The 72,089-nt window shown below is 44.0% G+C and overlaps 1 protein-coding gene and 1 pseudogene across 2 annotated transcripts; both read right to left on the bottom strand.

Moving 5' to 3' along the window:
• Positions 1 to 27,163: 27,163 nt before the first annotated feature.
• Positions 27,164 to 28,135, bottom strand: LOC116900073 (annotated as a pseudogene).
• An 11,680-nt stretch (positions 28,136 to 39,815) lies between these two features.
• Positions 39,816 to 69,795, bottom strand: Abo (ABO, alpha 1-3-N-acetylgalactosaminyltransferase and alpha 1-3-galactosyltransferase). 2 transcript variants are annotated; one of them, XM_032903014.1, is made up of 6 exons: positions 60,961 to 61,069; positions 45,778 to 45,847; positions 45,101 to 45,157; positions 43,533 to 43,568; positions 42,911 to 43,045; positions 39,816 to 40,904 (listed from the first exon to the last, which is right to left on the bottom strand). In XM_032903014.1, exons 1-6 carry the CDS (start codon positions 60,977 to 60,979, stop codon positions 40,217 to 40,219), a joined length of 1,005 nt encoding a protein of 334 aa, XP_032758905.1. In that variant the 5' UTR covers positions 60,980 to 61,069; the 3' UTR covers positions 39,816 to 40,216. The 2 variants fall into 2 exon arrangements, 1 of the variants encoding a protein (XP_032758905.1); XR_004387968.1 differs by lacking the exons at positions 39,816 to 40,904; positions 42,911 to 43,045; positions 43,533 to 43,568; positions 60,961 to 61,069 and adding an exon at positions 69,702 to 69,795 and having other exon boundaries at positions 45,074 to 45,157.
• Positions 69,796 to 72,089: the final 2,294 nt, after the last annotated feature.

Genomic DNA, 72,089 nt, shown 5'->3' with positions numbered 1-72,089 from the left:
GTTTGGGAGCAGTGAGCTGGAGGCAGGGAGCGCAAGATTGGGACTCCCGCTAAAAACCGGAAGTGTCCGGTCCCAGAGGAACCTTGCCTCTGTGTGTCCCAAGGCCACCAGTCAGGTCGCTTGCAGCAGAAAAGTTGGTCTTACTTGCGGTCCCGAGGCTCAAGCTTGCTCGTGGGGTGTTGCTTATGAGCTCTCCGCGGTGGCAGCAACCAGGAAAATATGCGCCGCCCTTTCCGGGAGCTTCCATGAACCAGGGTTCCAGATGGCATTTGGTGTTTTCCTCTGGAGTCAGAGATGTGGGCCGAGTGTAGACTCTTCTGGTTTCCCAGGCGTGTCTGCCTCTCTGAAGGTTTAGCTCTCCCTCCCACGGGATTTGGGTGCAGAGAACTGTTTATCTGGTTGGTCTCTTCAGGTTCCAGCGGTGTCTCAGACACCCTTTTTCCATTCTTTAGTTGAGGGACATCCAGTTTCTGACTATTACAAATAAAGTTGCTATGAATATAGTTGAGCACGTGTCTTTGTGGGATTTTGGAGCATCTTTTGGGTATATGCCCAGAAGTGGTGTAGTGGGGGTCTTGAGATATAACTCTACTGAGTTTTCTGAGAAACTGCCAAATTGATATCCCACGTGGTTGTACATATTTGACTTCCACCAACTCTGAAGTATGGAGGGAGCACTTCTTTAAGTTCATGTTTTGATAGGCAAACAGCAAGTTCCTACTTTTCACATTTTCCAAGATGAATCTAATGTTCATTGACCTGCTCTTGTTTTGAGCTGAACCCATGAAACTAGAGCACAAGATTCTCTGGCTCTAGTGGCCTCCTTTGTGTCAATAAGCTGTCAGCCAGCTGGACCATGCAGTGAGTACACAAGTTCACTCCTGCTGTACTTAATCTCAGGGACTCCTGACATTAGAGGCTATAATCCTTACTCAGACTTCCTTTCTTGCCAGAGGAAATGAGCAAGGTAGTTTCTTGGGGAGTATTCCTAGCCCCTCATCCTCTGTGCTATGAATGTTCTTCAACAGATTCCAACAGTGATGAGGTTTTATCCACTCCACTGTAGAACTGGCCACATCAAATGGCCAGCAAGAAACTGGTCAGTCCTTGGCAGCGTAAAGACAAATGACTGAGCCACAGCACACTTGAGTGACCCTTTGGATACCTGTGAAAGCAGACTGATGATTCTAAACATTGGAGGATATTGCTATGAAGAGATACCAGGACCACAAGAACTCTTCCATATGAAACATTTAATTGGAATCAGATTACAATTTCAGAGGCTTAATTCACAGTCTTAATGGTGATGAGCAAGGAAGCATGCAAGCAGACAGTGTGGTGAAATAACTGAGAGTTCTACATTAAGATCTGCAGGCAGCTAGAAGACAGGGAGACACCCGGCTTTGCATAGGCTTTTGAATCCTCAAAGCCCATTTACAATGACACATTTCCTCCAAACCAAGTCACACCTCTTAACTGTTTCAAATAATACCAAACCCTGGTGACCAAGTTTAAATATATGAGCCTATATGATCTATTCTCCTTCAAATTACCATAGAGGATGAACAATTTTTAAGATGAATGAGCAGAGGATGCAGGGAGCCTTGTGTAGAGAGAAGGACAATGGTTGTTGATCGGAGACCTCATTTCTCCTGGGGATGAAGAAGCTTGGAGTCCACTACTCTTCCCTGTTTCTTAAGAGTTCAAAGGCCTATGGTCAGGGCTTCCTTTCAAGGGAGTAGGGATCTCATATCTCATATCAACATGCAGATCTTAGGTGATTTGGACATGGAGTTGGCACATGAGGAATGTTCAGGTATCTGATCTAGAAGGCCAAAGTAGAACTGGGGACCATAGGATAGAGGACAAGGAATGCCTCAGGATCCACTTTCACCATGATAGTCATGGTTCTAACTTCTCTAACTGTCAAGGTCATAGTATTTGGAAGCCATAGACAACTTGAGGAAGTTGGGGTCTGTATCTGTGAGACTCATGACCGTGAAGATCCTAGAGGTGTGGGGTTGGCAACCTATAAGTTAATTATTACTATTCTGTGGGTGGCAGCTGAGTTGTCAGCATTTTTCTGGTCTGGACTACACAAAGGAAGATGGAGTCATTGTGGCGTAAATAGACAACTGAGTGGATCCCGGAGTTTTTGGGACAACAGTGCCACTAGGTAAGCCCACTTATTTGAGATGCCACAAAGCAGAGTCTTTGTCATCCGCATAAAAACCAGGCTTATCTAGCCATTATCCATGATATCCACACTTGGATATTTGCCCAAACACCCTGAGGCTCACTTCGAATGAGCCAAATATGTGTGGGTCTGTCTTCTGCCACGCCACTGGGCACAGCTGTTAAAGAGACAAAACAAAGGTACCTTGACTGCTTATCCCACACCGGGACTGTCAGGTGCTGGGATTCTGGGAAGTGATGAACACCACTCGGAAAGTGGGGGGCTTGGGAGATGCGATCTAAAATGTAGGAAAGCTGAAGCTGGTATTTCCTGACTTCCAGACTGAAGAACTGCACAGAGAAGTCAAAACAAAGTGTGGAAGTGCTGGGGGGGTCGGTTCCCTGGGCCTGTGACAAGGCCGGATTCATAGTGTTTCTCGGACTTGGACATCCACACACCACAGGGAGTAACAAAAGAGAGGAGAAAAGAAGAGGCCCTCAAGCTGAGGATGACATCTAGCCTGGGGTTGGGGAAAATGTGAGCTCTGGTTTAGCTCAGCAGTGACTGTCCTTCATTTGACTGTGGTTGTCTGGGTGGGAAGAGAGGCTTTCTGCAGGAGACTTAGGCAGCATCTCGGTTGTCAAAGGTCTTCTGCATGCTCCCCATAATGGCTCTTGCTGAAAAAGGCAGTCCGTATTTATCTATACCCATTTATTTATGGGTGCATATCAACTTCTCAGGGTGGATCAAAGATAAATTCTTTTTTTTTTCAGAGAGGAATGTCCAGGAAGAGAAAACCCTAAGGGCCTCTAGGTACCTTAATAGCAAGGAGAACTCTGTTTTGGGATATTCTTGTGGCACCTGACCAAATGGAGAGTGGGAAGGTACCTACAATCTCAAGTGTGTACCCACTGTATTTCCAAGGTCTCAGATCCACTCTACCAACTTTCCTGGCATGGTCCATTGGAGTGACTGTCTCTAATGAAAATTGTAGAGAAAATTTTGGATGGAGTGGAAACATCAAAACAAAACACAATACAAGCCAGAGGGGTACCACACCAAAAGCCAGAGGGACAACACAACATAAGACAGAGGGGTAAGGACCTGGAAGACAAAGGATTGTTGAACCAAGTAATTGTTCAATGGATTGTACAGTTTGTGGGGATATTAATATTGGTTTGAAACAACATTTAAATTATCTATATGAACATGTTTTTCTTACTATCATGTAATTTTTCCCGAATTTGGTAGCCATTTGGCTTTGACAAGAACTCCTGCCAGTTGCTATGGCCCCTGAACTTAATGTCATTGCCTTACCTGTGGAATCTCATCAGTTTATGTGAACCTCTTCTTTCTTCTCTGCTAGGGAAAACACCATGAAGGGAGCAATTATCTACCCGAGTCTCCTCCATCAGGAGATACTCTGAATGGAGTCCACCCTGCCCACTGTCTAAACCTCATGATGCTCCACTGATGGAACAAAGTCAGCCAGGTTTCATAGGGGGTTTTGTGTGTAGGGGAATTGTAGACATCAGTACTTCTCCCCACCCATGTTCCAACTAAGTTTTGAGACCAATGAAGTAAAGGCTGTGGCAAGCAAGTGAGCTTCCTGGAAATGACCCACAATTTTACATAGCTGTGATGGGTGTGTTCTGAATAAGCATAGAACCCAGGAACTTTGTCTTAGGATTACTTCTTGCTACTGGTATGTCTGCCATTTCTGTATCCCTCATATGTGCAGCATAAGCTACTGTTTCCTGAGTTTTAACCCACTCTGTTGAGCAGATTTCCTGAAGAATCAATATAAAGATGTACTTTCATGTAATGATTTTGTTTAGATTAATTAATGATTTTATAGAATTTCAGATTTGATTTAAATAATTTTAGGAAATCAGAATCATTGATAGTCTAGGGAGATGGTTTTAGTTGTTTTCCCAGAAAGATGTAATGAATTTGGAATGAAGAACAGCATGTGACCCCTCTTCATAGAATAGTAAGGAAAGGCTGCATGAGAAGGAGTACAACAAGCTTTCTTGCACCACAAACATGTAAATTACACTGGGAAGAGAAGTAGGCTTCAAAAGATTTATGGTCAAGGAAAAACATTCATTCTAGGGCAAGTTAAAAAATGAGGCTACAGGTGTGCACTATGATAAAGAAGGCCTTGAGGTATATATGATTATATACAACCACTGCTTTGAACTTATAATGAACTTATAGAATGAGACACAGATAAAGCCACTGCTTTTAACTTACTATCAACATCTGTAACTTGCTTTCATGTAACATTTTATCTGTGAGCTAACTTTTCCTTATATAGAGAATTTTGTCTGAAAGCTATAAAAAGTTGAAAACAAAAAATGGGGGCTTGTTGGAGTCCCTTTATGCTTCATCCAGTGTACATGATGCATGATTTTCCCTCTTTTCTTTCTTACCAGCCCCTAAAGAGTTAAAAGATTTTAGCATTTCTTTCTGGTCACAGAGAAGGGCCAGCCCAAGTAACTAAGTTTCTTTTTCCAATCCCCAGATGCTACCAGAAGGATCCAATTGCCAGAGGCCACCAACTCTTGCCCCAGTATAGTAAAAGAGAGTTAACTGTCAGAGCCAACAGCTCTGGCCCCAGAAGAGTAAAAGGAGAGACAAACTGCCAGGAGCTACAAGCTTTGGGCAACCACTTTAATTCAATTTTCCACTTTAGTTCAACCCTGTTGTCAAAGCTGGTCTTTGACAGTCAACCCTTACTAGTCTCACACCAGAGGGAAAGTACAGAGAGATTTTAGATTCTTGTGGATGTGGTCACCAGGGTGGATCAGCCTCCTGAGAAGATTACAGTTATGGCTGGTTCCTTACATCAGGGATCCACAGCAATAATTCCAAGCTGTTCACGCAATGTAGAGGATTGTGCAGATTCCTGGCCCAGCCTGGCCTCATGTGACCTGTTGTAGAATTCTGTCCTACAAACATTTATGCCATCTTCTTTAGCATTTGTGATTACTCAAAAAAATCTAGATCAAGTTCTAAACATTCTCTCACAGCTGTGGGACAGTTGCCATCCATGCTAGGGGGAAGCTTTTCAGTGGCATGGCTTCTTCTGGGTTGCCTATGTTTCTATAAGCAACCACTCAACCTTGATCTTTACATAATCACATTACTCTTTGGTTCACAGAGTTGGTTTTCAGTGCTATGCATTGTTCTGTTGTATTTGACGTTCAAGGGTGAGAAGACATTTATCTATTCACACAACAGGGTCTCTCAGAAAATCAGGATCACTCTCCCTCCACCATGTTCCAGAAACTCTATGCAGTACAGCTTGATGGTACAATATGTACCCTATTGGTGGCACCCTGAAAAGGATCCATCTTATATCCTGCTCCTTTAATTTGCTCAACCTGAGCTATGACTGTGTCCTCTGAGGTTCTTCCTTCCATTCCTTCTTCAGGGTGCACATCCACTGTGCCTGGCTGGCACATACTGTATCAATGACTGGCATACATAAGGCCCAGGGACAAGATGGGCTGATTTTCACTGCACACATTGCATGGCCCTGGTAGCCTTGTGTCGTGAGTTAGTCTAAAGCTGCTTGTATTCTAGTGCTAACTTGGGGCCCCCAAGACTGGTTGCCCCAAAGATGGGAGTCCACAGGAAAGACTCTGAGTGACTCTGCCCCCAAGTTATTTCTGATTAGTGAATAAAGATGCCGACAGCCAATAGCTGGGCAGAAGAGACATAGCTGGAATTCAGATTTCACAGGCTTGGATCAGAGGATGATGATGAGGGGAATAAGACTGAAGGAGGAACAGAGATTTAGCCATGTGTTGGGTAAACCATAGGAAGGTAGCCCTGAAGGTTGGCCAATTGGAGTTAAGAGCAGCCCAGATGAAACATAAGTAATAATTCAGAGTTATTGATAGGAAAATAGAGTCTAACAGCATTGATAGTACCCAGCTACCCAGCTCTTATTTTGTTTAAGGCTTATTGTAAATAGAAAGGTTGCCTATGTTTTTTAATCTGGGAATTCAATAACCAAAAATAGAAACCCTGGGCCAGGATTTAAATAATCACTACACTAGCCTAGCCCTTAGGAACCTCAGGCAGAGGCCAACCGAAGGCTGACCTGAGTCATTAAACTAAATCCTCCTGCTTCCACATATTTGGGAAGACAGCAAAAAGAGGGCAAGACTGCAATTTGTAAGAAGACATCTATCCCGAAGAAAAGGCTGGTGGTGTGCCAAAGAATAGGAATTGATGGAACTTCAATGCAGATATAGGGTATATTTTGCCTTTATTTTTATCTGGACTTGGGGAAGCATACTTTTGCTTACTTCTTGCACTTTTAGAGTTCCTGTGTTTTTGCTTCTGTTGCCAACTTAATAGAGATAGTAAAGGCCTTGCTTGTAAGCCCATCCTTTCACATACACAAAGCACACTCCCACCTTTCATCATGGCATTCACAGCAGAGCATCTATTTCAACAGTAGACACCAAAACATGAAGGCCATACCGAGACCCCAGGTTCTCGCACTGAAAGATGCTTGTGAACCCACATCTGCTTGCCTGTGACTCTACTCACCCTCTACTTCCCTCACTAGCTATCATGCGTGTCCCTACTCTGTTCCTCCCTCCAGATGCCCTAGCTGTTAAAGCTGAGCTCAGTGACCCTTTGCGCTATGACATGTCACTTACACAAGGACCAAGGAGTGCTGATGATCAAGGTCAGGACTGTATGCCTGATCACATCATACCCAGGTATCACAAAATCAGGTGCCGTTTGATTAGATTTTAAACACAAATCAGGGAATATTTACCATCTTTACTGAAAGCTGAGGTTTGGGGTGAGGGGAAGGAGGATTTGGGCATGTCTTCTCGTGGCAGCTGGCATCTATCTACAGAGACAGCGGATGAGTGAAGGAGTAGCCGAATACAGATCTGTGCACTCTGGGGGTACTTCTTCCATGCACTAGGCTTGTCTGAACAACTCACAGGAAACTATTGACAAAAAGAGAATAAGGCATGTGTCTGAGACAGCTGTGTATAGTGTCATTGTCTTACAGGAAACTCACGAATAAAAAAATTAGAAAGAGGCAAAGTCTCTATCTCATTACCATCACATCCAGGGTTGATGATGTCTGTTTTGTTCAGTACGAGGTTCTCTACAAAATCTTCAAAATCCAATAGCACAGTTGGCCTTGGGAACATGTTTCGACCTGCAGGCCACATGGGTATGAAAAAAGGGGGTAGAAAAGAATCTTTAAATGGTTCACTCCCAGATCATTCAGGGTTTTTCTGAGACACAACATTTCACACCACAGAAAGAGTATCTCTGGCTGAATATTCCTGAGTGGAAACAGGCCATGTAGAAGTGAAGAGGAAATCGTGTTTACCTCTTGTTTGTGACAAATATCACCTGAGCATATAAGTCTCCCATGAAACTGAGAGCCCCCAGTACACTCCACAAAGGTTGCTCAGAAAAATATTTTCACATATTCATCTCCAGATGGCAGAAATCATATGCAGACAATCATCCACACCCCGAACATGCTCATACAAAGAACAACCTTTGATTGTAGGCACACTGAACCAACCTTCTATACTACATCCTAAACAAAAGTACTGAGTTTGACAATAGCTTGAGGAGAGAAAGAGAGGAATCCAAAGGTGACTGGCCCAGCTTTGTCATAATTATGCTGCAAGCACCTGCTAGCAGGGCCTTGTCTTCCAACATTGCCCTCAGTAATGCATCACCTTCTCAAAACTAAATATTGAAACAATACCATTTATGGGGGGAATCTCTAGGATACAGGTACACTGAACTTGGAGAGTAACCTAGAAATGCCTAAAACTTCTGGTTAACACCATAACCCCTGGAGCCCATGTCAATATCTGAGAATGGGGACAGTGGATAGCAGTAGATGTTTCTGTCTAGAGCATTTATGTCTAGGCTGAGAGACATCCTAGGTCATTGTTGGAATTTCATGAGTGTAGAGACTATTGGCTGAATGCTGATATGTTTTCAGATTGAGAGGGAGGCAGCACAGTGCAACACAAAGTTCAACAGAATCATGTGAGCAAAGGTACTGGAGAATACAAACAGAGGCTAAAATTATGCTGCTAGCATTGTGACTGTCAGTGCTTGATGATGATGACAAGTGGAGGTCATATCTCCACCTAGCACTAGTAACTTTGGTGCCAGGTACTCTCCTTGTGTACCTCAGTGTTCAGAACTCCTGTGAGAACAGAGATAGCATGGAACATTTGATTAGGACCGATCTTTCCCAGGATGTGACTGAAAACTGTCTCTCAGGAAATGGAAGTTCTGGTTTTGCTTTCCACCCTCAGAGTGTGTGTGTGATTGTGAGTGAGTGTGTGTGCATGCACATGTGCATGAGTTTGGAAGTCTGTTTATGACCATGGTGACCAGATCAGGATGCTAATCATACTCCTGTAGAACTCTCTACATTTCTTTAAGACCCAGTCTCTCATTGAACTGGAAGTTTACCATTGTGGCTATGTTGTCTGGACAGCTAGCTCTGAGGAGTCACTGTCTCCCACAATGAAAGAGTTACAGGAACATTCAGCTATGCCCAGATATTTGTGTGGCACTCTTGTGACATTAATCAGGTCTTCATTCAGAGCAAGAACTCTTAACCAGTGAGTTATCCCAAGCCTTGTTCAGGTTTCTCATCAATTTCTAAATGGTTGGAAGGAAGGACAGAGAGCACCGAACCATTTTTCTCTATTTAACACTGGTCAAAACTGTCCTTAGAACCTTCATATATCTACTTGTCTCAGTTCTCTTTTGTTATTATGATAGTTGTAGACTTCAGTACTCCAGACCTGTCTGGCAAAGGGGTGGGGTCAGATATCATACAACAGGTGTTGAGTAGGACTCTAACATTCAACATCTGGATATCAGAACAGGCCCCACTGACATGAGAACAGCACATTGTCTCCAAACGTTTTCCCATGTTCCCAGTGAGAAATTATTCCAACTAAAGCCCTTCCTAGAACAGGACTGGAAGAAAAGCTGACTGAGAAGGGAAGGGAGACACTGAAGCTCAGTGGGCATGGAGTGGCTGTGAGTCTTGTGACTCAGTAGTGGATAGGGATGAAAATAAATATACCAAGAGCTAATAAAACACTCTCTCAAAGATCCAAGGCATCGCAGGAAAGACACCCAGACGGGGACTGAAAAATTAGACAGGAGATAGAAGCTCTATCTGTACACCCTGCTTAAAGAATCCAAGCCCAGCTCTTAGGTAGGGTGAGACTCACCTATGAGCATTGTCACCTTTTCTGTTTCTATGTTGAGAGAGGTTACATGGGCAGCAATAGCAAAGTCTGTCCCACCAATGAATGCAAAGAAGACCGAGAAATTTGGCCCTGAGGAAGAAAATAAGTCATGTGGTCTTCAAATCTCTTCTTGAAGATCACAAAAAATAACGAATCTGAAACCTGAGCACTTACAGATGTAGTAGATATTAGGACTGTATTTATCTTGATCCATATATATCTTGAACTGAACACAACCAATGGGTTTTCTGTAACAAAGAACAAAAGCATGTCTCTCTCCCTATCACTAGCTCTGCCCTCTCCTTCTGTCATCTATGAGGCTAAACATCGAATTGACCCCAGACCTTTCATCTAATACATATAGCAGATAACCAAGCATTAGTACATGACTGGCCACAATCCCTGGTGTAGTACACATTATGGCAGGTGAGAAGACAAAATGAAATGATACGTAACTTAAGGGGTGCCCATACTCCGCCTTACTCCTGGATCCTCACTGCACATGCACATAAGTGAAATCTTGACGGCCCTGAAGTTCTGTGGTTACACCAAAATAGACACAGCATCTGCAGTGGCCCTGGGGAGCAAGCAGTGCTGGGAAGGAACATCTCAGTCTTCCACAGAGTGTCATAGAAGAACATCAGGTGATTCACTGGACCACATGCTTGCAGCCAGTGCCCTGGAAACATTTCTCCTGCGCTTACACAACTCACCTCATACATGGACCAGACAATACAAGAGGATTCCATGTTGATATGGAGTGCCTAGCTGAGGTCAGGGGCATGTTTGTGGTGAGGGAGGGGCATTCATAGAGCCAAGAACAGAAAGGGCTGCCTAATGGCAGGTACTCACGAGATGTTCATCCTAAACTCCAGCTTGCCAATAGCGTTTTTGACAAAAACGAAGGGAGGCAATGGAGTAAACTTCTTCTTTGTAGGAATAGGCAGGTTTCCCGCCCATCGGGTTATGTACCATTTTCCTAGAAGCTAAAGAAGAAAATCATCCTGAGAGAGGAAGCATAGAAAGGGTAAACCAAACAATGAAATCCAAGGTAGAAACTGAAATGGGAAGAGACGAAGGAAGAAACCAGGGCACGGCCTCTGCCCTATCTAGGGGGACATGATATGTTCATGGTAATGGCAGCCCATCTCTGTCATGATCAGGGGGACATGATATGTTCATGGTAATGGTAGCCCATCTCTATCATGATCAGGGGGACATGATATGTTCATGGTAATGACTGCCCATCTCTGTCATGATCAGGGGGACATGATATGTTCATGGTAATGGCTAGCCCATCTCTGTCATGATCAGGCAGATCCAACAGTCTAAGACAGGGATCATGGGCAGGAGACATCAACCCTGGGCCAGGATTATTCTGGTGTTCCTGCAGAGGTCACACATAAACACCTGAGAAAAATCACCAAGAGGATAAGGCTAAAAGCATGATCAGGAACTGCCAGCTCTCTTTGTTGTAAGAATGAGCGGGAAAAGAACTTAGTATCACTTTTGAGAGGTTGCTGGGCCAGAATGAGTTGGAATTGTCATTAGAAGGAGACAGGGTACCTGGATACCAGCTTTAACCATAGGGTATGTTTGCCTCCATATTGGCTGAGATTCCAGAAGGCCACAAAGATCATACAGCCACAATGAAAATCTCCATTCATCACAGTTTGGAAGGAAGGCTGAACTTCTCCAGAATCTCTTATTTCCTCAAACCACATCAATAATTTAAACATCAAAACATCTTAGGAAGTCTATCCCTCCTGGCACCCCTCCCCCATACCCAACAATGTTCATCCATCTGAAAAGAGTTGTCCTGTATTGTGCACTTCATCCTGCATGAGTCTTTCATTGCAAAATAGAACTTCTGAACAAAGTCACTTCTGCGGAATTGGAATTTTTTTTAGAAGACCAAAGGTGAGAAAGGAGATTCTTTAAGGTAGACTGATGAGACGCGTGCTCCCATAAGCCATACCTTGGCCTTTGGTTGCCTCCAATGTCCGATCTCAAGAAAAACCATGCTGGAGGACAGACAGTAACTCATAACATTGGAACTCTTACCGATGTCCATCTGAATCTTTCAGCAACATCACTGGGTCATCCAAGCCATGAAAACCCAGATCACACACTCAGTCTGCCCAGCACTCTCACCTTGTCAAGAGAGACACTATACTGAGGATTCCTAAAGATTAAATTCTCCACAGAGGGCAAGGTCAAAACCACAGTCAGCAACAGAATCTGTGCAGTCACCATGGTGCCTCTGTGCTCCTGTATTCCCTGCAGCATGGATGTACTACACTGAGTAATACACTATCTGCCCAGAGCCCAAATCCATGCTATACACTGGTTGTTTTCTTTGGACTTCATGAATAGGTTGTGATAATTCCCGTAATTAGTGACATGCCTGGGCTTTCACTCTTGCTCATGGAGCCTTGTCAGGAGAGAGAATGTTATCAAAGTGGGTGGTGACCCCTGAGAACCCAGAACCAGGAAGATAACAAGAACTTCTGTGTTCTTACCTCCTGCATGCCTGCCTGTATTCCCAGCAAAAAAGTCACATTTCCTCTTACTTTTTAGGACCTCACCTCCAAGAATACCCACAAGATAATATTCAACCAGCAGTTATAGACACAGAAGTGCATTCTTCAGCCATAACCCTCTGATGACTGAGCTATGGTGACCCATCAGTACTCTAGCCTGTGTCTTAATCTCTGCCTCCCTTTCCCATGGTCTTGAGAATGCTGCCAACCTCTCTGACTCTCCACACACTCACAGCAGATCTCTACCAAGTCAGTAGATCTCACTTCTGTTTCACTCTATACCACACCAATTCTCTTCAGTTCTGTGCCATACCACAACATTGTCCTGCTACTGTGCACACGTGTAGCAGCATGTCTGTGTCCCAAGTAGTGATTACTGTAGGTGCTGTTTTTGGTCTGCTTTATTCCACTTTCCCAACACTTACTCCATCCTTGTTCTTTCCAGCCCCCAACACTAGGGGTTAGAGAAGGAAGGTTATAAAGAAAAGGGTGTATGGATCACTTTAGATTACTTCCATCTGGTTAGGGGCATTGAGTTCCTTGGAGCAAGTCCAGTCTTCATCGTCAGGATGTCCAATTTTATCTTCTTGTCTCTGCCCATGACTATATGACAAACTGCAGCTCCAAATGCAGAAGCAGGGTGAGAAGCAGCCTCCTTCTTCAGAAGGCATTTGGCCCCTCTTGGGGAACTGCCATTAACACACTCTCCAGGGTCTCAGAATTCCAAACAAAATCCGTCTGCAGCTGGCAAAAATCCTGCCCCTCATAGAGCATAAGACAATCATAGTTAGTGGCTGTGGACCATCTGATGCAGCCCATATCTAACACCTGGGATTAAAACACAAATATCCACCTAATGTTCCTGAATCCTTTAAAAGTAATCAAAATTCTCACTACATATTGTACATGAGTATGTGTGCTTATGTGTGTTTATGTGCTCATGTGTGCATACATCTGTGTGCTGGTATCTCTGACTGTGTGAACTTGTGCCTGTATGTTTATCTGTGTGCATTTGTATCTGTGTGTAGGTTTTGAATATGTACCTATAGTGATATGTGTGAGTTATTCTGTGTAACTAGTGTCATTGTGTATATGTGACCGTTTCTGTGTGTGCCTGTGTGCACATGTTTCTGTGTGGATTCCTATAAGTTAGTCCATGTGGTGTTTGTGTGTTTGTGTGTGTGCTCTCTTCTGGGTTCTTTGGTGTTATTGCCAGAATACAAAATATTCTCCACAGGTTTGGGGTTTCAAATGCTTATTCACTATCTGGAGGTACTTTCTGAGGAAATATGGAACCTTTGGCACTGTGACCTCACTAGAAGACATGTATATCAGTAGAATTCCCTGCTGGATTTACCCTGAGAATTCAGCTTCCTGATACACCAAATTATGAGTGTGTTCTTGACCAAGTTACCACAAATGCATGCATTAAAAAGAAATAAAATAGAATAAATGATATTTTGAAAAGATTATCAAGAGTACCAAAGCTTTATCAAAACTAAAATAAGGAAAACCTAATGCCACCAAGGGCCATGCCTGTGTCCATGGTCTTACTCCTGCTGTGTCTGTGTTGATGTCTGTGTCCCTTATTGCCACCAGAGGTGTGTGAATATCTGTGATCTATGCTTCAACATGAAGCCATGCTGATGTGTGTGATCCCAGCTACATTTGAAGGATTTATCTAGGTCCATGAGCCTACTGCAACTGGAGCCATGTTCATGTTCTCTGTGGTGAGTGCCTCCGAGTATTGGTTACATTATTATAGTGTTCAGAAAAACCTAAATAATATCTTGAAAGGAGAACAATCCACAGTAGCTGATTATCATTTGCTTCATGCTTTAGCAGAGGCATAATTTTGACAGTTGCAGACTGTTTCTGTGATTGTGCGGTGTTTGGAATTCTGGGATATTTTCAGATGGTCCACAAATGTTAGAACCCTGATAGCCTGGGTTGTTGGTTATTCAGGGAAGTTGGTTGCAGATTGTTAGTGGTCATGCTTAAAGAATAAACAAGAAGGAAGAAATTATATCCAGAGATATCTCTCCCGCTTACACACACATGCATCTTTCTCTCCTATCTAGTGTATATTATCATTTTTTTGCTTCAATTTGTAGATTGGAAGGATGCAGCTCCTGGTATCTTTACTGAAGACTCTGTGTTTATGACTGGAGTCATTCGTGCATCAGAGAAAGGAACTGTGTTTAATTTTTATTGTTTCACATTTGTATAGTACATCATAATATTTATTTCCTACTAAAGGACAAATATATTCTACAAGAAAATCATATATTCACCTTTCAAGCTATTACGTAGGTTTTTCTAATCAATATAATAATGTAACCAATTGTACTAGACATAGTTTTGATCCCTGTCTTTGATGCCAGAGTATGATACACAATATTTTAACTGTTTTAAGATTGTTCATTATATTTATAATTTATTTGCTTATATGAAACTCATACATCAAATTAAAATTAGATTTATCTACAACATATCAAATCAAAACCACTCTGGATATCCTGCTATTGAGGGGGGGAAGGAGGGAGGGAAGGAGGGAGGGAGGGGGAGAGAGAGATTGGAACACAGTTCAAGGATAGAGGTATCTAAGGAGAATTCTTATTGCTATGAGAAAAACTCCAAGAAACAAAACAAGATATTAGTTACTTCAATTTGCTTTTGTGCACTTCTAAGTATAATAGATTGGAGTGAGTTTAGGTGTGATTATTCATTACAACTGATTTGCTTGTTATGTTACTTGCTTATATGTCTATGCATAAACATTTTTTTCCACATGTGGCTCACCCTTGTGATTGCACAGAATACTAATGTGACAACTTTCAAGAGTCAGAGAATTAATCATCAGGTGCACTGAATAAAATGGTCTATTTCAAGAGACTTTGCTCTGTAGCATTTATGGTCCCCAATCCCAGGTCCCACCATTTATAAAGAGGTAAACACATGACCACTGAAACTATAATCGATGATGATGTCTTTAGAGGTGTGTGAGAGTAATATTTCTCACAAATAAATGTGGACTTCGCAAGTCAAATTTTTGCCTAATTGTTTCAGTGTTTAATAACTCCTTCACTTCCCTGGCACTGCTGAAAGATTTTCACTTCTTTCCTAAGATAAAATAAAATAAAATAAAAGTGTGCCACTATATTTATAGCCACTTTATTTGCAATAGCCAAACACTGGAAACAGTGATAAATGGATATTAGCCATAGAGTAGAGAATATCCATGGTACACCCCATGGACTGAAAGAAGTTAAACAAAAAGGAAAGCCCGAGTGAGGATGCTTAAATCACACTTAGAAATGGACTAAATAGTCATAGGAGGCAGAAGAAAGGGGGGAACTGGGGGTGAAAGGGAAGGGAGAGGGGAATGGGCTCCAGGAGTCAATGCAGATGACCTTAATCTAGATGTCTAACAGTGGGGACACGGAACCTGAAGAGCTATCTCTAATAGCCAGGCAGGACCTAGTGGAGCGATAAGGACACCAACACACCCACAAAATGTTTGACCTAAAATTTGTCCTGTCTAAAAGAAAAGCATGGATAGAGCAGAGACTAAAGGAAAGGACAACCAATAACTGGATAACTTGAAGCCTATTCCATGGGCCAGCACCCATTCCTACCATTAACGATACTCTGTTATTCTTGTCAACAGGAGTCTAGTACATGTCCTCTGAGAGGCTGCATTGAACAACTGACTAACAGATGCAGATACCCACAGTCAAAACTTGGATGGAGGCTGGGAACTCTTATGGAAGAGTTGAAGGAAGGATTAAAGAAAGGCCCTGAAGGAGATCGGAACCCCACAAGAAGACCAACAGTGTCAACTAGCCTGGACCCCTGGGAGCTCTCAGGAACTGAGTCGCCAACCAAAGAACACACACAGGCTGGAACAATACCCAGCACATATCACATATGTAGTAGATGTGCAGCTCATTCCCTATGACTTCATTGTCTGGCCTCAGTGGGAAAGAATGCAACTAATATGGCAGAGACTTGATGCACTGGCATGGGGAGATACCTAAGGGGTCCCCACCTTTTCAGGGGAGATGGGGGGAGAGGAAGGACTCTGTAAGTGGGTGGACTGGGAGGGGAACAGCAATTGGGATATAAATAAAATATTAAATCAGTTCCTCCTTCCTTTTTCTACCTCCTAACCTCCCATCCCCCCTTATACCATCTCAAGCTGTGACCATTACTGTTCCATACCTGTGAGTGTGTACATGAATACATAAATACATCTGCTGAGTCTCTTTGCTATTACTTTAGTGTATATGACTTTGGAGATGATTGCTTTTTAACGGATAGCACAATTAACACACCCTTAGGAGACTAATTCTCCCTCTCTCAGATGCCATTAGTGCCTGTAGTCCTGTCTAGAGGTGGGACCCCATGAGATTTCACCTTCCACATAAGCATGTCTATTGTTATTGTCATTGCCAAGTTACTGTTTTCTTACACATTTCTATGAAGGCTTTGACACTTCCATATTTTCTGTGGTCCTGCATAATAGGGCACTGTGCTCACAAGTTTATGGGGTTCTTGCTAACCTTTCTCTGCAATGTGTACAAACTTACTCAGGATACACAAGACACTTGAAAAGAATTATTTTCTTTCAGGATGACCTGTGATCCTCAACATGAGGTAGAATAAGACTGGGAAATTATAAGACATGAGTGTGTGAGCTGAAGAGTTTCTCAGTTGGGAACAATCAACAGCCTGCCAGAAAAATATGCCCATTCTCCAGAATTCTAGGTCCCATTAAAATGCCAATTTCTGAGTCTGCATTTATCATCCAAGGTGCAGAGATGCTCCTTTATCACTATGGTCCCCATGTCCCTATGAGGCAGTGTCCACACAGAGCTTGAATGCTTGACAAACCACATGGAAGGCCACGTGAATAAAAATGATTGGAGTGGGAAGTATCTGGTTCTGTCTTACTTGAGAGGTAATGATGGAGGGCCTAGGAGTCCTGTTTTCTTCACCCCTACCCCTAGGTTATTTGCTACTGGGTCCCTCACCATATTCAAGGAAGTCCCCAGAGGAGCAAACTCCATGTAGAAACAAGCATATATTTGAAGCTGTGATACCATCTCCCTAGACCTGCTGAAACCAGTAGCGTTCTATATTCTCCTGCTCCCTTGTCAGACATCTTTTGAAGCCAGATTTGAGTGGCGGGTCATCAAATAAATGTTCTAGGACAGTTGTTCTCAACCATATTAATGTTTGACTCTTTAATACAGTTCCTCATGCTGTGATGAACCCCAACCATAAAATTGTTTTTGTTGCTACTTCATAATTATAATTTTCTAGTTATGAATCATAATATGAATATCAAATTTATTGATTTCAGCATTGTGTTTGATTATTTCCTCCTGGCTCCTCCTCTTGGATGTATTTGCTTCTTTTTGTTCTAGAGCATTCAGGTGTGCTATTAAGTTACAAGTATGAGACAGCTGTTGGACCCTCTCAACAACTGGATTGGTGTCTGCCCCTGACTCTGTTGCCTGCCTGTGAATCCTGTTCCACTCACTGGACTGCCTTGTCTGACCTCAGTGGGATAGGTTGTGCTTAGTCCTACAGTAACTTGATGTGCCAGGTTGGGATTGTACCTGGGGGCCTCCCTATTCTTAGAGGAGAAATGGAAGGGCTATGTGAAGGGGGAGTGGGAGAAGGGTGGCTGCAATCAAGACATAAAGGAAATAGATGAACAAACTAACATTTTTTAATTATTTAGAGCAAAAAAGATGAATATCTATATTTTCCAATTGTCTAGGCAACCCATGTGAAAAGTTTTTTCCAATGCCACCAACCAAGCAGTTTTGACCCGCAGGTTGAGAACCACCATTCTAGGACATTCTGTATCCTACAAGACTATGTGATCTTAGAGGCTGACAGCTTCTGGGTCACAGAGTTCATCAATCTTGTCCTAAAAGTTTCTGGGAGATTATAGAAAAGTTCATATGGTGATTCAGAACAGCTGCTCAGTGCATTCCGTGGATTCAGGTGGGGCTGGGGAGAGGCCAAAGTACTGCTCAGTGGGTGATAAGGATCCAGGATGAAAGGGAGGGTGAGGCTCAGTGTAGTGTGGACCAGGGAGAAGAATAATCCAGGAAGTTCAGTGTTATGTACTCATCGAAGAATTGGCTCAAGAGTTGCAGTTCTGAGGGGCAGCTGTGACTGGAAGAGGAACAGTGGTGAGGGGCTCTACCTTACAGCATGAGAGTAGTACTTGAAGAGAATTTACCAGATACCAATCAGAGAACTTCCTTCCCACAGTTACAGTAAAGTCACTGTTAAACAATCATGGTCTCCAAATACAATCATGGTCTCCTTGAGGAGACAGATTTCCAAGCGTCTTTGGTGGGTGTATTGGGTTGGAGATAAGCCAAGTAGAGACCATGGTATGGAAAGGATTCTGCAAAAAGAAAGGACACACAGTACAAGTGATCTGGTAATTGTGGTTGGAGACACATCCTGGACAATCAGGTGCTGTTCTGCCTCTGGGTAGCAGAGGCCAAAAATATGGACCATAACCCACTAGAACTGAGTAATCTTAGTGTCCTACGATTTCTCCAGGTGTCCCTTACAATTCTGATAGTAAAGGGGCTCACATTTCTATAGAAACAAAAACAAAATCAGGGTTGAGGAGGAAGTGTACAGGGTGAAGACCCCATCACACTTGCAGCTTAGGTTCCATTATGACCAAGACCTGAATATGGGTACTGCTGTCATTGCCAATGGAATGTAGGGCGTGTAGCACAAAGAAACAAGAATACAGAGAACCACAAGAGTCACTTAGAGTCATGGTTAACACAGAGAGGATATGGGGAAAAGACTTAGGCATCGAATTCTCTTATCTCAAGCACAATGATGTTTTCTTTCAGAAATCGTTAGTGCTGTGTGAATTTCTTAAATTGTTCCAGAGAAAAAGAGTTTCCATTCAGTTCCTTCTCTGTTGGCAGAGGTATTGAAGTTTGGTCTTTTGCTATGCTAAATACTGGTTGATCCTAGAGACCACACAGACCCAGGTGATGCTATGTGACCTTGGCCCCTCAAGTTATCCCTGATGGTTAAAAATATGCCAACAGCTAATAGTTGGGCAGAAGAGACATAAGCTTGCAGAAAGACATAATGGGGTAAGAATCTTAATGTAATGTCAATTTAAGTTGGCTAACTGGAGTTAAGAACAGCGCAGAGTATAATATCATCTGCAAATAGTGATATGTTGATTCCTTCCCTTCCAATTTGTATCCACTTGATCTCCTTTTGTTGTCTGATTGCTCTGGCTAGGACTTTGAGTACAATACTGAATACATATGGAGAGAGTGGGCAGCCTTGTCTAGTCCCTGATTTTAGTGGTATTGCTTCAAGTTTCTCTTCATTTAGTTTTATGTTAGCTACTGGTTTGCTGTATATTGCTTTTACCATGTTTGAATATGGGCCTTGAATTCCTGATCTTTCCAAGACTTTTATCATGAAGGGGTGTTGAATTTTGTCAAATGCTTTCACAGCATCTAATGAAATGATCATGTGGTTCTTATCTTTGAGTGTTTATATAGTGGATTATGATGATGGATTTTCATATATTAAACCATCCCTGCATTGCTGGGATGAAGCCTACTTGATCATGATGGATGATCATTTTGATGTGTTCGTGGATTCAGTTTGCAAGAATTTTATTGAGTATTTTCAGTCAATATTTATAAGGGAAATTGGTTTGAAATTCTCTTTCTTTGGGTCTTTGTGTGGTTTAGGTATAAGAGTAATTGTGGCTTCATAGAAGGAATTTGGTAGCGCTCCATCTGTTTCTATTTTGTGGAATAATTTGGACAGTATTGGTATGAGGTCTTCTATGAAGGTTTGAAAGAATTCTGCACTGAACCCATCTGGATCTGGGCTCTTTTTGGTTGGGAGACTTTTAATAACTGCTTTTATTTCGTTAGGAGGTATGAAGTTGTTTAGATGGTTTATTTGTTCCAGATTTAATTTTGGTACACGGTATCTGTCTAGAAAACTGTCCCTTTCCCCCAGATTTTCAAGTTTTGTTGAATATAGGCTTTTGTAGTAGGATCTGGTGATTTTTTTAAAATTTCCTCAGATTCTGTAGTTATGTCTCCCTTTTCATTTCTGATTTTGTTAATTTGGATACACTCTCTGTGACCTCTGGTTAGTCTGGCTAAGGGTTTGTCTATCTTGTTGATTTTCTCAAAGAACCAACTTCTGCTTTTGTTGATTCTTTGTGTAGTACATTTTGTTTCTTCTTGGTTGATTTCAGCTCTGAGTTTGATTATTTCCTGCCTTCTACTCCTCTTGGGTTTATGTATTTCTTTTTTCCCCATCTTTATTAACTTGAGTATTTCTAATTTACATTTCGATTGTAATTCCCCTTCCCGGTTTCACAGCCAATATCCTCCTAACCCCTCCCTCTCCCCTTCTGTATGGATGTTCCCCTCCCCATTCTCCTCCCATTACCACCCTCCCCTCCCAACAATCACGTTCACTGGGGGTTCAGTCTTGGCAGGATCAAGGGCTTCCCCTTCCACTGGTGCTCTTACTAGGCTATTCATTGCTACCTATGAGGTTGGAGCCCAGGGTCAGTCCATGTATAGTCTTTGGATAGTGGCTTAGTCCTGGAAGCTCTGGTTGGTTGGCATTGTTGTTCATATGGGGTCTCAAGCCCCTTCAAGTTCTTTCAGTCCTTTCTAAGATTCCTTCAATGGGGTTCCCGTTCTCAGTTTAGTGGATTGCTGCTGGCATTCGACTATGTATTTGTTGTATTCTGGCTGTGTCTCTCAAGAGATTTACATCCAGTTCCTGTCGGCCTGCACTTCTTTGCTTCATCCATCTTATCTAATTGGGTGGCTGTATATGTATGGGCTACAGGTGGGGCAGGCTCTGAATGGGTGTTCCTTCTGCCTCTGTTTTAAACTTTGCCTCCCTATTCCCTGCCAAGGGTATTCTTGTTCACCTTTTAAAGAAGGAGTGTAGCATTCGCATTTTGGTCAACTGTCTTGAGTTTCAAGTGTTCTGTTCATCTATGGCAATTCAAGCATTTGGGCTAATAGCCACTTATCAATGAGTGCATACCATGTGTGTTCTTCTGTGATTGGTTACCTCACTCAGGATGATATTTTCCAGTTCCCTCCATTTGCCTATGAATTTCATAAAGTCGTCGTTTTTGATAGCTGAGTAATATTCCATTATGTAGATGTACCACATTTTCTGTATCCATTCCTCTGTTGAAGGGCATCTGGGTTCTTTCCAGCTTCTGGCTATTATAAATAAGGCTGCGATGAACATAGTGGAGCATGTGTCTTTTTTATATGTTGGGGCATCTTTTGGGTATATGCCCAAGAGAGGTATAGCTGGATCCTCAGGTAGTTCAATGTCCAATTTTCTGAGGAACCTCCAGACTGATTTCCAGAATGGTTGTACCAGTCTGCAATCCCATCAACAATGAAGGAGTGTTCTTCTTTTTCCACATCCTTGCCAGCATTTGCTGTCACCTGAGTTTTTGACCTTAGCCATTCTCACTGGTGTGAGGTGAAATCTCAGGGTTGTTTTGATTTGCATTTCCCTTATGACTAAAGGTGTTGAACATTTCTTTCGGTGTTTTTCAGTCATTCGACATTCCTCAGCTGTGAATTCTTTGTTTAGCTCTGAACCCCATTTTTTAATAGGGTTATTTGACTCCCTGAGGTCTAACTTCTTGAGTTCTTTGTATATTTTGGATATAAGGCCTCTATCTGTTGTAGGATTGGTAAAGATCTTCTCCCAATCTGTTGGTTGCCGTTTTGTCCTAACCACAGTGTCCTTTGCTCTACAGAAGCTTTGCAGTTTTATGAGATCCCATTTGTCGATTCTTGATCTTAGAGCACAAGCCATTCGTGTTTTGTTCAGGAAATTTTCTCCAGTGCCCATGTGTTTGAGTTGCTTCCCCACTATTTCTTCTATTAGTTGAGTGTATCTGGTTTGATGTGGAGGTCCTTGATCCACTTGGACTTAAGCTTTGTACGGGGTGATAAGCATGGATCGATCTGCATTCTTCTACATGTTGACCTCCAGTTGAACCAGCACCATTTGCTGAAAATGCCATCTTTTTTCCATTGGATGGTTTTGGCTCCTTTGTCAAAAATCAAGTGACCATAGGTATGTGGGTTCATTTCTGGGTCTTCAATTCTATTCCATTGGTCTATCTGTCTGTCTCTGTACCAATACCATGCAGTTTTATCACTATTGCTCTGTAATACTGCTTGAGTTCAGGGATAGTGATTTCCCGGAAGTCCTTTTATTGTTGAGGTTAGTTTTAGCTATCCTGGGTTTTTTGTTATTCCAGATGAACTTGCAAATTGTTCTGTCTAACTCTCTGAAGAATTGGATTGGTCTTTTGATGGGGACAGCATTGAATCTGTAGATCGCTTTTGGTAGAATGGCCATTTTTACTATGTTAATCCTGCCAATCCATGAGCATGGGAGATCTTTCCATCTTCTGAGGTCTTCTTCAATTTCTTTCTTCAGGGGCTTGAAGTTCTTATCATACAGATCTTTTACTTGCTTGGTTAGAGTCACACCACGGTATTTTATATTGTTTGGGACTATTATGAAGGGTATCGTTTCCCTAATTTCTTTCTCGGCTTGTTTCTCTTTTGTGTAGAGGAAGGCTACTGATTTATTTGAGTTAATTTTATACCCTGCCACTTTGCTGAAGTTGTTTATCAGGATTAGTAGTTCTCTGGTGGAACTGTTGGGATCACTTAAATATGCTATCATATCATCTGCAAATAGTGATATTTTGACTTCTTCTTTTCCAATCTGTATCCCCTTGATCTCCTTTTGTTGTCTGATCATTTTGGCTAGAACTTCGAGAACTATATTGAATAAGTAGGGAGAGAGTGGACAGCCTTGTCTAGTCCCTGATTTTAGTGGGATTGCTTCAAGTTTCTCTCCATTTAGTTTAATGTTAGCAACTGGTTTGCTGTATATGACTTTTACTCTGTTCAGATATGGGCCTTGAATTCCTATTCTTTCCAGGACTTTTATCATGAAGGGGTGTTGAATTTTGTCAAATGCTTTCTCAGCATTTAATGAAATGATCATGTGGTTTTGTTTCTTAAATTTGTTTATATAATGGATGACATTGATGGTTTTCCATATATTAAACTATCCCTGCATGCCTGGGATGAAGCCTACTTTATTATCGTGGATGATTGTTTTGATGTGCTCTTGGATTTGGTTTGCTAGAATTTTATTGAGTATTTTTGTGTCGATATCCATAAGGGAAATTGGTCTGAAGTTCTCTTCCTTTGTTGGGTCTCTGTATGGTTTAGGTATAAGAGTAATTGTGGCTTCATAGAAGGAATTCGGTAGCTCACCATCTGTTTCAATTTTGTGGAATAGTTTGGATAGTATTGGTATGAGGTCTTCTATGAAGGTCTGATAGAATTCTGCACTGAACCCTTCTGGACCTGGGCTCTTTTTGGTTGGGAGACCTTTAATGACTGCTTCTATGTCTTTAAGAGTTATGGGGTTGTTTACATGGTTTATCCGTTCCTGATTTAACTTCAGTACCTCGTACCTGTCTAGGAAATTGTCCATTTCCTGCAGATTTTCAAGTTTTGTTGTAGTAGAATCTGATGATTTTTGAATTTCCTCTGATTCTGTAGTTATGTCTCCCTTTTCATTTCTGGTTTTGTTAAGTTGGACACACTCTTTATGTCCTCCCACTATCTGGCTAAGGGTTTACCTATCTTGTTGAGTTTCTCAGAGAACCAACTTTTGGTTCTGTTGATTCTTTGTATAGTCCTTTTTTTCTACTTGGTTGATTTCAGCTCTGAGTTTGATTATTTCCTGCCTTCTACTCCTCCTGGGTGTATTTGCTTCTTTTTGTTCTAGAGCTTTCAGGTGTGTTGTCAAGCTGCTGATATATGCTCTGTCCTGTTTCTTTCTGCAGGCACTCAGAGCTATGAGTTTTCCTCTTAGCACAGCTTTCATTGTGTCCCATAAGCTTGGGTATGTTGTACCTTTATTTTCATTAAATTCTAAGAAGTCTTTAATTTCTTTCTTTAGTTCTTCCTTGACCAGGTTATCATTGAGTAGAGCATTGTTCAACTTCCATGTATATGAGGGCGTTCTTCCCTTATTGTTATTGAAGACCAGCTTTATCCTATGGTGGTCTGATAGGATGCATGGATTATTTCTATCTTTCTGTATCTATTGAGGCCTGTTTTATGACCAATTACATGGTCAATTTTGGAGAAAGTACCATGAGGTGGTGAGAAGAAGGTATATCCTTTTGTTTTAGGATAGAATGTTCTATAAATATCTGTTAACTCCATTTGATTCATTACTTCTCTCAGTCTGTCTATGTCTCTGTTTAATTTCTGTTTCCATGGTCTGTTCTTTGATGAGAGTGCGGTGTTGAAATCTCCTACAATTATTGTGTGAGGTGCAATGTGTGTTTTGAGCTTTAGAAAGGTTTCTTTTATGTATGTAGGTGTCCTTGTATTTGGAGCATAGATATTTAGGATTGAGAGTTCATCTTCGTGGATTTTTCCTTTGATGAATATGAAGTGTCCTTCCTTATCTTTTTTTGATAACTTTTGGTTGAAAATTGATTTCATTCGATATTATAATGGCTACTCCAGCTTGCTTCTTCAGACCATTTGCTTGGAAAGTTGTTTTCCAGCCTTTCACTCTGAGGTAGTGTCTGTCTTTGTCTCTGAGGTGTGTTTCATATAGGCAGCAGAATGCTAGGTCCTCATTGCGTATCCAGTTTGTTAATCTGGGGAGTTGAGTCCATTGATGTTGAGAGATATTAAAGAATAGTGATTGTTGCTTCCTGTTATATTCGTATTTGGATGTGAGATTATGTTTGTGTTCTTTTCTTCTCTTTGTTTTGTTGCCAAGACAATTAGTTTCTTGCTTTTTCTAGGATGTAGCTTGCCTCCTTATGTTGGGCTTTACCATTTATTATTCTTTGTAGGGCTGGATTTGCAGAAAGATATTGTGTAAATTTTGTTTTGTTGTGGAATATGTTGGTTTCTCCATATATTAATTGAGAGTTTTGCTGGATACAGTAACCTGGGCTGGTATTTGTGTTCTCTTAGTTTCTGTATGACATTTGTTCAGGATCTTCTGGCTTTCATAGTCTTTGGTGAGAAGTCTGGTGTTATTCTGATAGGTCTTTACTTGCCTTTTTCCCTTACTGCTTTTAATATTCTTTGTTTTGTGCGTTTGGTGTTTTGACTATTATTTGATGGGAGGAGTTTCAATCTATTTGGAGTTCTGTAGGCTTCTTGTATGTTTATGGGCATCTCTTACTTTAGGTTAGGGAAATTTTCTTCTATGATTTTGTTGAACATATTTACTGGTCCTTTGAGCTGGGAGTCTTCACTCTCTTCTATACCTATTATCCTTAGGTTTGATCTTCTCATTGAGTTCTTGATTTCCTGTATGTTTTGGACCAGTTGTTTTTTCTGTTTTACATTATCATTAACCGTTGTTTCGATGATTTCTATGGAATCTTCTGCTCCGATAACCTCTCTTCTATCTCTTGTATTCTGTTGCTGATGCTTGTATCTGTGGCTCCTTGTCTCTTCCTTTGGGTTTTCTATTATCAGGGTTGTCTCCCTTTGTTCTTTCTTTATTGCTTCTATTTCCATTTTTAATTCCTTCACCTGTTTGATTGTGTTTTCCTAGAATTCTTTCTGGGATTTTTGTGATTCCTCTCTGTAGGCTTCTACTTGTTTATTTATGTTTTTCTGCATTTCTCTAAGGGAGTTCTTCATGTCTTTCTTGAAGTCCTCCAGCATCATGATCAATTGTGATTTTAAATCTAGATCTTGCTTTTCTGGTGTGTTTGGATATTCAGTGTTGGCTTTGGTGGGAGAATTGGGCTCCGATGATGCCATGTAGTCTTGGTTTCTGTTGCTTGGGTTCCTGCGCTTGCCTCTCGCCATCAGATTATCTGTGGTGTTACTTTGTTCTGCTATTTCTGACAGTGGCTAGACTGTCCTATAGACCTGTGTGTCAGGAGTGCTGTAGACCTGTTTTCCTGTTTTCTTTCAGCCAGTCATGTGAACAGAGTTTTCTGCTTTCAGGTATGTAGTCTTTCCTGTCTACCAGTCTTCAGATGTTCCTGTGGGTATCTGTCCTGAGTCCACCAGGCAGGTTGCTTGGAGCAAAAAAGTTGGTCTTACCTGTGCTCTCCTGGCCGAATTCCCTCCTGAGGGGTTGCGTTTGAGCTCTCAGTGAGGGCAGCAACCAAGAGGGCCTGTGCTGCCTTTTCCTGGGGACCCTGTGCACCGGGGTCCTAGATGGTGTTAGGTGCTTTCCTCTGGAGTCAGAAATGTGGGCAGAGTGTAGTCTCTTCTGGCTTGCCAGGCATGTCTGCCCCTCTGAAGGTTTAGCTCTCCCTCCCACGGGATTCTGGTGCGGGCAGCTTTTGACCGGGTTCCTTCAGGTCCAGGCAGTTTCTGGACCACAGGGGACCTGCTGCTTGAGTGTCCCTATCTTCCAGTTCCCAGAGGCTCTATACAGTTTCCTCTTGGGCCAGGGATGTGGGCAGGGATGGGCAGTGTTGGTGGTCTCTCCCGGTCTGCAGTCTCAGGAGTGCCCACCTGTCCGGGTGGTGAGCTCTCTCCCCAGCGGGGTTTGAGAGCAGGGAGCTGTGGGCAGGCATCAGCGAGCTTAGGGCTCCAGCTAAAAATCGGAAGTTTCCGGTACCAGAGGAATTTTGCCTCTGTTTGTCCTGAGCCCACCAGGCAGGTCGCTTGGAGCAGAAAAGTTGGTCTTACCTCTGGTCCCACAGCTCACGTTGCTTGTGAGGGTCTGCTTTTGAGCTCTCCATGAGGGTGGCAACCAGGAAGGCCTGCGTCACCTTTTCCCAGGGCCCCAGTGCACCGGGGTCCCAGATGGCATTAGCTGTTTTCCTCTGGAGTCAGAAATGTGGACAGAGTGTAGTCTCTTCTGGCTTCCCAGGCGAGTCTGCCCCTCTGAAGGTTTTGCTCTCCCTCCCACAGGGTTTGCATTTGGGGAGCTTTTGACAGGGTCCCTTCAGATCCGGGTGGTGTCTGGACCGCAGGCCATAGGGTTAAGTCTTCACTGGATTGAGCTTCATTTACAATTTAAACCATGCGTAACACATTCACCATACATAAAAATAAGGCAATAAACACAATTTATCTTGACAAAATAAACTCTTAACAGAGAAAACAAATACAAATGCACAGCAACTCATGCCTTCCAGGCAGCCAGGCAGAGCCAAGTATTTCTCAGAGTAACCACCAGGTGGCAGTTAACTCATGGCAGAGAAGTCTTTCAAAGGTTCAGTTAAACAAGCTTCCAAATCAAACTCATCCTCCACTTGGCAGTCCACATGTCTGACTTTGGTGGGTGCCAGCATATACATCAAAGTTATCCTGTGAACTTGTCTGGGACTCACAACTGCTTTCTGTGAATTCTGTCTCCATTTCCCCAAGATCTACAGGTTGTATTTCTTGCAAATCACACCCTTCTTCAGCAGGAGGATCCCAAAAATGCAAAGCCACCTTCCAGAGTTTAATCTGTTGGTCCCATGACCACTGGCTATACTTCTTAAATTTGTTGGGGGTCCTGGGATATCACAGGTGTCTGGACACCTCTTTAATGTATTGATCATAGGCCATAGACTTCTTCCTGTAGTTGATCTGCTTCTGCCTTCTCATCAAGACACTTTCATCTGTCTCCACGTCAGTAGGCACTGAAGACACAGACTTCTTTGAATCAGTACTTCTCGATGATGATTTTCTCTGTCTTCCAAAGTCATTTATGAGTAGCTTTCTTTTGTACCTTGCAATCTCTTTGTTAACTCTGGTCCTCATGTCATCTTCTTCAACTGTCCTTGCCCAGTCAGAACATCTAGAAAGGGGCTTATGGCCTTTAGGAGCTGTAAAGCTTCTAGGTCGATGGTCCTCAGTCTGGAGCTTGCCTTCCTTGGAGTCCTCAGGCTTCCAGTCCCTTCCATCTGCTCTGCACCTCTGTCCTAGACTCCATCTCACAGGGGACTGCGGACTTGCACCGCCATCACAGTGACTCCCGTAACAGGGTGGGCTTCTAGGTCTGCAGACCATGGCATCGGTGGTTTGAAGGAGAGCTCACTGGCAAGAATCTCACCCTGAGACAGCACAGAAGAGGTCCTGGTGTCCTTTTAATATTGAATTCTGTTGCCCCTTTTATATTCAAGCCATATACTTTATATTTTTCCTTTCTAAGCTTGCTACATTTGCTCAAAACACTCTTCATGAGATTTAACTAGAGAACAAAGTCTATGCTGGGCATTTCTGAGACTTCCTTTGTCAGTGTAATTAATATAAATCTCTTTACCTTAGCTTTAGGTAGACTCTTCAGTCAAGGGCAAATGCAGCCACATATTAAAATTCTCCTCCTCTGAAACCTCTAGAGCCAGGCTTCCACAATTCACATCACCCTCAGCAGCAAAGTCTTCCATATTCCTACTAGGATGGTGCACTAAGCTCCACTTAAAGTATTTTACTGCTTTCCAAATTCAAAGTCCCAAATCCACATTCTGCCAGACAAAAGCATGGGTCAGGCCTATTATAGTAGTACCCCACTTCTAGTACCAACATTTTTCTTTGAGTTTTACTGCTGTGAACAGACACCATGATCAAGGCGACTCTTTTAAGGACAACATTTAGTTGGGGCTAACTTAGAGTTTCAGAGGTTCAGTCTATATTATCAAGGCAGCATCCAGACAGGCATGGTACAGGAGGAGCTGAGAGTTATACATCTTCATCTGAAGCCTGTTAGCAGAATACTAGCTTCCAGGCAGCTAGGATAAGGGTCTTAAAGCCCACACCTACTCCAACAAGGACACACCTACTCCAACAGAACCACAGTTTCTAATAGTGCCAATTCCTGGGCCAAGCATATTCAAACCTTAACAGTCTCTAAGCTCCAGCCACTGTTTTTGCTGTGGGTGTGTGGATTCATCTGAGCCAACTGCTGGTAGAGCATCTCAGAGGACAGTTATATCTCTGAAGCTTCTGTCTGCAAGTTATAACAGAGTATCATTAATAGTGTCAGCGATTGGTTCTTGCCCATGTAATGGGTCTCAAGTTGGGCTAGTCATTGATTGGCTGTCATACCATTGTCTTAGTCTCTGCCATGGGGTGCCCATGCACTGCTGGCATGTGGACTGGAGGAGGCAGGGTGAAGTCCAGAGCAGAGAGTCCACACTCGTGTTTCCCACTAGGGCATCAGATGCTGCTACACACCAAACCTGAAGAGGAAGCAGCAGGGTCTAGGACAAGTGCTGAGTTTCTCTGTCTCCTCTCTGGATATGCAGGAACTGCAGGTATACCACTGTGAGAGGAAATCAGAAATGGGGATCCAAGGTCCACCTTCCCCCTAGGACATCTGCACATCAAGCAGAAAGTGGGAAGTAGAGTCTTGGATGAGTGGGATCTGGTCTGATTGGGAGCAAATGTCAAGTTCCAGAGGTGCTAGAGAATAGAAAGCCTTTGGGAGTCTTAGGAGTGACTCTTTTAGGTGAAGACCTTCCCTGTGGTGATCTTTAATGAAACAATCCTTGCTTATTCATATTGCTTTATTTAATGGTGGGTATGAATGAATACATTTTATTCAGGGTGAACCAGGGATTATATACCTCTTAGGAGAAGGAATACTCAGGAAGGGAAGGTCATTGGCTGAAGGTGTAGGATCCTGAACTGCCCCATTAGCATGGGGAAGCATGTCTGGAATCTCAGATGTCAGCTGAACTGTTTCTTATTGGGAGAAAAAATTGAACCTGTAATCTGAACCATGGCTGTGTGACATACTGCTGGTAGAGGTATGGAGAGTTTTGAACTCCTAAGACAATGTCAGGAAAGGGGAAGCCCTGCCAATGGAGGACTCCATATAGTCCTCAGCTCCACAAAGCTATCTGGTCAATGGTAGACATTGACCTTAATTAGCCATTTTCCAATGGCTGGCCAGTCCCTCAGTTTCTGCTACACCTTTATCCCTGCACCTCTTGTATGCAGGAAAAATGTTGTGTTAAAGGTTTTGTGCATGATATCTTTGTACCTCTTCTGGGAGTCCTGTCTAGGTACAGGGAGTGGCCACTTTAGTCTCTATATCTCTCACTGCTAGGGACCTCAACAAAATCATCCTGTAGACTCTCGGGAGCTCTTGTCCATCCCAGGTTTCTGGCACTTCCTAGAAATGCACCCCTTTCACCTGCTGCCAACTTCCATTCACTTTCCAGAAACTGCCTCCCTGGACCTCCCCTACACCTGACACTCTTCACCGCTGTTCCCCTTCCTAACTCCTTAGCTATACCACTTCTGTACATAGACCCAGAAGATTGTTTACCATACCACAAGGACACTTGATCAACTATGTTCATAGCAGCTTTATTTATAATAGCGAGAAGTAACCTATGTCCCCCAACAGAAGCATGGATAAAGAAATTGTGGTTCATTTACAGGATGGAATACTACTCAGCTATTAAAAACAAAGGCATCATGAAATTTGCAGGTAAATGGGTGAAACTAGAATATATCATCCTGAGCGAGGTAACCCAAACCCAAAGACACATGCATGGTATGTGCTCACTTCAGTGGATGTGAGCCATACAGTACAGGACACCCATGCTACAATTCACAGACTCAAAGAAACTAAACAAGAAGGGCCCAACAGAAGATACTTGCTTCTCACTCAGAAGGGGAAATAAAAAAGTCTTTCAACATTCTAAAAGCTCCCTAGAGCTTCTTGGTTTGAGAGAATGAGGGCAGGTGTCACCGTCTACAGCTGAGACCAAAGAGAAACCGGATTTTCGTGGGTAGAGATGAGGAGCTGATAGAACTCCCTTCTGGCCTAAAGGACGGAGAAGCTGCTAGTGTGGAGAAGGGGAGGGACACCTTTCCCATACCCATGCGTGCCAGAGTCTTGTGGCTTCAAGAGGAGCCCAGCTACCAAAGGAGTGCAGTGAGTAATAACTGCAGGTACCCACAGCAGCCAACCGGGGCGCTCCCTCCGCATGCCTATGCCTTCCATGTGCGGGATTGGAGTGTCAGCAACGACCTCAACCTGTACTAGGGGCTCCGTTCCATGCCCTGTGCTGTGTTCACATTTGCCTGGTCATTGGGGAATCTCAGGAGCTTCTGAGCCCTTGAATGGTAATGATGGCAAGTTTCTGCTGGGGGCTTGGTTTTATATGCTGGCCCCTGTTTCTTTTCCCATTCCTCTCCTCTGACAATGCCCACAGTAATCAGGATCTTTTCTCTGCTATGAGAACTTTGACACAATGGTGATGCTTATGGTATCCATGTCACAGTTTGTATTTCCTAGCTTTCCCTTAGAGGAGAACAAGGATGGGCAACCTTAGATCCTCGGTCTAGCGGAGGGGCAAGGTCACGTGGGTCTCAGACGCCAGTGTATTCTCACAGGACAGAAGAGGATAGCCAAATTACAAGAGATAACTTGACTCTGCCACAGGTGTGACCCTCAGACCTGATGCTCCCACAGGTTCTCCCCTCCATGGAGCATACAGTAGTCCTTGACAGGATACTTTATAATGTACACCACGTGTTTACCCCCATCTGCAGGTGGACTCCTGAACAAGCCACCGGACCTTGCACAAAAGATCCCCAGTGTCCTGACACCCAGTCTATAATCCTTGGTTTCCACAACCTCCAGAGCTCCTACCGGGTTCCTCCAAAAAGTCAGAGTTGTCAGATGAGTCTCCTGTCCCAAAGAACCCAACACACCTGAGAAGTAGCCCTTCCCCAATCATTATTCTCTGGAAAAACTATAGGAATCACACTCGCAGAGGTCACAGCTAGAGCAGCTCAGTCACAAAGAGCCAAATACAGCCCTGCTCCTGATCCTGTTAGGGGCTCAGTCTCTAGCCATGGAACGACGTAGACAGTGCTGGCTCTCCTGGTCACAAGTATTTGATATCAGCTGTTGCCAACTTTAAGGGGAAATGACCAATAGAGCAGATACTCAACCATAGGATCAAAAAGGTTCTCAAGTCCAATGCCACACTACAGAGCCCCAGCCGGGCCTCACTGCCCTGCAGATTATTGGGATGCGACCCTGAGAGGCTCCACACTCACTGTGCTGCCTGCCTCAGCTGTGATCTGAGGTCAGAGCTCATCTCTCATCATTGGCCTGAGGTCCTGGACAAGAGATGCTCTGTGAGGAACACTGGCCTCACGCCTGCCCCAGTGGGTGTAGCCACTATGCACGTCTTCCATGTGCTGTGTCAGGGACTTCCAAGGCAAGCATGGCTTCTATGCATGTCATGGACGTGCACCAACTGAAACATCCAACCTGAGCTTTGGGCCACACCTGCTGATGTCTGTGCCTCAGCACATGATGGCTGCCCTCTCAACCCACCCTACAGACTGGCAGACACTGAGGCGATGGTCCTGTCCACTAACCGTCACCCTGCACCAGTATTCTCCAGAGGCTTTCTGTCACTGGAGGCATTTAGATCAACACCACATCCCCTGTCACCTGGCTTTAGGAGAAAAGTTTGGAAACTGTGAAGACCAAAGGAAATTGCAGGGATGTGGCCAGGGACAGGGGCTGCCCAGACACCCACTTCCATGCTCAGACACTGGCCTCTCCCACAGGTGGAAGTCACGTGGCTGTGAGTCTCATGAACAGACTCACACAGATATAAAGTACATAGAACTCACATGGACAGACCTGAGGACACACAGGTATGAATCACAGGGGAAATGGCTCATAGATAAGCCCAGTGTTGTGAGGTTCACTCAGATGTCAGCCTTACAGGGCCAGGCTGTGCAAATGGAAGCCAAATGATGGGAGTCACAAAAGTGTGAGATGCATAGGGACGGAAGGTCACACCTGTAAGCACACAACGATAATTCTCTGTGTCTATGCCCGGTCGGAATACCCTTCTGCTGATGTCTTGTGCCCCTATTGATCATTCTCAAAATTCAGTCTCTGCAGATCTCCAAAGCAGGAATTTGCTAGGAGAATCCATTCCTCTGGGAATGAAACCCTGGTTACCTACAGCATTTGTGTGGCAGGAGCCATTCTCCTGTAGGGAGAAGGTGAGCACTGAGCAGTTCAGCCATCACCTGCCCCTGTTTCCTCTCCTCAGGGTCTCCATTTCCTCCCTTGCACCTCCAGGTATGACTGCAAGTCCCTCTAATGAGTTTGCAAATCAGTCAAATAATCCAGGATAGCATGGCATTGTCTAAGTCGTGAAAAGGTTTTACGGAGCCAAAACTGCAGAATATCCTGACACAGGGCAACAACAGGATATCCAAGGAGAGTCCCGAATGAAGATGCAGCATCGACAGCACAGCAGAAGCCTTACAGCAGATCACTGGCTCATTGCAATGCACATTAGCAAGTAAAGATGTGTGAACAAAAAGCTATCCCGTGTGACATACGACACAGTGCAGCACACTACAGCTTCCACAATGAGACGCTCTGGGGGTTTGCTTTCATTTTTATTTTTCATCACATTTGGGGGAGGTTGCAAGGGCAGAGGCCAGCTATAAATGCTGTATTTTATAAAACAGCAGTGGTGATACAGCAGGAGGGAGCACCTCGGCAGGCCCAGCCAACGTGTTCCCCCGTGGAATCAGCCATACAACAAGGTTAGTATAAAAGGAAGTTTATTGGCAGGAAGAGGACCTGGAGAAGGAGGTAGAAGCAGAGAAAGGAGGGGGAAGGAAAAGGGAGAAGGACAGAAAGAGAGGAAGGGAGGGAAAGACCAGCCAGGGACATGTGGGGGGAGAGAGAGAGAGAGAGAGAGAGAGAGAGAGAGAGAGAGAGAGAGAGAGAGAGTCTTCTTTTCCTGGTTCATACCTGGCAGATGGAGATACGAGCTTTTGCTAGGTAACTGTATGGTGGAGCCTGGTGGGAATGCTAATATTCCTCCATTTTGTCTTAATTAAAGTGAGGAACTAGAAAGAGGTGATGATGAGGCAGGAGTGGGCTCGTTGTGTTCCTTAATTACTTCCTGCTGACTTTGGGGTGAGGGTTGTATTATGAAAACCTAATTGGGATAGGGATCCTGGTCATGTCCTAAGAGAGCTGGCTGTTTCACTGCTGTCCAGGGTCTGTGGACCCATCTGTGGCTAAGGAAGTGCAGGCCCAGGAGAAGCATCTGTGAAGGCAAACCAGAGCTTCTGTGGTTTGCTTCTCTGGTGCTGTCCTGGATTCAGATTTTGAGAAAACACCTGGACTTGCCAGGATGCTGAAACAAATATATATTATTAAAGGCAGAAAATAAAGCTAAGTAGGCTTGAGAGAAAAACTTTTTCTTAGGTGTACATTTGAAACCTTTAGGCCCATAGCCTTGGTAGTTGGAGAAGTCCCCAAGCCAGGGAACTGGGAAGGAATCCTACCCTCTGCAATAGGCAAAATCTGGGAACTTAGGCTATTGATTGAAGAGGTACTCACCCGGATGGAGCTCACATGACCCATAAGAGGTCAATCTGAGTGTGCTTCTTGGAGTTTATAAGAATCGTTTTTTTAAGTTTATAGAAGAGAAAAACTTTGTTAACTGCATGAATAGTCTTTAAAGCAAACTCAGGAAGACAAAAACCTTTCATGGAGCAGAAGAGGCAGGAAGGGCTTTTCCCCCTCTATCCAGAAGACTGAATGTACATAAATCTAGCATAATGAGAAAAATCTTTAAGCCTATGTTTAAAAACCAAAGCAAACTTAAAATCTTGAACTGGTGACTATGATAGGTGATTGTATAGTTTTAGCATGAGAAACACCTTAAGTCTATAGTTAAAAGACAACCAAAGGAAACTTAAAGTTGTGAGTTAGTGATTATAAAAATGGATCATACAGCAGAGTTAAGGCTAATAATGTTCAAAACTCCGTTAATTAGTGTTATGGTTCTGAACTTTTGAGGTCTTAACATAACAATGGCATGGTGAGGGAAGGAAGCCACAGCATTTTTATATCTTAGATTCTTTTCCGTCATCATCAAGGTTTATGTCCTCCAACCTTTATATCTTGCAATTGCCGACTTCAAAACACCTTCCTAGACCCTCGGATATTTTCTTAGTCCTCATAACTTAGGTTTTCACATCCTCAGACCTTGCATAAAGTTTATATCCTTTTCCATCTAATTGTTTTTCACAGGACATAGGTGGTTGGTCATTGTGGAGCAGTCACCGAAAACTGAGTCTTTAGATAAGGACGCAGCAAGCAGTTACACCCGAAACCTGTGCATCTTTTATCATGAAGCCGGTGGGCCAGGCAAACCTGTCTGCCTGTCTGAGAGACCTGGTAGTCTCAACCAGCTAATTCACTGATCAATAAGCTACATGGTGGTGGATTACCATGGGGCAAGAAGCTATCACCTGTTCTCTAGCTGTCAAGCTACAGTTAGTTTAGACGTCAAAGTAATCAGAGACCTGAGAAGGATTAATTATAACCTAGATGTCGTATATTAATTAAAATGACAGAGGTTTCTCAGGTCCCTGTGGTCCCCATCACAACTCAGGCAGAGGCATTGTGGTCATCAGGCCCAAAAGATGAGAGGCTTTTTCCTGTGGAGGAGGAACACGGGAGAAATGGCATCACCTTGACTGAGGCAATATGAGACATTCAATTCTCTGGGTGTCCTCTGTTTGTCCACAGTTGAGGCCAAGCCCTGGCAGTGGGCAAGGAATTGAAATAGTGTTGTCTGATGTTTGGTGTACTACAAGCCAGGCAGAATCCTTTGTCACTGTGCCCATATCTTCTTGGAGACCTTGGGGATCACAGTTAGGATTTGGGAGTCTCTGTCATCATAAGCGTACACATTTAATGCCATATTCAGCAGCTCTCTGACAGGATTGAGAGCCAGTAACAATTGAGCATGTCTGAGCTAGACAATCTGTGTCTGATTTTAGTTATCTGCTCTAGGTGTAATGAGCAAATACAAAACAGGAGACTAAAGCTTAATATTCTAATTAGCTGCATTGGTTCTAAGCATGGCTTTAACTACATTTTGAACAAATTAGAGAATATGGCCATTTATAGGGTTACTGACTATCAACTTGTATTTTTAATTATAGTAGCTTTTATGAGACTAGAAGTGTTTCTGTAACTTTTGAGACTAAAGCCTGTAATAGTAACTTTTGAAACCAAAGCCTGTTAGATTGGAGCTTTAAAAATTATGATTTTTGAGTTAAAGCTAATTTAGTATCAAAACAAAACTTTTACATTTATAAGCATAGTTTACAAAGTGATTGAGAAACTTTAATCTTCCCATGATGTATCTATAGCTTATTACATGGTGTATCTATAGCTTATAAAAGTACAAAGCTACATTATAAAATAACAGCAAATACAAGGCTAACCATCTTTAAGGCAGTGATCTTTATACCTTTTAATGTTGTAAACCTCTAAAGTGATATTAAAATAAACAATCTTTTAAAGAGTGAAAACATAGAGCAACATTCTGACAATTTACCCAGACAGGATAGAAGTCCTATAAGAATCTAAAGTATCGGGCTGGAGAGATGGCTCAGCGGTTAAGAGCACCGACTGCTCTTCCAGAGGTCATGAGTTCAATTCCCAGCAACCACATGGTGGCTCACAACCATCTGTAAAGAGATCTGATGCCCTCTTCTGGTGTGTCTGAGGACAGCTACAGTGTACTTAGATATAATAAATGAATAAATCTTTAAAAAAAAAAAGAATCTAAAGTATCTTTGGTGCCCTCCATTCCTAGTCTGTTTAGGTCACCAGTTGCTGCACTTAAGCAAGACGTCAATGAATTGAGGACTTCCCACAACAAAGATGTGACTGACTTCAACCAAGATGGCGGTGAGGCTATAGCTCTGCCTTTCCCAGCTTTAGCAAAGATGGCAACTGGTCATTGGTTGGTTACATCCCAGGATGGAATGTCATGTGACTTAAGATTACCTGAACATGAGATTTTAATTACTGTTTTGGCCTGGACTTTAAAAACATATTTGAGTTTGAAAATGGTGAGCAATAACATATTTTTAAAACACCATAAAAGAGCAGTACAACAGTACTAAATAATTTTAAGCTTATATATGTTTAAACAGCATCTGAAAAGAACAGCATTCATTTACCCAAGCATGCATTGGCTTTGTGCTAACAAAGAGACAGATGGTTAGACGCACATTAAATTAGCTTTTGTTAATCTGGATGGACCTCTATGATCTTAAAATTTTATCATCATATAAGAAACATTTTAAACCAGGTTAAATTGTATACATAGACTGTTGTACAAATATAACTTTGAGGGCTGGAGAGATGGCTCAGTGTTTAAGAGCACTGACTGCTCTTCCAGAGGTCCTCAGTTCAAATCCCAGCAACCACATGGTGGCTCACAACCATCTGTAATGAGATCTGATGCCCTCTTCTGGTGTGTCTGAAGACAGCTACATGTCATGAAGACAGTGTATTCATACATAAAATAAATAAATAATAAATCTTTCATATATAATGATATATACTATATATAACATATATAAAACTTTAAATTTTTATCATACAAAAATCCATGTTGATTTAAAATATAAGCCTTGCTGTTTTCTTAGTCTGGAAGGAGATTTCTATAATAAACAGTTAATTGGGATTAAAAAGTTTATAATTGCTATTTCACAGTTAAAGTTTTTTGTATAAGCAGAATGGAAAGAAATTAGATTTAAGAGTTTTAGGAAATAGAAGTTTAAGGATAAGCAGAGGAGTTAAGTATAAAAGTTGTTTGAGAATTGGGAAATCAGAAATAAAACTTGGAGGGTGAGGTGACAAACGCGGGTGCACACGGGCAAGCTGAGAGCCGGTGCCGCGTGGAGGGAATCGATCTCAGTAGAATTTGGAATTAAGTCGGACAGTGATCCATGCTTCTCAGGAGTGAGACCAGGCAGGAAGAGACGGGGCTTAAAGAATCGCTTTCCACTTCCCGATCGCTCGTATTATTTGTAGAAATTGTATTAGAAAGGTGAATAAATTGAGGACTGAGATTTTTTAAGAGGCATCCCATGTAAATACCAATCATTCAGCAGATCATCACGCACTCAACAGGGGTCAGAGCTTAGCCCAGCTAAGGAGACTTGGGCCTGGTACCAGGACTTCTGAAAAGCCAGAAGGCAGGGGACCAAGCTCCAGAAAGGGGTCCCATCCACAGGAAAGATTTGAGTAAGAGAAGAGCGGGAAGAGGTGCAATAGCCCAGCAAGACCTGTGGAAAACGCAGAGCTGCAGCTCCAAGCGTAATGGGATAGGCACAGGCGAAGAGGGTCGGACTGAAGTAAGCCTTAAGGGCTGCGGCCGAAAGTGCCTGTGCATGTGAGAGTATCAGAGATCTGTACATGAAAAGGTCAGTCCCTGGGACTCTGGGAGATCTTAACAGGAAAAAGAAAAAAGGAAGGAAGCTTTCCTAATTGTTTTGGTGGGTGGACTGGTGAGCGAATGGCGAGCCTGACAGCGCCTTTCTAAACACCGAGCCTTTAGGCACCAGATGTGGTGGGAGGGAACACCTTGGTGGGCCCAGCCAAGGTGGGGCCCTGAGGAATTAGCTATGCGACAGGATTAGAATAAAACGAAGTATATTGGTGGGAAGGGAACCCAGAAAAGGGGGTAGAGGCAGAGAAACGAGGAGAGAAAGAGAGCAAGGAAGAGAGCAGGAGACTGGACAGTGACATGACAGGGAGAGGGGTAACAAGAGGTTTTCTTATATGTCTGGCTCCTGGCTTGTACCTGGCAGTGGAGATACAAGCTGTTGCTAAGTAACGGGTGGGTGGAGCCTAAAGGAAAGGCTAACAGTGGGGGGACCGGGAGATGAGTAGGATTGGGGCGCATGATGTGAAATTCACAAAGAATCAATAGACAGTTAAAAATATATTCTGGTCAGGTGTGGTGACAAGCAGAGGGAGATGGATCTCTGAGTTCCAGGCCATCCTGATGTAGAGATACACAGGGATCCTGTCACCAAAAAATAAAGTTCTCAAATGGAAAAATTGGAAAAACAAACAAGCACAAAAGTACTTCTGTGCTCAGAAGCCATTTTGGAACAAGATAAATGGGGTTTTAGAAAAACTGAGACCATGTTTCCATAGTGTAGGGGAATGCTAGGGTGTTGAGGTGGGAGTGGGTGGGAGGGGGGAGCATCCTCATAGAAGCAAGGGGCGAGGACATGAGGGGAGGGGGACTGGGAAAGGGGGTAACATTTGAAATGTAAACACAAACTATCTAATAAAAAAAAGAGGGAGAAAGAAAGATGAGAAAAGAAAACACTCCAGCAGAGTTAGGTATGGTGGCTTGTAATCCCAGCACTCCAGAGGCAGAGGCAGGAGGATCAGGAGCTCAAAGGCCATCACAGTAAGGCTGAAACCAGCTTGAACCAAGCAGCGATACCCCACCACAGCCCCCTAAAAATGTAAATTTTGAGGCTGGGAACTGAGTCTCATAGCAACACTACAAAAGAAAAAAGTTACAATCCCTTTATATTGGAGACTTTAAATGAAGGCTAGAGTATAGAAATGCTGGGTTACCTGGGGTGTGGAGATGTTCAGTGATCATGTGGGTGTGGACTCAGCACGTTCAGTCAGCATGTGCCTCTAATATGGAGTCTCGAGGGAAAGCACCTCAGTGATACCATACCTGACCAGCATCCATGAGGTTCAATCCCAAGGACCTCACGAAAAGAAAAAAGGAAACAAAAAACTTCCTATATCGCCTAGAAATGCATTTATTCCAGGAAATGGATAAATAGTTATTCCCAAATAAACCAAAAATTAGGGGTGATCTGCCCTGAATGAGCTGAACGGGAGCTAAGCACCTCTGTCGACTGCAGGCTGACTCTCCCTGCGCTCCTGCCTGTTCCTATGGGCACGGGTCCTCTGTCAAGCCTCCCTGAAGAGGAAGCACCAAGCCCGAGGGAGGATGCACCAGCCCTCAGTTAACTATGTAACAGAGTCTCTCCGTGTTCTGAAGATTCCATATACCATGCCACTCAATGCAAGGAGCTCAGGGACACACAGTGGAGCTGAAGATGGTTGCCACTCCAGGACTCAAGTGGGTGGTAAGCCAAGTGACACTGGGCCTGCTGGACTCTGAGGTGGGATAGAGGGTGACAATTGTCTCTCAAATCTTTTCAGTTCCAGCACAGGCTGGAGTGCCCCTGGCTACGGGCCTGGCCTCTCCAACAGGGATTCAGCTATCAGTTCCTGATCGCCTGATGGTTCTTGGGCACGGCCACATATCTCAGCTTCTTCATGATGGAGGGCCAGCCCAGCAGCTGCTGGTCCCACATGTACTCTGGGGACAGCACCTTTGTCGGCTTATGGTATAGCAGGTACTTGTTCAAATGGCTCTCATCATGCCACACGGCCTCAATGCCATTGGCCTGGTCCTCCAGCATAGCCTGGTGGCAGGCCTTGGTGAGATGGTGCACCTCCAGCACTGACCCCCCAAAGAAGGCTCCCATATAGTAAAAGTCACCCTGGTCCCAGGGGATGTAGGCCTGGGACTGTGGCCGGCGCTCATAGGTAAAGGACTCTCGTCGGCTACGGTAGAAGCCAGGATGCAGGGTGCCAAAGAGCGCTGAGAGGATCTCCACACCCACGTGGTCCCTGAACTTCATGTCCACATCTGCACACACGAGGTAGTCCACCTCATGCTGAAAGCGCTGCTCTGAGAAGTGGCTGATCACCTCCATCCTGTGCATGGACACGTCCTGCCAGCGGGTGTAGTTGCGCACAGTTAGCACCACCAGCCGCCGTCCTGCGCCCAGGGGCACCTGTGGGACATCAGCTGGCCGGTCAGTGAACACATAGTAGATGACCTTGTGTCCCACCATGAAGTGCTGCTCTGCCGTCTCCAGGAAGAGCTTCAGGAACACCACATACCTGTGAGGGAGGACATGGGGGTACAGAGAGGTTTAACCCAGCTAAAACAAAACTTATCGGTGCATAGCGGCAGGCCGTGGAAACCATGGCTACCTGGAGGTTTGATCCTTCCTCTGTCCTGGCTACACTGCTGTTCTAACCCTCGTTTGCTGCAGAAGGTTGGAACATCAGCACCGTCTTAACAAGGAACACTGAGCTAGAAACCTGGAAGCCTTAAGCCAGGCAGCAGGGCTGATTCCTCAACTGGAGTTCCAGGCATATCTGCCACAGGTATCTGTTGTCTTGGCAACTCTGTGGCAAGCCACCTCTCTGTGAGTCTGCCACAAACACCCTCCCACAATGACAGCTCCATCCCAGTACCCACCACGCCTCATACACTTGCATCGCCCTGAGCAGAGCCTCTACTCATAGAGACCCACTTCAATCCCCAGTGGAACTGAATGGATACTTAAGGGCCAGAACCTGCACCCCCTCCTCTGTGGCATGTTGCAGGGACTTGTCTCAGGAGAGCAACAGGTCTCCATATCCCAGACCTTCCTCCTCAGAAGATGTATGGTACCTTCAGAAAAGGCACTGGGTAACTCACATACGTTCCTGAGAGTCTTCCCCCATGAACTCCACCAGAACAAGAATTGGTCTCACAGGGTAGACTGGAAAAGGGTGAAAGGCACCCATGAAACAAGGGCAAGCCTAAAACAAACCCTAGGTCCAAGGAAAAAAGCCTTAGATCCCAGGTTCTAAGTCATCTCCCAGCCCAAGATTTCACCTGCTTCATATGGCTGCCCCTCTCTGGATGACCCCCAGGACCATGTGTCCCCACCTGGCAAATGTGCAAAGCCCCCACTTAAATGCCAGAAATAAGCAAGTAGCAGTTTTCCCTGCATACAGGTGACCGTGGGGTTCCCAGCTAATCCCTTCAGAGGCCTTCTTTCCACAGACAAAGCAGCTACCCACACCTGGCAGGGTTCTTGCTGAGGTACTCAGCAGCACCCAAAGAAGGTTGTGCTTGTGTCTTCTTACTAAGAAGTCCTTGGTTCCTAGGCGCTCCAGACATTCGCAAGGTTCCTAAGGTCCCTCCAACCAATCCCTAAACATCTCTCAAGTCTGTTTAGTTCAAAGGACTCAGAACTATCCTTGGGTCTCACCCAGCACTGCAGGGAAGCACAATGTCTTTCTCATGTGCACGAATGGCTTCTCTCAGCACCCACAGCCTTCCACACTGTAATGCTGCCCTGTCCTGCTTCCCACAGGGCACAGGTCTTGCCTGTGGCCTAAAGTCAGCCTGACCCGGCGTCTCAGGGCTTCACAGGTCTACCCACGGTCCCCAAGGCTGAGAAAGTTAAATGTTTCACCCCAACCCTTGATGTCCACCTTGTCCTGCATCTGAGGGCACATTGGTGGCCATTGCTCTGCTGGCCTCCTGTCCTTTCCTGCCAGCTCTATGGATGAAGAGACCAACGTGGAGCCTGAGGGATGCGAATGGCACCTGGCTTATAGCACAGCAGGAAGGGCAGCTGGCCTGAGGCTCTGGGAAGAGGCAGAGACGGCTTCCTTCACCTGTTGGCCCACCAGAGCTCAGGAAGGTGGCAGAGTGAACAAACCCCTCCCCTGCTTCATCCTAAATACAAGCGCGGAGGTTGATATACTGTGCCTCCACTTGACCATTGTGTGTGCATATGTGAGGGCGCTCATGTATTGTATATTCTCATGTTTACCTGCCTGCGTGCATGTGTAAAGGCCAGAAGTTGACTTTGGGTATCTTTTGTCATCCATCTTATCTGTTCTTCAGACAGGGTCCCTTCATTGACTCTAAAGCTCACTGTTTGGATAGCCTGTCCAACAAGTAGGCTGGATCCACTTGTCTCTCCCCTCTCCCCACAGCTGAGATTACAGGTGCTGCCACCATTCCCAGCTTTTTCATGGGTGTTAGGGATAAAACTCATGTCCTCATGTACCTGAGGCAAGTGCTTTTCCCACTATCCATCTCCCCATCCCAAGATGCTTACTTTTTGATGGCAAACACAGTCAGTCCGATCGTGGTATTCCGAAGCCTGAACTGCTCGTTCAGTATGTCAATGTTGAAGGTCCCCTCCCAGACGATGGGAGCCAGCCAAGGAGTCAAGACAAGAACATCTGTCCTACTACATGAGGAGAGAGCCACCGGGAAGATGTGACCAAACATGGCTGCAGGGACCCGTCTCAGATCCCACACCCGCAGCTGCCCCCAAGGCTGGTCACCCACCCAGAATGGGGTTGTGCCAACCAAGCAGCAGCGATTCTCACTATCCCCACCGCAGCCATAAAGGCCACTGGGTTTACCATCACCACATCTCCCTCCACAGCCTTGAAAATCCCTGATGACGGAAACAGAAAATAAGCAGCAGGAGCCCAAATGTGAAAGAAGAGACAGAAGATAATCTGGGCCCCAGACCTGAATCAAACAACCCTAAGACAGCTGATGAAAGTTGGTCAAGGAGAATTATAATCAGGTCTTTGGGCTTTTCCTGAGTTTAATTTTTTCCTGAGACTAACTCAGGCCTTCAGTTATGCTACTGAACTATTCCCCGGGGCAAGCACATCGTCCTTTAGGACTCCTGCTCTACACATGCAGTGACTAAATCTACTCACGTGGGTGTCAGCACCCGTGGCTGGGGATAGGCCTTCCTGAAAAAGAAAACAGCAGAACCCAAGTTGACAGGAAGGTTATGGGATGCATGTCACTGGCTGCCATGCACCAGGCAACAGACCTACATGAGCAGTGGTAAGCAACCCACCCTGTCTGCTCATGATCCTGGGATCCAAGGATGAACCAAAGCAGGAAGATCACAGTCTTCCTTGACAGAAGGTAGAAAGAGGAAATCACTGGACACGTCTCAGCGCCCACCCTGCTGAAGGCTGGGCGATCTAAGGACTACTTTAATTCACAAGCTGGATGAAACTGAACACACCTATCCCTGGGAGATGCTGAGCACCCCCTGGGCCTGCAGCCTGCCTTGGTCCTGTCCCTGCTGGTGGCACAGGTCCTGGCTCTCTGTCTTTGTCAGGAACCAGTCCTGTCATCCGTGTAAAGTGATTCCACAAAGGGCCTGGGCCAATGTATGGCACTGAGCTGTCCCCACAAAAGATGTCAATCCCCAAGGGACGAAAACCACTTCTGCTAGCAAGCTGCATGCCCTATGATGGTGTGCAAACCAGAGAGCAGGGCTAGAATGGTGCTCGGCAGTAAGAGCCCTGGCTACTTTTGCAGAATTGCTGAGTTCAGTTCCCAGCATTCACCTGGAGACCCACAGCAGTCTGATTCCAGTTCCAGGGGACCATGGGCCCTTTTCTGGCCTCTTTGGGCACTGACATAAATGTGGTATACAGACATAAAGGCAGGCAACACACTCACACACTTAAAACCAGGGACCTCTAGAGAGACTGCCATAAAAGGTGGAACTGTGTCCCAAGACAAATGAAGGTGAGTGCTTTGCAGAGTGTAAAGCTGACACAAGAGGGAACTGGTGGGAGTAAGAATGTAGGGTAGTAGGGAGGCTGTGTAGTCTACTTGGAAGCACAGCATAGACAAAAACCAAGGCCAGAGCCCCAGTTCAACAGCATGCTTGGCTTGGAGGGAACACGGAGGGACTGGCTGCTGGAGAGTGTCAACAGGGTGGATCCAATCTCAGAAATCCTCCTACCTTCTGTTCTGAAGGATCATTAGCTACTAGAAGGAAAGCAGGCTTAATACAGACAAGCATGTGGCTGGTGCAAGGCCACAGAAGGCTCGGGAAAGCAGGCAAAGCCAGGGGATGCCTTCCCAAAAGACAGACTGACAGGGTCTGGAATTGGTGGGATGGAGAGGGTCTCCAACGTGGGTCTGGTTGTAGAAGGGAAAAGGCATTGCACTCAGCCGGCTGCTGGGAAGGTGGGTGAGGAGCAGAAGCTCTTGGAGCTGCCCAGGCAGGTACAGAGGGAGGAGGAGGCTGAAATCAGAGAACACAGATGCCCATTTAAGACAGCAGGGGGCAGCAGAAACTGCAGACGCAAAGGCACCATGGACCAAAAACTTCATCCAGCCAGTAATCTATCCCCCTACCCATGATCACACATACATACATACATATGACACATACACACATACAGACATGACACATACACATATGTGCATCTGTGTGTCTGTGTGTGTGTCTGTGTGTGTCTCAATGCCTACTCACCTGGTCACAGCTCCTGGGTACCCCCATTCCTGGCTTCTGAGGCTCAGGCACACGAAGCTGTGGGAAGGATATGCACAGGGGCTGCTGTTCAGGATACAGACCTGACACCAGCTCTCTGTCCCTCCCTCCAAATGCACCACTGAATCCAGCAGAGTGAGCACAGAAGATCCCAGTGGAGTTACAGAGCCAGGTAACAGGGAAAAGCAAGCTGACCCCACTGGAAGAAAAGACGGCAAGAGGAGGTGCCCGGGAGCAAGGTCTGCACAGGGACAACTCTGGTGCTGCAGACGGCCCCGACTCCATGCCAGACACCTACAACCCAAGACCATATCAAAGAGTATTCCTTGGCTGTGTCTACAGAAGCCCCAGTAGACATGACAGTGTCTTGCTCTCTGAGGGTTCATGGACCATTTACATTGAGAGAGGGCTGAACTCCACCAGGCCTGCCCTCCTCTCTTTCCCCAAGGCCCACCCTCAGAGTTAACCAAAAGACTGGGTGTCCAGCCCCATTCCCCTTTGGGGGATCAGAGGCTTCACTATGTGGACAAGCAAAGCTGGTCATGCCTCTGTGGGTGCCAAGCCAAGAGCACCCTCGTCATTGCTGTGGTAGTAGAAATGCATGCAGCTCACTGTCCCCATCAGGGTCTCAGCTGTTCCTTACCAAACTGGCTTCTTACCAAAAAAAGACTAAGACGAGCACCGTGAGGGGAAGGATTCCAAGATGAAGGGAGTAGCATTTCGGTCTTCCTGTAAAACTGCAGAACAGGATCCGGTTACTCACTGGCTTCTCAGCCCTGACCCCCCTCCAGGCCTGTCCTGAGATTCAGAGGTCGTCCGTACCCTGCAGCCACCACTGTATCTCAGGCAGCCCCAGTTCTGGCTAGAGCTCCAGCACCACTGAGCACAGAGAGGAAAGAAGGTTATCACTTCCCACTCGTGACTGCAGCTGTTCCCCTAAGTCTTTGGGGTCCCCTTGGGCCCTCACATCCTCATGACTCTGAGCACTCCCTCCATGGTCAACTGAAATAAACCAAAATGAATACCTTGTTGTCACTGCTGGCTCCTTTACAGGAAGCTAGGACCAGTTCCCCTCTGACCCCATACACAGGGACAGCAACTCCTCATTCTAGTGAAATTCTCTGACGTGTGAAGGTTGAAACCCAGAGATGATGTGTACTAGGTAAGAGTTCTACCACTGACCTATGCCCCCAACACCTCAGATGATTTTGATGTCTCTCGACGTTATGTGTTCTCATAATCAAGTCCACATAGTCCTAAAAGACACACATATAAATAGATTCATAGGCCAGCTCTGGAGAAGGCTCTGTGGGTGAAGTTTTTGCCACAGCCACACAAGCATGAGGACCTCGTTCGTATCCCCAGAGCCTATGTAAATACCAGACATCGAGTAGTCCCAACACTCCTACGATGAGGTGGGAAAAGAAAATGGGAAAATTCATGAGAGCTCACAGGCCAGTTAGCCTGGCGTATACAGTGAGGAAGAAGAGAAGAGAACCTGCCTCAAACAAACACAAGGCAAGGATGGATACCCATGGTTGTCCTCTGACCTTCATGGGCACCCACACTCCCAGGACATGTCCCATCCCAGCCAGCAACTTTCCCTTTTCACCTACCCGATGTGGTAATTTGTATTAAACATTTTTGTATTTATTTAGTGTATGTGTGTGTGTGTGTGTGTGTGTGTGTGTGTGCACTCCTGTGAATGAAACAGAGCACAGAGAGGTCAGAGGACAAGTTGTGTGGGGGGAGGGGGTCGTATTTCTCCTTTTATGATGTGAGTTCTAGGGATTGAACTCAGGTCATCACATTTGGCCAAAACGACCTTTACCCCCCGAGTCATCTCATTTGTCACTTCTTAGATTTTCTCTCCACGTCTCCAAATCCCCTCATAATGGAACCCCTGATTTCTTATATTTTTGGCTATGAGTCTAGCCTTTAATGACTGAGCCCAGAACCCCTGATTTCTAAAGGATCCTAGAATCATAGAATGAGAAGGCAACATTTAAACTTTATTTGTTCTCATTATGTTCTGCCCACCCCACCCCCCTGTACAGTTACTAGTTTAGCTGTAGAGAAATCTAACTGACAGGAGTTTTTGTCCATTTTTGAAATAGTTGCTCCTTTTTAATTTCTGGAGTGAAGAGATGGCTCTACTGTTAAGAGCACGGACTGCTCTTCCAGAGGACCAAGGTTCACATCCACCTGTCAGCTCACGACTGTCATTCAGTCCAGTCCCACAGTATCCAATGCCCTCTTCTGGCCTCCACAGGCACTGAACACACACGGTACACATATATGCAGGCAAAACACACACACAAATAAAGTAAAAATAAAAGATGAAAAAAGCACTTTCTTCATGATTGTTTGAGACAGGGCTTCTTTATATAGCCCTGGCTGTTCTGGAACTTACCCTACAGAGCAGGCTGGCCTCAAACTCAGAGAGGTCCACCTGTCTCTGCCTCCTGAAGATATGAGCCACCAGCTTAAAAATAAAAATTTAAAAAAAAACTTCTTTGGGGGTTGGGGATTTAGCTCAGTGGTACAGCGCTTGCATAGGAAGCACAAGGCCCTGGGTTGGTCCCCAGCTCTGAAAAAAGAACCAAAAAAAAAAAAAAAAAAAAAAAAAAAAACTTCTTTGGAGTATAATTTCTATCTAATAAAATGTGCCCATTTTAGATAAAGTTTGATAAACTTTGAACAACCCCCCTTGCTGTCTATGACCCTACATTTCCTTTCTCATCTACATAGTAGGCATGGGACACATGTGCTGCCTTGTCTGACTGCTTATATAACACAATGCTGCTGAGACTCACCACTAGGTCATGTGAATTCTTGGAGAATCACTGGGGTTCGTTGCCTTCCAGCCTAATTGAGAAACCTGAGTCTCAAGATAGAGAGAGACCCTACCTCAAAGGAATCACTAGAAAGTGATAACGGAGGACACCTGATACCTTGTACTGGCACTCATAGGCACAGACACACACACACACACACACACACACACACACACACACACACACACCCTACACCTTTCTTAAAAACCACTGACTGAAAATCCCAGCATGGATTCTGAAGGGTTCACAAAGGCCCACCTCTACCTAAGGAGCCATTTACAACTCACAACTGTGGGAAGGGAAGAGTCCTCTTTCTTCAGGAAGACAGCCCCTGAGAAGCTACTCATGCTCCCATAGCTGACCCTACATCCAGGCACATACAAGTGGTACTAAGTGGACTTAGTGGGTTTTAAAAGAACCACATTTGTGTGGAATCTTATGTGGAATATGCTGCAGGTGGTAGGAGGGGAAGAGAGGAGGAGCTAGAGGGATAAGCGGTTGATTTGATCAAAACATGTATATGCATGTATGAAATCCTCAAACAATAAAAAGTAAATCTAAAATAAGAAAAACTATTTTCTCTAAGCAATCAAGTTGACGAGACAGCTCAGCAGTTCAGAGAGCACATTGCATAGCTGAGGACCCAAATTCAACTCTCATCACCCTCTCAGGTGGCAAACAGTCTCCATAATTCCAGCTCCAAGAGGGTCTGCCTGTGCGCATAGCCACAGACAGACACATCCACAGCCACATAATTTTAAAGTAATAAAATTAAATCTTTAAACCTAAAACCACTTGACCAGTGTGTGGGGCCAAGATTGGACTATGCATCCAGTCTATGGAACTGTAGTCTACCCTGACCCAACCTGCAGGGACAACTGTGGCCGTGTGATATAACCTGAAGGGCAATTCCTCCAGCTATGCTTTTGCTTTTACAAATATTTTGAAACCTTTGACTCTCTGTCTATTTTCAACCTTTGAATTTTCATTTAAGGTTTAGAGTCAGTTTGTTGATTTCTATACAAATTTCCCTGGAGTTTTGCATGGTGTGATGCAGCCTAGGCAGAAGGCAGCTTAGCAACATTAGATCTTCCCACCTATGCATGGGGTGACCGTATTCAGTTCTGTAACCAATATTCAATGTATAGGCATTAGTTTGTCACTAACCACTCTTGTCTTCAGATGTTACTGAAAATGATACTATTTTCATTTGATGTTTAATAACTTTTAAAAGTATCATACTAATAAAACCAATTTATGCATTGACTTTGGTTCATGAAACCTTGTTCAGCTGACGTAGTCGCTGAGCCTGTCACACGTAGAGATGAGACATGAAAACAGAAGTACAGAGGATCAGGGAAACTGAGGCCACACCACAGAGCGGAGAAGCCAGCTGTCAGGAGCCTGCAGAGAAGAAACTGAGAAAATGAACAGCAGGTGCGCAGCTTAATTTAAGGCCAGAGGGACATTCTTTCTTGTTGATTTGAAAGAAGTGATGACACACTGTAACATAAATAAATGAACGTTCACGACACTGACACCATAGATAAACATTTATGGCAAAATTAACAAAGCTGAGAAAATAGACACAGACAAGAGAAAACAGAGGTGAGTGGCTATAGCCAAGCTAAAAGTCTGGGGCGGACAGTGACTCAGGATCAAGAAAACAGAAGAAAAGTCTCTTCCTCTAATCCCCTCCTGCTGCCCTTAGCCACTTTCCACACAAGTGTGTTTCTTTAAAAACCCACTAAGTCCACTTAGTACTACCTGTATGCTCTTGGATGTAGGATCGTCTATGGGAGCATGAGTAGCTTCTCCGGGCTGTCTTCCTCAAGAAAGTGGACTCTTCCCTCCCCACAGCTGTGAGTTACCATTAGGCAGAGGTGGGGCTTCATGAGCCCTTCACCATCCATGCTGAAATATTCAGTCAGTGGTTTTTAAGAAAGGGGTGTGTGTGTGTGTGTGTGTGTGTGTGTGTGTGTGTGTGTGTATGCATGTGAATGTGTGAGTGAATGGCAGTGTGGGTGCACACAGAACAGCCAAGCTCACTTCTGATGACACCACAAACAGAAAAGTGTAAAAATTATACCAAAAGTAAAGGAAACAGATAATAAAGATGAGAGCAACACTCAATAAGCCAGAAAGAAACAAAGACAAAATCAAAAGTCCCAATATTAATTCTCTGAAAAAATTAGTAAAATCAGAAAAGTAGTGGCTGATCAGATATTGAGAAACGAGCCAGGTAGTGGTGACTTACACCTTTATTCCCAGCACTCAGGAGGCAGAGACAGTTGGGTCTCGGAGCTCGAGAACAGCCTGAACTCTAAAGTGAGTTCTTGGACAGCCAGGGCTGTTACACAGAGAAATCCTGCTGGAAAAAAAAAACAAAAACAAACAAAAATTCATGAGAGATTAATGAATAAAATCAAAATGAAAGAGGAGCACCAATGCTCATAGAAAATGCTCAGAAAAAAAATATGAGTCTGACCGTGACACTGAAGCCTGAAAGCCCAGATGTGACCCCAGGTGCATAATCAGAAAGTAGGGAGATAATTGCAATCAACATGGACTTCGGATGTCTAGCCTCCAGGAACAAGGCATGCTGTGGGAGCAGGAACACTTTCTCAGTGATATATCTGCTTTCTAAACACTTACTGTACATTAAGAATATATGGGGCATTTCTGTTCCCACCTGTGCCGGGACAGAGCCCAGGTGCTGGACCGGATGACACACAGCCCACACTTGCAGCTCTACTCCCCAGGTATTCTGACAGATCCAAGATCGCAGGATCACAGGATTGCAGGATCACAGGAAGGGGAGGCTCCAGTCAGAGACAGTAAGGCCAGAAAACACCAGAAATAACCAGATGGTGAAAGACAAGCGTAAGAACATAAGCAACAGAACCAATTTGACTTGGCAACATCAGAACCCAGTTCTCCCACCACAGCAAGCTCTAGATATCCCAACACACCTATAAATCAAGATTCAGATCTTAATTCTCATTTCATGAAGTTGATAGAGGAATTTAAGAAGGACATAAAGAGAGTGTGGAAAGAAATTAAAATTGTGTTCTCTCTTAAAGAAATTTAGGAGAACACAGTAAACAAGTAGAAGCCCTTAAAAAGGAAACACATAAATCACTTAAAGAGTTACAGGAGAACACAAACAGGTGAAGGAAATGAACAAAACTGTTCAAAGATCTAAAAATGGAAATAGAATCATTAAAGGAAGCTCAAAGGAAGAAATCCCTGGAGATGGAAATCCTAGGCATGAAAATGGGGGTCACAGATGCAAGCATCACCAAGAGAATACAAGAGAAAGAAGAAAGATTCTCAGGTACAGAAGATACACTAAAGGACATCAACACAACAACAGTCAAGGAAAATACAAAAAGCAAAATGTTCCTATCTCAAAACATGCAAGAAACCCAGGACACAATGAAAAGACCAAAGCCAATAATAGTAGATATAGAATAAAGTGAAGATTTCCAACTTAAAGGGCCAGCAAACATCTTCAACAAAAGCATAGAAGAAAACTTCCCTAACCTAAAGAAAGAGATGCCCATGAACATACAAGAAGCCTGCAGAACTCCAACTGGACAGAAAAGAAATTCCTCCCGTCACATAATAATTAAAACACCAAATGCACAAAACAAAGAAAGAATATTAAAAGCAATAAGGGAAAAAGGACAAGTAACATATAAAAGCAGACCTACCAGAATTACACCAGACTTCTCACCAGAGACTCTAAGCCAGAAGACCTGAGCACTCTAAGAGAACAAAAATGGCAGCCCAGGCTACTATACCCAGCAAAATTTAAAATAACCATAGATGGAGAAACCAAGGTATTCCAAGACAAAACCAAATTTAAAAAATATCTTTCCTCAAATCTAGCCCTACAGAGGATAACAGAAGGAAAAGTCCAACACATGGAGAGAAACTACATCCAAGAAAAGGCAAGAAATTCTTCACAAAAAAAAAAAAAAAAAGAAGAAGAAGAAGATAAAAACACAAACATAATTCCACCTCTAACAACAAAAGGAACAGGAAGCAACAATCATTTGTCCCTAATATCTCTCAATATCAATGGACTCAATTCCCCAAAACAAAGGCATAGGGTATGCCTTTTAAACTGTATGCTCTAGTATTATAGATGGTGGACAGTACTGTCCCATACCCCTGTGAATGTAAAATAGTTTGTACCTACTTCATGATACGTAGTAGTGACCGTGCTTTATCAGACCTGTTTTTTTTTTTTTTTTTTTTTTTGGTTCTTTTTTCGGAGCTGGGGACCGAACCCAGGGCCTTGCGCTTCCTAGGCAAGCGCTCTACCACTGAGCTAAATCCCCAACCCCATCAGACCTGTTTTTAATGATGTTCTTCAGAATGTGTTCTTTCCAGATGACAATTGAGAAGCTAATGTTAAGAAAAAATGGTGCCAGGTACCACAAGAGTAACAGAACTATGCTGTTTTCTGGGGTTTTGTTTTTTACTTTTTTTAATGGAGTGTGCTGGATGTCTCTACAATTTTGTTCAAAAGACTGCAGAACCTGGAAAAGCTGTAGCTGCTGTTGATGCACAACACACTGCTATCATTGATTTTATATAAATATATTTTTTTTTAATTTTTGGAAACTTTAGCTGTGCTGTCAAATTTGGAAAAAAGTACCCCAGTTTACTGTGTTGAGCTGGCATTGTACAGAAATTAACAGTCATATTGGTCTAGAAATGTTGAACTTAATTTTTTCCATTTGTACAGGGGTGACAAACTGTACTAAATATGCAAGGTCTTATCTATGTGGGTTTGATACAAAAACTAATAAAGTATTCTTTAAATAATACTAAAAAAAGAATAGTGTAACAGACTGGATATGTAAACAGGATCCGGAATTTTGCTGCATACACGAAACACACCTCAGAGTCAAAGATAGACATTACCTCAGAATAAAAGGATGGGAAATTTTTTCCCAAGCAAATGGTCACAAGAAAAAAGCTGGAGTAGCCATTCTAATTTCCAACAAAATAGTCTTTCAAGCAAAAGTTGTCAGAAAAAGATGGCAGGCACTACATACTCATCAAAGAAAAGACTCCACCAAGATGAACTCTCAATTCTGAGCACCTAGGCCCAAATGCAAGGAGACCCAGACTTGTAAAAGAAATGTTACTAAACCTCAAAGCACATACTGAACCTCATTAATAATAGTAGGAGATTTCAACACCCCATTCTTACCAATGCACAGTTCACGGAAACAGAAACTAAACAAAGACACAGTGAAACTAAGTTATGAACCAAATGGATTCTACAGAACTTCTACAGAAGATTTCATCTTAAAACAAAAGAATATACCTTCTTCTCAGCACCTCATGGAATGTTCTCCAAAACTGACCATATAATTGGTCACGAAACTCCTCAACAGATACAAGAACACTGAATTAATCCTATGTATTCTATTGGACACCACGGACTAAGGCTAGTCTTCAATAGCAACAAAACAACAGAAAACCCACATATACGTGGAAGCCAAACAACTGTCTACTCAATGATAATTTGGTCAGGGAGGAAATAAAGAGAATACAGACTTTTAGAATGTAGTGAAAATGAAAGCACAAAATACCAAAACTTATGGGACACAATGAAAGCAGTGCTTTTCACTCATGGCTCTGAGTGCCTCCACAAAGAGACTGGAGAGAGCATACATTAGCAGCTTGACAGCACACATGAAAGCTCTAGAACAAAATGAAGCAAATACACCCAAGAGGAGTAGATGACAAGAAATAATCAAACTCAGGGCTATAATCAACAAACTAAAAATAAAAAGAACTATACAAAAATATCAACAAAACTAGGAGCTAGTTCTTTGAGAAAATCAACAAGATAGATAAACCCTTAGTCAGACTAACCAGAGGACACAGAAACAGTGTCCGAATTAACAAAATTAGGAATAAAAAAAAAAAGGAGACATAACAACAGAAACTGAGGAAATTAAAAACAATCAGACCCTACTACAAAAGTTTATAATCAACAAAACTGGAAAACCTAGATGAAATGGATGATTTCCTAGACAGATAAAAGGTACCAAAGTTTAAAATCAGGATCAGATAAATCATCTAAACAGCCCCATAACCCCCAAGGAAATTGAAGCAGTCATTAAAAGGATCCCAACCAAAAAAAGTCCAGGGTCAAATGGTTTTAGTGCAGAATTCTATCAGATCTTCAAAGAAGATCTAATATCAATACTCCTCAAATTATTCCATAAAATATAAACAGAAGGAACACTACTCAATTCTTTCTATCAAGCCACAGTTACACTGATACCTAAACCACAAAAAAAAAAAAATCAAAGAAAGAGAACTACAGACCAATTTCCCTTATGAATATCGATGCAAAAATACTCAATAAAATTCTCACAAACCGAATCCAAGAACACATCAAAACGATCATCCACCATAATCAAGTAGGCTTCAACCCAGGAATGTAGGGATGGTTCAATATACAGAAATCCATCAATGTAACCCACTATATAAACAAACACAAAGAAAAAAACCACATGATCATCTCCTTAGATGCTGAGAAAACATGTGACAAAATTCAACACCCATTCATGTTAAAAGTATTGGAGAGGGGGCTGGAGAGATGGCTCAGCAGTTAAGAGCACTGACTGCTCTTCCAGAGGTCCTGAGTTCAATTCCCAGCAACCACATGGTGGCTCACGACCATCTGTAAAGAGATCCAATGCCCTCTTCTGGTGTATCTGAAGACAGCTATAATGTACTTATATATAATAAATGAATAAATCTTTTTTTAAAAAAGTATTGGAGAGATCAGGAATTCAAGGTGCATACCTAACTATGATAAAAACAATATACAGCAAACCAATAGCCAACATCAAGCTAAATGGAGAGAAACTTAAAGCAATCCCACTAAAATCAGGGACTAGACAAAGCTGCCCATTCTCTCCCTCCCTATTCAATAAAGTACTGGAAATCCTAACCAGAGCAAATAGACAACAAAAAGAGATCAAAGGGATACAAATTTGGGGGAGGACGTCAAGATATGACTATCTGCAGATGATATGGTAGTATTCATAAGTTACCCTCAAAATTCTACCAGAGAGCTCCTACAGTTGATAAACAACTTCAGCAAAGTGGATGGATATAAAATTAAGTCAAACAAATCAGTGGCCTTACTCTACTAAAAGGATAAAAGGGCTGAGAAAGAAATTGGGGAAACAGCACCCTTCACAATAGTCACAAATAATATAAAGTATCTTGGTTTGATCTTGGTGAAAGATCTGTATGACAAGAACTTCAAATCCCTGAAAAAAATAAATCAAAGAAGGCCTCAGAAGATGGAAAGGTCTTCCATGCTCATGGATTAACATAGTAAAAATATTTACTATAATTAAATATCATCTCACCAAAAGCAATCTACAGATTTAATGAAACCCCCATCAAAATTCCAACTCAATTCTTCATAGAGTTAGAAAAGGCAATTCTAAAATTCATTTGGAATAACAAAAAACCCAGGAGAGCAAAAACTATTCTCAGCAATAAAAGAACTTCTGGGGGAATCACCATCCCTGACCACAAGCTATACTATAGAGCAGTAGTGATAAAAATGACATGGTGTTAGCACAGAGACAGGCAGGTAGATCAATGGAACAGAACTGAAGACCCAGAAATGAACCCACACACCTATGGTCACTTGATCTTTGTCAAAGAAGCTAAATCCACCCAGTGGGGAAAAAACACAGCATTTTCAACAAATGGTGCTGGTTCTGCTGGAAGTCTGCACATAGAAGAATGCAAATCGACCCATTCTTATCTCCTTGTATAAAGCTCAAGCCCAAGTGGATCAAGGACCTCCACATAAAACCAGATACACGCAAACTAATAGAAGAGAAAGTGGGGAAGAGCCTTGAATAATTGGGCACAGGGAAAACTTCCTGAGCAGAACACCAATGGCTTATGTTTTGAAAGCGACAATCGGCAAATGGGACCTCATAAAATTGAAAAGCTTCTGCAGAGCAAAGGACACTGTCAAGAGGAAAAAACAGCAACCCACAGATTGGGAAACGATATCTACCAACCCTACATGTGTTAGAAATATTCAAAGAACTCAAGAAGGTAGACTCCAGAGAACCAAATAAACTTATTAAAAAGTAGAGTACAGAGCTAAACAGAGAATTTTCAACCAAGGAATCTCGAATGGCTGAGAAGCACTTAATGAAATGTTCAATATCTTTAGTCATCAGAAAATTGCAAATCAAAACAACCCTGAGATTCCACCTCACACCAGTCAGAATGGCTAAGATAAAAAGAACCCAGGTGACAGCACATGTTGGCAAGGATGTGGAGAAAGAGGAACACTCCTCCATTGCTGGAGGGATTGCAAACTGGTACAGCCACTCTGGAAATCAGTCTGGAGGTTCCTGAGAAAACTGGAAATAGTTTTTTCCTGAGCTATACCACTCCTAGGCATATACTTAAAAGATGCTCTAACATATAACAAGGGCACATGCTCCACTATGTTCATAGCAGCCTTACTTATAATGGCCAGAATCTGGAAACAACCCAGATGTCCCTCAACAGTAGAATGGATACAGAAAATGTGGTACATCTACACAATGAAGTACTATACAGCGATAAAAAAACAATGAACTCATGAAATTCGCAGACAAATGGGTGGAACTAGAAAATATCATCCTGAGTGAGGTATCACAGACACAAAAAAGACACATGGTATACACTCACTAATAAGCGGATACTAGCCCAAAACCTTACAGTGCCCATAATACCACTCACATAATACCGCAGAGCATATGGAGCATAGAAGGAAGGAAGACCAGACGGTGGATGGTTCAGTCCTGCATTGAGGGGGGACCAGGACGATTGTGGGAGGTGGAGGGAAAGGGGAACATGGAGGGAGAAAGGAGGGGGAGGAAATAAGGGAGGCAGTATCAGCAACTTGAGGAGATGTGAGGGAAGTACAAAGGGTCAGGAAATAGAACAAAAGTATGTAGCCAGGGGGATGAGGAACTGGAGATAGCCACCAAAGAGTGCCAGACACCAGAGAAACGTGAGGCTCCTAGGAGCCAACGGAGATGACTTTAGCCAAAGGGAGCAGAGAAGGGGGAGATAGACCTGTAGAGACCACCTCCAGCAGACAGGCATGGCCCCCAGTTGAAGAATGGCGACACCCACCCATCTCAAAGGGTTTTTTATTGGGTATTTTATTATTTACATTTCAAATGTTATGCCCTTTCCCAGTTTCCCCTCTGGAAATCCCATATCCCATCCTCCCTCCCCCTGTTTCTATGAGGGTGCTCCCACGCCCACTCTTACCTCCCCGCTCTGGCATTTTCCTACACTGGGGCATCAAGCCTTCTCAGGTCCAAGGGCCTCTCCTCCCATTGATGTCCAACAAGGCCATCCTCTGCTACATATACGGCTGGAGCCAGGGGTCCCTCGATGTGTACTCTGGTTGGTGGTTTAGCCCTGGAAGCCCTGGGCGTGCGGGGTCTGGTTCATTGATACTGTTCTTCTAACGAGTTGCAAACCCCTTCAGTTCCTTCAGTCATTTCTCTAACTCCTCCATTGGGGACCCCATGCTCAGTCCAATGGTTGGCTTTGAGCATCTGTCTCTGTATTTGTCAGGCTCTAGCAGTACCTCTCAGGAAAGAGCTTTACCAGGCTCCTGTCAGCATGCACTTCTTGGCATCTGCAATACTGTCTGGGTTTGGTGTCTGTATATGGGATGAATCCCTAGGTAGGGCAGTCTCTGGATGGCCTTTCCTTCAGTCCCTGCTCCACACTTTGTCCTGTATTTCCTCCCTTGAGAATATTGTTCCCTCTTCTAAGAAGAACTGAAGCATTCACCTTTTGGTCTTTCTTCTTATTGAGCTTCATAATGTCTGTGAATTGTATCTTGGGTATTCTGAGCTTTTTGCCTACTATCCACTTATCAGTGAGTTCATACCATGTGTGTTCTTTTGTAACTGGGTTATCTCACTCAAAGTGATATTTTCTAGTTCCATCCATTTGCCTAAGAATTTCATGAAGTCATTGTTTTTAAAAGCTTAGTACTCCAGTGTGTAAATGTACATTTTCTGTATCCATTTCTCTGTTGAGGGACGTCTGGGTTGTTTCCAGCTTCTGGCTATTATAAATAAGGCTGCTATGAACATAGCGGATCATGTGTCCTTGTTATACGGTGGAGCATCTTTTGCGTGTACACCCATCACCAGTCAACAAGTGGGACCTTATAAAACTGCAAAGCTTTTGTAAGGCAAAAGACGCTGTCAATAGGAAAAAATGGCAACCAACAGATTGGGAAAAGATCTTTACCAATCCCACATCCAACAGAAGGCCAATATCAAATATATACAAAGAACTCCAGAAGTCAGACTTCAGAGAACCAAATAACCCTATGAAAAATGGAGTACACAGCTAAACAAAGAATTCTCAACTGAGGAATCTCGAATGGCTGAGAAGCACCTAAAGAGATGTTCAACATCCTTAGTCATCAGGGAAATGCAAATCAAAGCAACCCTGAGATTCCACCTCACACCAGTCAGAATGACTAAGATCAAAAACTCAGGGGGTTGGGGATTTAGCTCAGTGGTAGAGCGCTTGCCCAGGAAGCGCAAGGCCCTGGGTTCGGTCCCCAGCTCCGAAAAAAAAGAACCAAAAAAAAAAAAACAAACAGGTGACAGCAGATGCTGCTGAGGATGTGGAGAAAGAGGAACACTCCTCCATTGCTGGTGGTACTGCAAACTGGTACAACCATTGTGGAAATCAGTCTGGCGCAGTTCCTCAGAAAATTGGACATAGTACTACCTGAGGACCCAGCTATACCACGCCTGGACATACATCTCAAAGGGTTTTTAACCCAGAAATGCTCCTATCCAAAGGAAGAACAGGGACAAAAAAATGGAACAGAGACTGAAGGAAGGGCCAACCAAGGACTGCCCTACCTGGGGACCCCTCATGTCTGCAGACACCAAACCCAACACTGTTGCTCTGGTCAAGAAGCACTTGCTGACAGGAACCTGAGGTAGTCAAGACAGCAACTGACCAATGCAGATGTGGATTCTTGGAGCCAACCATCAGGAGGAGCTCAGGGAACCTGGTGTGGGAGCTGGTGGAAGGACTGGAGGAGCAGAAAGGAATTGCAACTCCATTGGAAGAACAACATGGGCTGGCCTGACCACCCAGTTCTCCCAGATTCTAGACCACCAACCAAGGAGTGTACCTGGAGGAATCCATGGCTCCAGTTACACATATAGCAGAGGATGGCCTTGCCTGACAGCAATGGGAGGGAAGGCCCTTGGTCCTGGGGAGGCTTGATGCTCCAGCATTTGGGAGGGGGAGTGTGGATGGGTGGGGGAGCACTCTCATACAGGCAAAGGGAAGGGGGAAGGGCAGATGTGGGATGGGGGATTGGTGAAGGAGTAACCAGGAAGTGGGATATCATTTGAGATGTAAATGAATGGAATGATAATAATAAACAAATATATATATGTATATATATATATATATATATATAAAATAGGAATATATTAAGAGTTAGGCATGTTGGCGCAGGCCTTTAATTCCAAAACTTTGTGGTCAGCACAGCTCCGTTCAGCCTTCCCACTGTGTGTCTCCAAACCTTCCCATAGCAACAAGGGAGTGCCTCACCCCTTCACAACCCAAGGGCTTCCTGACACATCAGTGAACCCAAGGACAGCATGGCCGACTGAGCACTAACACTGTGACTGTTGGAATCTTGTGTGTCCTGCTCTGAGTGACTCCATGTTGTATAAATCAGGGTGGGGGTTGTTTGTTCATTGGAGGTTTTTGCCAATGCTTTGCCAATGCTCCATCATCTGTCCAGCAACACCCATCCAGCACTGAATGACAAGTGCCTTATTCCTCGAAATAAAAATGAAGTTACCGTAGCATGCTATAAGACTATGGGTGTGTGTTGAGAGTATAGGATTCTATGGTCGTAATAAATCATATCTGGGAAACTGGACTGTGGTAGTTTGAATAAGAATGATCCACGTAGACTCATGTATCTGACTCTTTAGTCACCAGGGACGGGCACTATTTGAGAAGATTTAGGTGGTGAGGCTTCATTAGAGTAGGTGAGGCCTTGTTGGAGTGGCTGTGTCACTGGGGGTTTCAAAGGCAAATGTCAGGCCCAATCTCTCAGATACTGCTCCAAAGCCATGGGTGTCACCATGATGATAATGGACTATAAGCCTCTGAAACTGTAAGCAAGCCCCAAAGAAATGCTTTCTTTTGTCAGACTTCCTATGGTCATGCTGTCTCTTCACAGGAATAGAAAGAACAGTGACTAAGACAGAAGCTGAGACCAGGGAACGGGGTATTGCTGTGACAGGCCTGGCCATGCTGTTGTTGGCCGAATGTGAACTCTGCAACTTCAGACTAGAAAAGCGTTTGAACTCTCTAAGGGGATTTAATGTGCATCTGAGTAGGAGCACGGAAGACAGCAGCTGAGAGCGATAGAAACCATGAGAGCCCAGCTCAAGTTTCAGAAGGGAAGAGCATTGGTGAGTGGCCTTAAGACCATTCTTGAGACATTTTGGTGATGAATGCGCCTGCTTTCTGCACTTGTCTAAAATATATACCTGAGGTTAAATTGAAGCGTTTTGGATTAATGGTGAGGCAGAAGAGATTTCAAGACAGCCTAAATTGACTGGAAAATGAGCAATCTGGACAAAGAGAAATACAAAATGTTCCGTGTGAGGAAAACAGAAGCACCAGAAGGTGTGATGGGGCTAAGTCAGTGCTCAAGGCGATAAAACGCTTATTAAGAAAAGCCTGATGCGCCTCAGGTAGGGGAGGGTCCTCGCCTGACTTTCAGGGATCCCCTCTCTCCCTCTCCTTTCCTCTAAGCTCACTCTGGGTTTAACTCCCAGTTCCCTGCGGAAACCAGAAGCTTTTCCAGGTAAAACAGATCTTGCTGCTTACCGCAGCCCTGATAGGGTCACTCACCGAACCGCAGATCCTTCATTGCTCTGCTGCAGCACCCGAGTTCAACGCCCGAAGGATACAGGCAGGGAGGAATAGCGCCCAGGAACACAGACCCTCCAGCACCCGGTGCCTCTTACTAACCAGCGTTCCGCAAACAGAGCCCAAGCTGGCTGCTCCAGAGGTCCACGTGGTGCACAAGAAGCACCGCCCCTCCCCGCCTGTGGCATTCAGTCCTTTATCCTGGGGCACATACCCCCACCCAGGACGTGCTCCTACCCCCATTGGTCCCACTCCAGAGTGACCTGAGCAGTTCCTGCCTAGAGAACCTCAGCTCCCTGAAAAGTCGTTAACTCTAGCGGCTGGTTACGCACTGCAATTCCAGTTCACAGGACTCAGCAGCAACCCTCTGCATCTCCAACCCCACGGTCCTGTCTGGTGACCTAGATTTTGTCCTCTGTCTGATAGGGCCTCTAGGCAGGCAGACACCATACCTGAAGGGTATCTTCAGGGAGGAGGAGCTAGCGCTCAAAGGCCACGGTACCAGCCAGTGCCCTGTTCTGGGTGGTACTTCCAAGGCTATTAGAGACCAGTTTACACTTCTGCTTCTTGGCCGTATTCTCCTAAACCACTTTTAGCAGGTGAGAACACAGAATCACCCAGATGTGACAGGGTCAAGCAGAATGGAGTTTGGTGGCCCCGCAACTTGATTAATTTTTAACCCATATTTTTACTCCTCTAATGGCTGTCAGCCTTCACCCTCCCACTCCTGTGGATGTGGGACCCAGGGTCTCAATCTTGCACTGCATGCTATGTGCCAGAAACCTGAAGCCTTAGGGTCTCACCACCAACCTTCACTTCTCTCCTAGTCAGCTGCTCCTTCCCAGGCTTCTACTGCCTGGCCTGCTCACAAGGGAACTGGACACCAGCCAGGCCAGTCACAAGGATCCATTCTGCCTTCTCCCATCAAATGCCACATTAGTAGAAAGAGACCACAGTTTATACGTGAGACATCTCAAAGCTGTAGAGATACCTGCCCATTCCAGACTTCGATAGAGTCCATAGAGCACCATCAAAATCCTAGCAGGTTCTTTCGTAAATATCAAAAGACTGATTGAGAGCTGGAAGTTTGTCTCAGCTGCTAGAGTGGTTTTCCTACAGTGCACAAAACTAGGTAGATTCCAGCACTTTGCAGGTGTCTGATGGTTTGTATAAGCTCGACCCAGGGAGTGGCACTATTAGAAGGTGTGGCTCTGTTGGAGTAGGTGTGTTGCTGTGGGTATGGGCTTTAAGACTCCTAACTGCCTGGAAGCCAGTATTCTGCTAGCAGCCTTCAGATGAAGATGTAGAACTCTCAGCTCCTCCTGGACCATGCTTGCCTAGATGCTGCCTTGATGATAATGGACTGCACCTCTGAGCCTTTAAGCCAGCCCCAATTAAATGTTGTCCGTATAAGAGTTGCCTTTGTCATGGTGTCTGTTCACAGCAGTAAAACAAGGTGGATGCAGGAGAATCAAGATTTCAAGGCCATCCTTGGCTACCTAGTGATTCCTACATCAGCCTAAGATAAGACACTCTGACTCAACAAAAGACTGATTTTAAATTTTATGTCAGGAAGGTAAAGGTCCCAAGGACAAACAACATAGTGATGAAGGATAGATCCTGAGGACTCAAATTACCTGAGGAAGCATGATATTTGAAAGACTGGACAAATGGGTCAATGGGGCAAAATAGAGAGCCCAGAAATAGACCTAGAAATGTCGGTGCACTGACCTTAAACAAAATATTGAGGCCAATATTGTGGAGAAATAACAGAGATTGACCCCTTGAACATTCACATGCAGAGCAAACAAGGAAGACACTACCCAGACTTTGTAATAGTTAACTCCATACAGTTCTCAGAGTTACATGCAAGTCAGTTACTAACGTTACTCAGTTACTCAGGAGCAAACGGAGACTATGGGAGTTTTGATGATGACATTTTAGATACAACACCAAGGACAGGTACATGAAAGAGATGGCTAAAAGCTGCCTTTCCTTAAAATTATATTTTTCTGCTCTAACAAAGGAGCAAAGAAAAGACAACTCATAAACTGATTGCAAAAGACATTACTTGATAAAGAACTATCATCCAAAGTGCACAAAGAATTCATAAAATCCAACCACATAAAAGCTGCCAACCCTTCTGTGGTGGTTAAACATATCAACCAACTTGGCAAAATCTAAAATCAATTAAGACACATTTCTGGTAAGGAATTTCCATGAAGCATTAACTGGTTAGACAACAGCTTCCTGAAGTGGCTCAGATGAGGGTCCAGGGAAGAACCTCGCTGCACACTTCCCTCATTCAGCTGGTAATGTGCCCTCTCATGGGGGTGGGGCACTACTGCCACCAACACTGCTCCTTGTCAAGAGTCTCATCTGAGAAAGAGACCTATTGTAGTGACTGCACTGTGATCATGACAAAACGGCCTGAAACCTACCCATACCTTCCTCAAAATGTTAATGGTCCTTTCAGAATCTTTTGTTGACTTTCTTTTTTGCCTTCCAAAGGCAGTGAAAAAGACAGGTAGCCACTTGTCATCAAACTCAGCCAACAAAAACATTTTGTCTATTACTAGCAAGAACTGAGACCAGGTGGGCTGATTTGCTTTAGATGTGGTAAGCCAGGACACCTGCAGAAGGACTGATTGTACAGATGCCTCCTTGGCTCCCTAACAGGTAACGGGAATTTTAACATGACAATTCTGCACTTGTTGTCTAATCAGTGGAGAACATGCTTGATAAAGATTGACAGCTCCTTTCTTCTATGCCTGCAGCACCAGAATAAAGTTATCAACAAGTCAGGGGGCAATGGACAATGAAACATTTCACCTCTCCAAGCATCAACCTCAGGGGGTGCAGGATTAGACCTGCCAGCAGCTGGGAATATGATTCGTACAAGTGCAGTGGGCATACAAGCAGTGCCTACAGGAACTTGGGGACCTATTCCCCAAGCCCCGGTAGGATTACTTGGGGGGATGGTAGTATAGATTGAATGGGGGTTCCCGGTACTGCTGGTGTAATTGATGAAGATTTTAGACTAGAAATTAAGGCACTAATGTCTTCAAGAAGAATGCTGTCTATTAACAAGGAACGCTCTATTCCTCAACTGCTCTTACTACCTTATGTCACCATGAACAAAGAAGTTTATAATAAGGGCTCTGTGGGGTAGAAGTGTCATATCATGTGGTCACTGAAGCAGTAGTAGATTAATCCACTCTAAAGTCACCAGTAGGTAGATTTGAGCTCCTCACTACCTGTCCAAATGCTTTGGATTCACAAATGAAAGACACACACACACACACACACACAGACACATACCACAGCACACAGACACACACACATACCACAGCACACAGACACACACACACATGCACATCATATACCCATCACATACACTAGGCACATCACGTACAGACTACACATACACACAAACACATACCTGTACCATATGTTATACACAATACATACACACACACATCATATACCCACCACATACACTATGCATATCACGTACAGACTACACATACACACAAACACATACCTGTACCATATGTTATACACAATACATACACACACACATCATATACCCACCACATACACTATGCATATCACGTACAGACTACACATACACACAAACACATACCTGTACCATATGTTATACACAACACACACACACATACACACACAGACACACAGTCTTCTATTTTAATACGTCTTAAACAGTGCAATGGCTAGGCACTTCCAAACCTCCCCGCGGCTAACACACTCTCCCCTCCAATATTCCTGAATTATTACTTATTAAAATCTACATTCTATCTTGGCCACCACAGACCCAGGTCTTCAGCCGTTATGGGCCACACTCTGCCATGTTGGCAGTGTCTGTCTCTCTGCCCTCCATTTCTCAGGCCAGCACCATCTCCTTTCCCAGCAATGGTGATTCTCCAACCTCCTCCTACCCATTGTTCCCTTGCTCACAAATCTAAAGTCCCGCCTCTGTCTCCATGCGCAGCCATTGACCACTGGAAACTTTGTTTACCAATTAGAGCCAATGGGGCTCAGGGACCCTCAGCATCTTCCAGGCAGACATGCGTGGTCCTTTGTGATTGGGGAGCTGAATTGATACAAATAGCATTAGAACCAATCCACAACATCTCACAGGTTTCATCCGTTAAAAACATCTTTTCTCTCAGATATACATTGACTATAGTAATAACTGATATGTAAACTATAAGGTATGATATACACTAATAACATCCAGCCCATCAATTTTGTCAATTTACATACATTATTCTAACTTAAAGAGTTTAGAATTCTATACCTGAATTTTGTTTTGATTTTAACTTGCATTACGATCTGAAAACCATCCTTTCAAATCTGCATCATCTTCCTTAATGCTAAACAACGTAAGTTTGATTATGAGTCTATAACTAGTCTTCAACCCCATCAGAGATCCAAGGACAAATTAAATATCACCTGAATACATAGGAAGCACAAAGATATAGCCTTCGAAACTTAACCACTTGCAGAGACAGCTAACTACATGGACAGGCCCCCTTCCTCTAAACGTTGAGCATCTGTCTTCAGCCTTCTGGCACAGATCCAGCTGACAGAACTAAGTGAAGCAGGAGCTACAAAGGCTTAGCTTTCCCTCTCTTGGTAAAGATGAGCTGTCAAGCAGCCTGCATCATGAGTTCTTTCCTGGACAGTATTTTTTGTCTGTAGATGAACGAGGGCAATTCTTGCCCAGTGGCTACCTTGTCACAACTGGAGTAACTCCATATGGAGGTTACGATGCTCAATGTCTTCTTTGAACTGTGAAGGGGGCGCTTTCAGGAGCAGACATGTCTGTTGGTCAAAAATCTAGTGAGAACAAGATGACTTTAAATTCTGTGAATTTCTAATGGTTTTGAAGAATATCTATATAAGTATATCTGAACTGTTAAACTTTGACTATTCTTAGCTATTTCTATTTGGATAATGTTGAAAACACTTTATTATAATATAATCAGAAAATAATATAACCATGAGTTTACTATTGGCCCTTACAGGCAGAGTGCAGGTTCCTGTGTGTTTTAGGGAGCTGAACCAATACAAATAGAACTAAAACCAAACCACAAGAGATCACATCACATCACCAGGGAACAACCCTCTTTAACTCTTTATGTAAGTGATAAAACCTTGTCTGATCTTACCAATATTGTTGCTGCAAAAATGTCATACTCTGTCACAGTCCTCCACTTAGATTGGTGTTGGTGTTGGTGTTGGTGTTGGTGTTGGTGTTGGTGTTGGTGTTGGTGTTGGTGTTGGTATTGAGTCCCCAACTAAGTGAAAACAAAGAGTTCTGAGATGCTAAAATAGAGAAGTCAGAAAGGACATACAGAATCTATACAGCTGTTTGTGGCAGATGATCCTGTTAATATATGGGTAATGAGAGTTGTCATCTCAAGTGTAAGTTACTGTCTTTTCTGATAGCATTGAGGTACCTGAGCCCCTATGGTTGGGGGAAAATGAAGATGGTTAAGTGTTATCCCTTGAGATTTGGGGTTAAAATGCTCAGTTTGGTTTATGATATCCAAACGTGTTGGAATGCTGTCTGGTGACACACCAACCTAGATGTGTGTTTTTCCTACCACAGTGTTGACTGATTCCTCAGTTTCAGTTGATCAGTGGCCAACAAAAGAAGGAAATGGAACAACTGAAAGTCTTGCTCTAGCAAGAACTGGATGCGGGGCGTAGAGAGCCCTCCAACAGTCTTTGGAATCCTATTTTCACCATACCAACAAAATCAGAAAAATGACAGTCACTACAAGACTTGCATGCAGCATGTAGGGCCTTTGCAACCAGGTTGTTTGCTCCCCCACAGACACTCCTACAGATTCACCTCTTATCGTGAGAGATTTCAGAGAATGCTTTTACATTTAATACCCTAACAGTATGAAAAATGTTTATCATTCTGTACCTGCTCTCAACCATAGGCAACCTCTACAGGGACGTCAGTAGAAATTTCTTCCTCAGAGAGAGATTAACAACTCCAACAAAGGTCAAAGTTGGGGGCAGAAACCTTGTTGCAAAAACACCTTCAAGTTTATGTTATACATTATAGGGAAACATGCATTTCACCTACAGTAGAAAATCCACTGTGCAAACATTACCAGTGTGTTTTTAGTTGTCTTGAAAAGGTTATTCTCTAAATTACACAAATAAAATAAAATAAACACCACCCTTCCGATAGCTGAGATGCATTGTGGGTGCATGTTCCCTACCTAACCCTCACAAGAGACAGCTTCAAACCTCATCTTTTAAAGCATGAGATAATTTTCCAAAGCTATTGTGATATTAATACATTTCCACAGCTAGAGACCAACCCCCTCACCCCATTTTTGAATGTTGCTAATGGAGATTCTAACTCTTTGTGTATCCTCAGTGCAAAATCTCATGCCATTGTGCAATAAATAAGAAAGCTTTTCAAAATATCGAAATGACAAAAGTCGATTATCACTTAATAGCGTACCTTTACATTTGGAACACACCTGGACTTCCTACAGGCATTCCAGCATAATTGACCCCTGCCCTTAGCATCACAAGATGAACAAATTTGTCATCTCAAAGGTCTTTTACACTGTCCATTGACTTAATTTCATACTGCATAGGAAAATGGTATAAAAGATCAATTCAGTTAAGAAAAATGAGAAGTTATTGTCCTTTTCGAGGCCACCCAAGTTACTTCTTTATATTCTATGTCTCATAACAAACACATTTATCCTCTTTTCCAGAACAGATCTTACATCATTAGCCCAGTGATGAGACTCTACAATACCCACAGCACACCTCTTTTGTTCCCAAGGTTCCTTCCTCTCCCCTCTATCTGGAACATTCACATTTTTACTAACCTGGGCTACAGCTCGAGAAATGCTAGGCCACTCCCTCTGCCTTGCTATACATTGTGTTCTAGTAGTTTCTCACATGAGGAAAACAATAATGAACCTGGTCTGTGGTTTTCTTTAAAGTGACATTTGCTCTATCTACCCACCCCACCCATGCCTGGCCTGGCCTTTGTAGGAAAAAATTGAAAACTCTTCCCAGGGCCAGAGCCCGGCCTTTCTCCCAGGTGTCCATCCTCCCTGCCTGCCTCTAAAGCAGCTGCCCTGGCACCTGCCAGCCTTGCTCTGCCTTTTCTCTTCTGTCCCCTGAGAGTTCAGCCACCAACCAAGACTGACCTCAGTCCTCCATGCAACCCTGACTTTCCTGCCCAGGTCCCTCCTTTGCGTTATCTTTGCTCCCTTGCCCCCTCAGCCCCTTAGTGGATCCTTGGAGCATCCCTGCCCCCACTCCTGCTGCCCAACCCAGGGGCTTCAAGCACAAATTGGAAACAACTTGTTTCCTAACCCAACCTCAATCCCATCCAAAGGTCCATCCCAGAAACTGAACAATCCTTTGCCCAGCATAGAAATTATGACGGTCTCGCTGCATCCACACTGGGCCAGGGCCTCAGGCCCCTCCCTGGGGTATTGGAGGGCAGCACTGAGCTTCCTCCCCACATCAAATTCACCAAAATAGAAAGTTATGCAGTCCTACTTAAAGTGAATGAATTTAAAGACACTGAACTTTTCCCTTAAAATTGCTAAGATTGGCCAATAAAATGGCACAGTAGGGAGAGCCTTCCTGCCTACACTTGACGGCCTGAGTCTGAGCTCTGGAACCCATGAATTAGAGGAAGCACCTCCACAGAGTTGCCCTCTGAACCCTTCACACATGGCCATGTGCACACATCATGCAGGAAAAATAAATAAGAAAACTCTGTCTTCTTTGTCATGAGGGTAAATGTTTAAGATGATTATTTTGATTTATGTATTTTAACACAGGAAGAAAAGATGGAGAGTGAGAAGTGGGTGTTTGCTATCTAAGGTGGTTAGTTATCAAGAGTCATAGCCTCCCCTATCTTCTAAAACTCCGGTGCACACACCTATGGAGCATATCATGCCCTCACCCTTTGTGCTGATTAGGAATTAGCCGGCATCACCGGATTGTACGGTCCAGGCCCATGGGTGGGGTGACACACGGTCACCACTGGAGCTAGAGTGAATACGTTTGTACTCCCATGTATTCCTCACAGGTAGCACACACTTCTGGAAAAAAAGGAATTCTCTTCCAAGATTAATTTTGCTTTGTTTTTGTGTTTCTTTGCGTAATATCCTGAATTTTTTTTTTTGCTAGCAAAATGAGCCTGGCTTGACCAGGTGAGGGCTGGGGAGCCAGCCCCACCCTTCCTTCCCTCACCCCTCCTCTCTAGCCCTGCAGGATTAGTCCCCACCTGGGACTCCTCCCCTTGGCCTTCGTCCCCTTCTCTCCACAGGTGGCTCCTATGAGCTCCTGAAAGGCCTGATTCATAGCCACTGACCACCACCTCTGTTCTGGTGTACCTAGGCAGGTGGAGAAGCGTGTGTTCAGTAAAAGAACAGACAGATCGCTTGCATTCAATGACCTCCCACAGCAGTTCTGCCTTAGTCAAATCAGGACTTTCCAATAAGATGCTAGTCTCTGCCCCACTTACCCACCTCTCAACAGTACACATGCAGAATCACAGATCCCAGGACACTCAGGGTTCCTGGCCCTGCCACCTCTGAGCCTCTGACCCCTGTAGCAATAAAGCCTGGTCCAGATGGTAAGCAATCAATGGAGGGCACCCACTGCCAGCCCCCCTTCCTTATTCCTCTGCTCACCTCTGAGGTTCATATCAGGACCCAGGATGGTTCAGTTTCTGCACAGCAAGTTGTTAGGCACAGCCCGGACCTCAGGTGCACAGCAGACCTATCCCTCAGGAGAGACAATACCCAGCTCTGCACACTTGTGGGCGGGGAAGAACTCTGGCAGACGAGGTGTGTGTGCAGGAACCAGGTGTCCTGAGACAGGTATCTCCAAGGACACAGGCAGTGTCATCCACACCTCATCTCACAGGGACTGTGTGTGCTTCCCCTCTGCTGTCATGCTCTAACCCGCCTTTGCTGTGGTCCCCAAATCTGTCCCCACTGTCTTCTTCAGTCTCTCTGTCTCTCTGTCTCTCTGTCCCTTCCTCCCTGCCTCCCTCCCTCCCTCCCTGCCTCCCTCCCTCCCTCCCTGCCTCCCTCCCTCCCTTCCCCCCTCCCTCCCTCCCTCCCCTCCCTCCCTCTCTCTCTCTCTCCCCCCCCCCCCCCCCCTCTCTCTCTCTCTCTCTCGCTCTCTCTCTCTCTCTCTCTCTCTCTCTCTCTCTCTCTCTCTCTCCTCTCTCTCCTCTCTCTCTCTCTCCTCTCTCTCTCCTCTCTCTCTTCTCTCCCCTCTCTCTCTCTCTCTCTCTCTCTCTCTCTCTCTCCCTCTCTCTCTCTCCTTCTTCTCCCTCTCATCTCTTCCACTCCTTACTCTTCCTCTTCTCATCTTTCCCAGTCTTTCCTCTCACGACATCTCCTTAGCTCTGTATCCCTCTACAAGGTGGCATGTTTCCCAGGCTGGCCTAGACTTGACTGTGTAAATCATACTGGCCTTAAATCTCACCATAGATCTTGTTTTCAACTCCGAATCTTGTCAATTTAATCTAGAAAAATGTCATGTGAACCAAATTTTGCTCAAAAGAGGCTAAACCTTACAAGCACCTTCTACAAGGTTGACTGACTGTCCCCATACCGGTCTAATTACAGTTTACCTTGGGCTAATGTCACCTTCCTTAATAGCCATGCTTTGCCCACCTCTGTGTCTGAAATAATATCTTGTGACTAACAATTTTTTAATGTATTAGCCTAAGACATGAATCTTTCTATCAATCGAAAGGCTAAAAACTGCTTGAAACCCAGGCTTTCAGATGGGGAAAAGTAAAGTCTACCACCATGAATATAAACAGTTGTTATGAATATTGGGTATCCTTTTACTATGAGAGAGGAGAGAGAGAGAGAGAGAGAGAGAGAGAGAGAGAGAGAGAGAGAGAGAGAGAGATTCTTGGCTCTCCTAGAGACTATTTGACTTCCCCCATAAATTGCTCTCCTCTACTGCCAGGATGCTGACCTGGCTGCCTGACAAATCATAAGTGGCCATAGGACCAGTGGGGACAATTAGTATTCTGGTGACACACCCTGACCCAGGTCTGCCTGAGACCATGGTAAAGAAGATACCCACAGGATGTTAGAGGACAACAGAGAGAAAGGCCATTCTCCCAAAAACCACTGGCAGGTGGTCTCTATAACTAAACTTCTTCACCAGGCTACCTATCTGGAGTCCACAAAACTTACTGAGTTCCTCAGACCAAGGTATGTTAGACAAAGACAGAGTAGCATAGTACAGGATCTCAGTCCCATGTTGGGTTTGTGCTCAAGTAAATCCAAAACAGAATGCAGTTACCCAGGATGGGGTCAAATAAGAAATGGGCATCCTAACAGTCTCTAGAAAAGCTGACTTCACCAAGACCTGGCCTGCCAGGAGAGGATACTTGCTACTTTTTATAGCTACCTTTTATTCAGGTGAATAAAAGTTTTCCCCACATGGACTGAAATGACTCAAATAGGAGCTACAAAGCCCCTGCAGATGTCAGTCCTCCAATTTGGCCTCTCCCTAACAATGAGTCCAACAATGGCCTGGCTTTCACAGGCAAAACACTGTTAAACCTTTAGACATAGATTGAAAACTCCATTGTATGTACAGACCTCAGAGTTCTGGACAGGTAGTAATGATAATGATGGTGGTGGTGGTGGCAGTGATGACGGTGATACTGGTAATGAATAGGTGTGGTGGTTTGAATGTGCTTGGTCCAGGGAGTGGCACTATTAGAAGATGTGGCCTTGATGGAACAGGTATGTCACTGTGGGGGTGGGCTTTGAGACCCTCCTCCTAGCTGCGTGAGGAGTCAGCCTTATCCTGTTTACCTTTGGAACAAGATGTAGAACTCTTAGCTCCTCCTGTGCCATGCCTGCCTGGACGCTGCCATGCTTCCTACCCTGGTGATAATGGACTGAACCTCAGAACCTGTAAGCCAGCCCCAATTAAATGTTGTCCTAATAAGAGTTGCCTTCGTCACGGTGTCTGTTCACAGCACTAAAACTCTAACTAAGACAGTAGGACATTAGAAGCAACTCTAACAAAACTTTCAT

This window comes from Rattus rattus, chromosome 5, assembly GCF_011064425.1.
Source record: "Rattus rattus isolate New Zealand chromosome 5, Rrattus_CSIRO_v1, whole genome shotgun sequence".
In the NCBI taxonomy this organism is placed as follows: Eukaryota; Metazoa; Chordata; class Mammalia; order Rodentia; family Muridae; genus Rattus; species Rattus rattus.
Note: the sequence above shows the minus strand (reverse complement) of the source record. Positions and strands in the feature narration are given on the sequence as shown.

Bases quoted from the DNA above. Each gene is read 5' to 3' on its own strand.
- Abo (XM_032903014.1), bottom strand. The intron at 45,158-45,777 runs GTAAGAAGCCAG...TCCTTCCCACAG, and splicing joins CTCGTCTTAGTCTTTTTTTG to CTTCGTGTGCCTGAGCCTCA. The intron at 40,905-42,910 runs GTAAGCATCTTG...CCTCCCTCACAG, and splicing joins ACTGTGTTTGCCATCAAAAA to GTATGTGGTGTTCCTGAAGC.